The sequence below is a fragment of the Nomascus leucogenys genome, chromosome 13, assembly GCF_006542625.1.
Source record: "Nomascus leucogenys isolate Asia chromosome 13, Asia_NLE_v1, whole genome shotgun sequence".
NCBI lineage: Eukaryota > Metazoa > Chordata > Mammalia > Primates > Hylobatidae > Nomascus > Nomascus leucogenys.
The window spans coordinates 8684633-8756721 of record NC_044393.1 but is presented as its reverse complement, the minus strand read 5'-3'; the positions used below and the strand labels follow the sequence as shown (position 1 = coordinate 8756721).

The window sequence follows — 72089 nt, the reverse complement described above, 5'->3', positions numbered from 1 at the left end:
GTAGCAATGTTCTAGGCATGAACAAAGCTTTTCATACCTTTATCCCCCTGCACCAAATGGCAGAAGAACCAGTCTTCCTTCAGCAAAGGCAATTTTACACAGTCTCCCTTCAGGATATCGGGCACCGGTAATTTTTACAAGTTTACTCTGTTTCTCATTGACCCTGAATAACATCCAGCTTTTATCATGAGGAACCACCCTATATACTCCCAAGTGTTACTAGTATTGGGTGATAGGCTTATACTGCGCCATTTGAAAACTGCCAAGTCCCTAGGATCTGTTGTCTGATGTTGGGGCTGGATCTGCATTTCCTTCCTTTCCACTCAATTTCATGTGATTTCTGAGCAAGGTGTGAGCTTCATTGTGGGGTGTGGGGCAGACTCTGCCGTCAAACAGTTTGAATTGGAATCTAGGTTCCCCCCCTCATGGGATGCATAAATTTAGGCAAGTTATTCTATACACCTAAGTCTCCGTTTTCCCATCTATAAGATAAGGCAACATACTAAGAACTCCATTGCTTACAACCAAAGAGAGGGGTTTTGGTGAATGAATGTGTGTTCTGGGTTGAATTGTGTCCCCCTAAAAATATATGTTGAAGTCCTAACCCTGAGTACCTATGAATGTGACTTTATTTGGAAATAGGATCTTTGCAGATAGATATAATCAAGTTGAAGGGAAGTCATAATGGATTAGGATGGGCCCTAATTCAACATAACTGCTGTCATTATAAGAAAAAGGAAATTTGAACACAGAGGCACACAGTAAGGATGCCACATAACAAAGGCGGAGACTGGACTTACGCAGCAGCAAGCCAAGGAACACCAGAGACTGCCAGCAAACCACCAGAAACTAGAAAGAGGCAGGCAAGGATTACCTACAGCTTTCAGAAGGATCGTGGTTCTGATGATGCTGATTTTAGACTTCTAACCTCTAGAAGTGTTGGACAATAAGTTTCTGTTGTTTTCAACCACACAGTTTGGGGCACATTGTTACAGAAGCCCTAGAAAACAAATACAGAATACATTTTAAAACCTGGTGAAATCTGAGTAAGATCTGTAGTCTAATTAATTTCATTGTGCCAATTAATATAATACACTCCAGTTATGTAAGATATCATCAATGGGGGAAGCTGAGTGAAAATACCAAGACTTCTTTGTCCTACTTCTGTAGCTGTGTGTGAGTCTACAATTATTTCAAAGTAGAAAGTTAAAAAAATAGGACTACTAAGAAACATCAATAAGATAATGCACGTAAATTATTTTATTTATTAAACTACTCAACCAATATTGCTGGTATTAATTTTAGAATCAGTAGATTTTTAGCCATACCAGAGAATCCAAAGGCTTGGTGTTTTAGAATCATAAGAAATACTGATTATGAAACTACTGTAAATTATTTGGCCTTTTTTGACTTTCAGATATAAGAAACAGCATATGGCAACAGACGCTGTGCACCTAGCTAACAATCAATGAACTGCAAATTTTTCACTTGGTATCATCTGTCCAGCTCTCATGAAGTTGACCTCCCAGCTACAGCTCATACAGTTGATTCTTTGTGGGTCCATGACTTTTTTGGACCTTGCTTGGTGAGGTTAAGAATTCGCATCTATTTCTCCTGGCTTTCCCTATGGTGATTTGTTTTTCTGTTTCAATCACATTGAGCTGGCAGTGATAAAACCAGTACAGAAGGCCGGTGTAGCCATGTCTACAAGTTGACATCCTCACTCATAAGAAAACTTGCAGGTCTTATGCCTCATATGTGTCAGTTGAAAATTATGGTGTCCATCTTGTATGGGAATGTCTGAAACAGTGTGTGGAGTTATGATATAATCTTGACATTTTAGAAAAATAATCCTTTCAGCATTAAGCTACTTTCTACTAGCTATTCACTTTTGATTTGGGTACTGCTTGAGTTACAGCCAATGTTCTGTCTTTTCCTGGCGGAATATCTACTAGCCATGCTGTAGGGAATGAAGAACAGCTGTTAGCAGAATACAGCATGCAGGGAAGTGGCAGTCCACCCAGTGGCCCAGGTTTTGTTCATTCATCCATTCATCCAATCAAAGAATACGTATTAAGCATGTTTTATGTGCCAAGCATTAGAACTGAGTTAGCACCGTGAATAAGGCAGTCAAAGTAGCCATTCTCATGATGCTTATATGAACAGGTTGGGGAAACAGATAATAAACAAATAAGCAAATAGGTGACTGTTTTAGATATTAATTGACATTTAAAAAGTAAAACAAGTAAAGTGATGTTTAATGGAAGAATAATGAGTAGGGTAAAGGTGAGATCACAGGAGAGACTCAACGGGGAGGTGAGTTTTGGGCTGAGACCTGGGTGAGGAGGAATCAGCCACACTGAAAACAATGCCAAATGTGCCAAGCAGGAGACACGGAAACTGCCAGGGGTCCTGGGGCACTTTGGAGGACAAAGAGAAGGCCGTTCTGACTCAAATCCAAGGGGCAAAAGGCAAAGTTAAATGTGACTAAGTGAGAGTTAGTGGAGAAGGAAATTACACAAAGCCTAGGAGGTGATTGACTGAAGTTTGATTTGATTCTCATGCAATCAAAGGCTTCTGGATAGTTTTAAAATGAAAGAAGGGAATAAAATATCCTGAAGAGAAGGAAAAACATGGAGATTCCAAGGAGAGTATTCTTTTCTAGGGAGATTTCAGCTTATGATTTCTATAAATAAAATAGGTTTCAAGCAATTCAGTTGTTTGCTTGGCTCTTACATATATCACTTATGAAGATCCTAAAGTGCAGTGATTAAGAAAACAGAATCTTAACCTATTCAATGACCAGGCATTAACCTAAACTTTACAGGAATGTGATATTGGGCAAGTTAGCTTATATGTAGGCTTCAGTTCCCTAGTCTTTAAAATTGAGGCCTCCCTAAGATATGCCATTAACCCAGAGCTTAGAACCTCATAATCACATATTAAATGTTAGTGATTTTGATAATGCTACCATCATCATGATCAACAATCTGATAGAATCTATTAGAGCTTTGCACATAGTACTTGCAAGACCTGTTATTTTGGGGGTAGGGACCATATTTATCTTTTAATCACTGTTTTTGCCAATGCTTGGCAAAGTTATTTGCACATTGTAGACACTCCATGCATATTTGTTAAATAATTAATGAAAAGAGGAAAGCAGATGCTGAGGAAACGTTTAATGAATTACTTAGCTGAATCCTTTACCTGTTGATTTCCAGTTATCTGTAGCTCATGGGTGCTATGTTTCTCTGTATTTATTCCCATTTAGATGGCAATCTTCTAAAGTTCCTTGGAATGAAACCATAATGTCTTTCATCAATTTTGAACATTCTATGGATGAGAAGGCTTAGGGTAAAAGGGAGGTTGAGGCTTGTCAAATATAGATTTTGATCTGGGTGAGACAATATCTTTTTGATAGAATGCATCTACTTGTACAGAACTATGACCGAGTTGTTTAAAATACCCATACCATACATATTTCATGTTATCTATAAGCCAAGGCTCCAAAATGAAAAATGAAGTTTGGGCTGTCAAACTCAGAATTGGGGCAGATATTTTGATACGAAATCTGTCTACAATGAGAATTAATGTACCCAGAGTGAGGAAGATGTAGCAATGGTCCAAAGAAATCTTCTAAAAGAAATGCCACATTCCAGTAGAGGTATTTATTTAAGGGATAGAAAATGAGAGAGGTACATTACTCACCAATGTTGTATGCATAGTCGGTATCCATTAAATCTTGCTGAATAGTCCAAACTATGAACATCAGCAGTAGAGAAATTCAAATAACTTTGGTGACAAAGATCATAAAGAAAAGTATTATGTTGTGTTACAAGAAGTATGTTTTAGAGATAAGACATTTCGAAATCAGGCTATTTGATTTGCAAGCTGTATTTCTTTGAGCAAAATACTTATTCATTCTGAATGAAGTCTTAGAGTGAACATCTCTCAAAGAACCTAATAAGTCTTACCTTGTAAGGCTGTTATCAGTATTGCATTAGATAATGTGTAATATAAGCATATAGCAAGTATTCCACATCCATTGGTTGTTGTTTCTGCTATTGTTGTTATATTTATTGTGAAATGTTTAGCAGTTTAGTCACAAACATGATATTCCACACAGAAGAGTGGATAAGAGATTTCCAATTTCAATCATGACAAAGTAGTGGGTAGCATTTATCAGAATTATCCTTCCACCTGATAGAACCATAAAACTAAATAAAATATATGAAGCAATAAATCTCATTTATCTCATTAACAAAAAAATGGGAAAATCATATGATCATCACAATAGATAAAGTATAAAAAAATTGGAGACTTTCTCGATCTGTAAGATTTCCTAATGAAAATCCAAGAAAAACATACAGATATCATTATACCTAGTTGTGAAAGATTGGACAAGTTTCCTCTAACATTGGGTATAATGCCTAAATGTCTGTTCTCAGTACTTGTGTTTATCATTGTACTGAGCACTAACCAGTTAGATAAGCCAAAATAGATACATGCATAAATACATAAAAAGAGAATAAACGTAAAAAATAAAAGCTATAAAAACTCAAAAAATAAGTAAAAATATTATTTGCAGATGACGTAATTTTTACGTGGACATTTCTAAGACTACTAAATCTAATAACGGGATTTAACAAGATTGCATGATTCAATGTCAATATACAAAAAAGTATGTTTATATATTTGTGAAAAATTGGAAAAATACCAATTACAATAGCTTCAATATACATAAAATAATGAGGGATAAATTTTATGAAGGATGTACAAAATATCTATACTGAAAACTATAAAGTATTGCTGAAAAAAATAAAAAAGCTAAATAAATAGATGTAGCAAAGGCTTGGGTTAAACTCAACATTGTGATATTAATTCTCTCAAAAAAGAATACTAATTGTCTCTAAATGTATCTATGGATTCAACAAAATCTTAATTCCAGCAAATGTTTGTTGTTGTCGTTTCTGTTAATTTGACAAATGGATTCCAAAATTTACATAGAAATTCAAAATACCTAGACCTTAACCTAGACCTGAACTACACAATCTTTTAAAAAAAATAGCAAAGACTTTTCCTTACCTGATTTCAAGATTTGCCATAATGCTACATTAGTCAAGCTAGTGCAGTTGCGGCACAAAGCTGGACAAATGAATTCATGGCTCTGAATAGAGAGTCCAGAAGTAGCCACATATGCATATGGTCAATTGATTTGTTGGCAAAGATGCCAAAACATTTCAATAAAGAAAAGAAAGTTTATTCACAAAATAATGCTGGAACAATTGGATATCAACGTAGAACAAAAGATGAAACTCAATGCCTACCTAACTTTCAATGCAAAAATCTAAGCCAAGATAAATATATATCTAATTATAGGAGCTAAAACTATAAAGCTTTGTAAAATAATGCATAAGAAAATATCCTTATGGCTATAAGTTAGGCAAAGATTTCTTATAACACAGGAACATTGGCCATACAAGAAATAATAAATTTGACTTCTGTTCATTCGATATTATTAAGAAAATTAGTATGTATGCAAGGAGAAAAAATCCAGGATACATAAAGAAATCTTATGATAGTAACAAAAAGATAAACTAATAATAAATGCAATAATCCATATTTCACAAGGAAGATAAGCAGAATGGCCAATACACAACACACACAAAAAAATCAACATCATTAGTCATTGGGGAAATGCAAATTAAAGCTGTAATGAGAAATCACTACATACATACTAGAATGGCTTAAACGACAACACACATGCAGACATGCACACACACATACCCCAAATGTTGACAAGGGTACGTAGCACCAAAACTCTCATACACAGCTGGAAAGAGTATAAAACTGCACAGCTACATTGAAAAAAGATTGGCACTTTTTAATAAAGTTTACCAGACACCATTTCTGTGACCTAGCAACGCAATTTTCAGGCATTTATCCAAGAGTAAATATGTTCGCATAATGAATATGCAAGAATGTTCATAGCAACTTTACTCATATCCCCAAATTGGAAATAACCCACATATCCATCATCAGAAGAATAAAAAATTTTTTAATGTGGTATATCCATTCAATAAAATACTACTCAACAATAAGAAAGAAGAAATTTATTTTACAAAAATTGGAACAATGACTGCTTCTGAGTTAGTGGTCAGGAATAGACTAGAAAAGACACAGGAAGACCATCTGGGGTGACAAAAACGTTCTGTGTCTCAAAAGAGATATGAGTTACATGAATGTATGCAATTGTGAAATCTCATTGAACTGTATATTTAATATTTGTGCATTATACTCTATCTAAATTTACATTCAAAAAAGGAATGAATCAGAAAGTATCATTCTTAAGACATTATTTAACCCCAAATAAGACATTTTGTATACACAATCTTGAAACTCAATTGTGTTGTCCATAGAGATGAGGAAAGTTCCAGTTACATGTTAATCCTGGATTTCAGATATATTTAGAACTCGGGTATTCTGTTAGGAGAGCAAACTTTACACCCAAGGTTAGTGATTCCTCCCATTCACCTTTAGCATGAAAATACAGAGCAACCTGTTAAGGTTCATTTAATTTATTCTGTCTTACTATGTGCTGTAAAGCAAGCTAAATATAAAGATTTCTAACAATGATGCATTTAATAGGAATATTAATATACATACCTTAACAAAATGTTTTAAATATTAAATGAGAAATATTATATATGTGTGAAAGTGTTCTTTCACCTCAATGTTTATGATACGATTTGGACATTTGGCACACATGACATCAAATGCACATGTGGTGCATTTACCCTTATATTCGTCAAAATACATTTTTATTAACTTGTATTTATAATAATCACACTAGTGCCAGATTATAATCTCAGTGCTTCATTGCCCAATCATCCTTTGGATTTGTACTATTAGTTCCCCTTTCCACCATTTTCTAAATGAGAACACTGAGGTTCTTACTCACTAGGCTGTTTAGAGATGGAGTCCATGACTCAGAGCTGGTCCTCAATACCTACTTATATATCCAGATGGCTAGTAACTCCAAGTTTAATGAGCTTATGAAGTTTATGTGGGTTTCAGATATACCTAGGTTTTTATTTTCCAAGTCCTGTGGGATGAATGAAGGAGGGAATGTGCTCTTGAGGGTTAGAAAAACAGAGAGTAGAGAGTTAGTATGAAGGCAGAAGGGTCTGTGTTTCTACTGTCTAAGAGACAGTTAACAACTGCCATAACATTATGGCAAAACTTCCTTACAATGTCAAATTTCTTTGTCTCACCTGCTTGCACCAAAAATAGACTAGTACATTTAATACTCAAAACTGAATCATTTGAAAGACGTTATTTAAAAATACCTTAGTGTGTTTTTGTTCTCATTAAAATATCAACATGTAAGTCTAACCTTGAAAAATATATTGTTTGCAAGAGAAATACTCTTAGCCTGAGTGGCCCTTTTCCTCCTGCCTCTTTTTAAAAGAAGATTAAGCCACTGTTTCCTCTCAATTAAACATCTAAAGTAATGAAAATTATTTTTAAGCCAAACAATTACAAGTTTATTGATTTTATGAGTTCAAATTATGACCTTAAACCATTCTTTATGACATTCCTGAGAGAATAGAGCCCTGTTTTCCTAAATGACAGAACAATTCTCCTGAATTACCAGAAAAGGCAGAATTAATAAAATATTGGTAGTGCTACAAAAAGAAAAGAAAAAAGCCAGCAAACAATTATTGAGGACTTTACAAACATTACCTTACTTATGCTTGCATTGGTAATGGTAGCAGCTCTTACTGTCTTGGTTCACAAGTAATTATGGCTCACTGAAGCGATGTCATCATGCGGTCGTCCAAATGCTAACAGAAGGCATTGGAATTTAAATTTAGGTCATTTTGACCCCATATCCTCTGTCTCTGTTCCATATGTGTTTTATGATTTGAAGTATTTTATCAAAACTCACTTGAGTGCTAGTCTGTCATAAGCCTAAGCATTCCTAGATAGCAGCCTGTTAACCTTTTATTTGTCCTCACTGAATATTAAGCATGGAAAGAAGGATAAAATGCACACCGAGGAGCCGAAGTTGTTCAGTTTGGTTAACCCTATCATGCGTTCCTCCACAGTTTATTCTTCTCAAATTTCATTCAATAAGTTGAAAAATCCTGCTGTTAAAATAGAAGTTGTTAATCATGGAATTCAGCATTCTACTTTAGCATTTTATACTGGATTTTGAACATCAAGTTTCCAATCTAGTTGCTATTTTTCTTCTGTCTCCTTTCTCTGGGTGATTTCATTCATGGCCATGGGTTAAATTACTACATACATGTGCCTGTTCTCAAATTTGACTCCTTACCCCATTTGTCTTGTTTGTGCTTCAAATTCTTTAGTTCAGTCCACTGATTTCTTCTCCATTTGGAAGTTTAACTGCATCTAGAATTCAGTGAGCCAACAACTGAACTCAGTCACTACTCTGAAAAATAAATATTAAAAATCTGAGGGAGAAAGAAAGGAAGGAAAATAAGAAAAGAAGAAGCAGAGGAAAGCGGGGAGCGGGGAGGAGGGGTGGGTAAAGAAAAGCAGGAAGACCAGTTTAAAATTCTGTGTTCCACATTTCAGTGAAGAGCACCGACGGTCATCTAGCGGCCCACCAGGCACCAGAGCATCCCGCTTAACTTCACTATCTCATCCCATGCGTCACCACAACCCATGGACTTACATTCTAAGTATTTCTCAAATATACACACTTTTCCCAACTGCCTTTGCCACTAGGGTTTTCCAATCTCTGGCGTCTATTCTCAGAATCTGTTCGTTAGCTTTCCCAACAGTCTTCTGTTTTTTTTCTTGTCAACTCTCAATCCAAACTCAGTGTTGCAAAATGAGGTGAGTATTCAAAAATAAAAATTTGAACATGCCACTCCCGCTTCCTAGTATGGTAAAGAGCTTAAGGTGTAAATTATGGAGCCGACTTACCTAGGTTTCATTCTGGCTATGCCGTTTAGTACTCAGAGCAAGTTACTTAATATGGTAAAGAGTTTAAGGCATAAATTATGAAACCAGCTTATCTGAGTTTCATTCTGGCTATGCTGTTTAGGACTTAGAGCAAGTTACCTAACCTCTTTATGCATCCATTTTCTTTATTGTAAAATGAGAATAATAATAATGATTTCTACCTAATTGAGTTGTTATAATATTAAATGAGTTAATACATGAAAAGCATACTATGTGCCATATTAATGTTTTCTTCTTATTTTTTTCTTATTATTTTTTTCTTATTATTGCTTAAACTCCTCAAATAAAGCCCAAACCCTACTGCAGAGCTTACCAGGTTCTTTGTGTTGGAGCCACCATTTACCTCACTGTTCACACTCTTCAGCTGTTAGCATTTTCCACCCTTGTTGAAGAAGTCCTGGCCATGAACTTCTAAAATTATTATTACTTTTAAAAATTGACAGATAAAATTGAATGTATTTCCATGGATAAGGTTCTGAAGTGTGTGTGTGTATATATGTTGTGAATCTATATACACACATGTATTGTGAATATATGCACATATATATGTTGTGAATATATATATGTTGTGAATACATATACACACATATATATATTACATATATATAGTGAAAGAACAAAATTTAGCCAATTAATAAATACATTGTCTTACAAGGTTATCCTTTTTTTGATAAGAACACAATATCTACTCTCAATAATTTTAAGAAAATAATATATTGTTGTTAACTATAGTCGCTGTGTTATACAATAGATCTATTGAACTTATTTCTCCTATCTAACTGAAATTGTGTATCCTTTAACCAGAATCTCCCTAGCACCTCTGCCCTAACCACCCTCGCCCCTGGTAACTACCACTCTATTCTACTTATACAAAATCTACTTTTTTAGATTCCACATACGAGTGACATCAAGCAATATTTGTCTTTCCGTGCCTAGCTTATTTTATTTAACATCATATCCTCAGGGTGCGTCTATGTTATAACAAATGATAAGATTTTCTTCTTTTTTAAATGACTGAATAATTTTATGACTAAAATAATTTCATTCTGTTTGTTACCACATTTTCTTTATCCATTTATCCATTGATGGAACTTACGTTGATTCCATAACTTGGCTATTGTGAATACTGCAATAAACATGAGAATGCAGGCATCTCCTCAACATACCAATTTAATTCCATTTGGATACATAACCAGCAGTAGAATTTCTGGATCATATAGTCATTCTATTTTTAATTTGTTGAGGAGCCTCTATATTGTTTTCCATAATGGCCATACTAATTTACATTCTTACCAACAGTGTGCAGGGTTCATTTTTTCCTCCACATCCTCACCAATACTTGTGTGGTTTTCTTCTGTGTTTTCTTTTAGTAGTTTTATATTTTCAGGTCTTACATATTAGTCTTTAATCTATGTGAGTCTATTCTTTGTATATGGTGTGAAATAGGGGTCTAATTTCATTTTTCTGTATGTTGGTATCCACTTTCCCAGCACCATTTATTGGAGAGACGGACCTTTCTCCATTGTTTGTTCTTGGCAAACTTGTCAAAAATCAGTCAATGTTGATTTATTTCTAGGATCTCTATTTCGTCCCTTTGGTCTATGTGTTTGTCTTTATGTTAAAATAGATCAGTGTCATGCTCTTTTGCCTACTATATCTTTGTAGAATATTTTGAAGTCAGGTAGTGTGATGCCTCCAGCTTTGTTCTTTCTGCTCCAGGTTGTGGTGACTACTTGGGGTATTTGTAGTTCCATACAAATTTTGGAATTATTTTTTTCTATTTCTGTGAATAATGCCATTAGTATTTTTATACGGATTGCATTGAATATGTAGATTGCTTGGAGTAGTATGGACATTTTAACAACATTAATTATTCCAATTCATGAACATGGAATATCTTTTCATTTATTTGTGTCTTCTTCAATTATTATACTAATATTTTATAGTTTTCAGTACGCAGATCTTTTGGCTCCTTTGTTAAATTTATTCCTAAGTATCTAATTTTGTGTAGCTATTATAAATGGGATTGTCTATATGACTTCTTTTTCAGATAGTTTACTGTTAGTGTAGAGAAACAATTTTTTTAATGTTGATTTTGTATCCTGCAACAGTATTGAACCTGTTATTAATTCTAATAGTTTTTTGGTGGAGACTTTAAAGTTTCCTATCTATAAGACCATGCCATCTGGAAACAGGGTCAATTTAACTTCTTTCTTTCCTATTTGGATGCCTTTTATTTATTTCTCTTGCCAATTGTTCTGGCTAAAACTTCCAGTGTTATGTTGAATAGAAGTGACAAGAGTGGTCAACCTTGACTTATTCTGTATCTTGGAGAAAAAGCTCTCAACTTTTCCCCACTGAGTATGAGGTTAGCTATGGGTTTGTCATATGACCTTTACTATCCTGAAGTAAATTACTTCTATACCTAATTTATTGAGTGTTTTTCAATTATGAAAGAATGTTGAACACTGTCAAATGCTTTTTTCTGCATATATTGAAATGATTGTATGTAATTCTTCACTCTGTTCATGTAATGTATTACATTTATTGATTTGCATGTGTTGAACCACCCTTGCATCTCAGGGATGAATTCCACTTGATCGTGGTGAATGATCTTTTAAATATGCAATTTAATTCAGTTTGCTAGTATTTGGTTGAAGATTTTTGCATCTATGTTCATCAGGAATATTGGCCAGTAGTTTTGTTTGTTTGTTTGTTTCCTTCTTGCTTTTTTGTAGTCCCTTTGCCTGGTTTTGGTATAAGAGCAATGCTATTCTGGCCACAAAGTTCTTTCTCTTCCTCTAATGCCTTATGTTTCATTTTGCCATTGACGCATTCACTTGCTATCTGTGGAACACTCTTTCCTAACCATACACCTCTGCTTCTTCTTTGAAGTTTTAATGTAGATATTCCTTCCTCTTGGAATTATTTTTTTAACCCCTAACCTGGGTTAGGTGCCCATTATCATATGCTATGACCTCATACTTCCTTAATCTTCACCACATTTCTATAGGACATTGTAACTGACTGTTTACATGTCTGTCTTTACCGCTAAATGTATAAGTACCATGAGAGTGGGAATCCTGTCTTTCTTGTATTCATTTGCATAGTATCTGGTACAATGTAAGGTCTTCATAAATACTTATTTAATTTGTTAAATGAACAGACTTTGTGCATTTTGTCCACTGCACAGATGCTCAAAGCCAAATGTGCATTATACCATGTTCAGTTTCTAGTGGCAAGAACACAGAAAATAAACCCCTTACTACTGAAGTCGATAGATTGCAGTGGTAGATGAGACATGTCCTCTGCCTATCCCCAGTGCGTCACCATTTTTTATTCCAGATTCTTGAACTCATCAGTAAGAACCTAGCCATAGTCATAATTTTTATTTTTCTCACATTCTCAACAGTCAATCACTATGACTACTGATTTTCTCAAACTTAATAAATGTAAGAAATCTCATAGCCATTATGATGTAGAATATCATAGCTTTGGGATGCAAAGATTACTGTAGAACTGTTATTTTAAAAGCTATGATTTATAGTTACAGCAGATGTTTTAAATAAAAAAGAAAAACTGAACTGGTAAGATTCTTCTTAAATTTATTTATAATTCCAAAGAAGTTTTCACATATACGTATGAGAAACAGTCATAATCATTTAATTATGCTTCTAGTATATGAAAACCACTTTTAATGTTTGTTTGAATCATTTTTTCTTTGTGAATTGCTGCTGATGATAAAAACACAGTACCACATTATATTCAAAAGTACAAGGAAACTTCTTCTTCAATGGTCCCAAAGGTTGTGAATTAAATTGCTTAAAAAGTACAATAAGTACTTCTCAGTTATAGCAACATTTTCTAAGCTAATTTTCAAGATATTTCACTTTTCAAGGTGATATTTTTTTTGTGGAAATGAAAAAAAATTTAAACAGACTTGGATATGAACTGTTAGGAAATATGATTTCATCAAGAATGGGAAAATTTAAAATGCAGAAATGATTGCACAGCAGTCTTCACACTGTCTGGAAGAACAAGTGGTTAAGGAAGACTTCAGTACTTTTTCTAATCATGTCCCTAGCGTTTTCTGTCTACTGAATGTACAAATTAAAAAAAAAAAAAACTAAAAAACCAGATTTTCCTTTCCTCTCTACTTTCCCTGAGGTCACTTTAATTCTTTATATTCTAAGACTATCCCCCTCAAATGAGAGGAGATTTCCCAAAGAGAACTCTTATTTCAATATTCTTCATTCAATATATGTCCCCTCCATGTCATATGAATTCTAATCTTATACAATTCCTTTATGTTCTTACAATACACTGGTGATTTAATATACTTATCAATTCATCCATCCATCCATCCATCCATCCATCCATCCATCCATCTATCCATCCATCCATCCTTTGAATTTTTAGCTAAGCCTGGCACTGCACTAACAATTTTTTGTGACCCTTAGTTTTCCCTTAATGAATCATGGTTCACACAAGGAGAACATAAGTAGGGTGATGTTTCTCTCCATCAGTTGTTTGTCGTGTTAAATTTAGCTATATCTGGCAGAGCCCAGATTTGATAATGATAAGTGAGTGTGTGTTATATACATGCTAACAGAAAGGTATTTTATTATTCCTGCATGCAATGAGTAATTTTCAAACTGCAATCTCTCTTGGTTGCAGTAAACCTTAACTACAAAACGCCCAGCTGAAATTACTAACAAAATAACCTTTCCAAGTGATTTCTTTTCTCTTTTCCTGGTATCATTTGAAGCATGATGCCCAGTGAGGTAGAACTTTAATTTGTATTTATTCATTTATTTATTTAAATAAAGGAAATTGCTCTTGAAAAGTGCCTTCTTGTTTCCATTTCTAGAGATAGTAGCATTCATTTGCTTGGGGTGAAATTTCTTTTTTCTCCGTCTTATCATTTTGGGAGAAAGTGGACAAACTTTCATAAGAAGCCCAAGGGCTTGCTCTAGTAAAAGGATAACAATTCCAACTATTTCCCTTTGAGTCTTTATGTGTTTTAACCATGCCTGAAGAACCTGGGGCTGTGACTGGGACCTCCCGGCAGGACAGAAAGCATGAATTCCTGAAGGGAGGTAACTCTAAAGAAAAGAAGAATCAGAACTAATGTCCCAGATATAACACCAACCCCTAAGTTTTCATGCCAGGGGATATAGAAAGCGAGCTGCTCCCTTTCTAATCCGGCTGCTCAGGCATCATGAGTGCAGCAGACAGATGAATGTTCCCTGTGTGATTTTTATGCATCTTATATTAGACTTCTGACTTTCCTCATTGGGGAGCAATAACACAGAGACACAGTGTGTCTGCTTTACTGCTGTAAGGAGAACGATGTCTTAAAACCTTTCACAAGCCAAAGCTGCAAGATCCTGGGATCGAGACTTTGAAAAATAAAGAGTGGACTTCTCCTACATGAGTGGGATGAAGGCATAAAGACATTTAATCTATTGCATAACTTAAACTAGAGAAATGACCAGTGATATAGTTTATAAATATTTTGATCGTTTCACTCTGAGCAAATGATCTGACTATAGATTGTTGTATTACTTTGGAACTGGAGGAAACAATAGATTTATGTTAAAAGAAATGTATATCTGGTCTTGCCATGATTTCCATCTTCAAACTTGGAAAATTTCCAGTACAAAAATTAGAAAATGTGACCCCTGTGATGACTTTGTATGTGTCCACGTGGACAGACTGGCCGGTATTTCTCCTAATCTCCTTCACTTTAAATGTCTGGACGGGGCAGACCATAAGAGGCTCTTGTGAAGGATTTGGAGGATGGGCCTAAATCTGCAGCACTTTTGCAGCTCACGCATGGTCACTATCCACTGACTCACCCCTGGGCTTGCCTGTGGCAGTGGCTAACCTGCACCTGTTTCCTTTTCCCCTGGCTCCTTTTGCAGCTTCTCTGACTCCTGGGCCAGGTATGAGTTCAGATGTTTGAGGAAGGGCCCGGCTGCTGCAGGTCACTCTTGTCATCATGGTCACAGGCAGCAGCAAATGTGGGTTTCCGTCTATCTCCTTGGGTTCCAGATCCAGCTTGTAGTTTCCAGCTTGTCCCTGCTTTTCCTGATTCTACATCCGGCTTTCTTCCCAGACCCAGCTTCCTGTCTAGCAGACATCAACACCAGTTTCATACAATAGACTAGAGAGGCTGCCTGCCCACCATTGCATGGGGCCAAATCCATACTTGTAATAAATTCATATTTACTTACGTATTGAATTGAACCCTGACAGATACAGTGTCGCCTGGCAGCAACAGACTGCAGACTGAGTTGTCATCAGCCCACATTGTAGTTACCTGGGCACACATGGCAAATGTTACCTTTCAATGAGTCTTAAAGGTGTGAATACTTAGACAACTATTTCTCCCACTCTTCAAAATTGAAGAGTCCATTTTAACAAAAGCAAAGGTTATTTTCCAGACAAAAGTTATCCCAATGCTACTTCCCCACCCTTGCTTTAAGGCACTGTATGTTTCCAGTTTCCCACCTTTGTTAGATTAAAAAAACTCAAGACAAAATGTTTGACTATGTATCTCCAAAGAGCTAAAGCTTATCTGTTTCTTAGAAGATTGGATGTAGAGCTTTTACTGAACTCTATTTTTAGATCACTACCTCTTCGATAAATCTCTAATATAAGTGCCAGTGCAACTGGATGTGTCTTTTTTGTTTTGTGTTGTATTTTTTTGGTGTACAAGATTTTAAATGTCAAAGATAACAGTACAAGAAAGCACATGGCTTATGCATCATCTTCATCAGCAAGTTCACATAAAAAGACAGAAAATTGCTAGTTCACATAAAATTGCAAGTTCACATAAAAAGATAGAAAATTGCTATAAAGTTACAAATGAAAATAGAAAGTGGCCACTTAAATGATTATGCACATATTAAGTGCACATAAGTGGCCACTTAAATAAATACGCACACATTAAGGCTGAGTTTTTTTTCTGGCATAGAACCACCTCTCCTTTCACTTTGTAAAACTACTCTTAATCATTAAATTCCTCCAAATGAACAAAAGTCCTAACCATATTTCAAGCACATGTAGAAAATTAACTCATAAAAAATAGTAAAATTATTTATTAGGAAATTTAATTTCTGTAAAGTTCTCATTAATGATATATTGCGTCAGGGATAGTAACAATTTATTATAAGATCAATAAAGCAACATGTTTCTTGATACTGGAAACCTAAGTACAAACAAAATTTCCTAGCATAGTCTTTGATAGAATCGTTCCAAAAAATATCTCAAATAAATGCACAAAATACTGGATATATCTCAAAGACACCAGTGCCTGGAGATCTTTATCATCAATGCGTGTTGCTTAAGTACCATCTTAATTAAGCTGGCATCAAAAGAGAGACAATATATACATATATATACACACAAATACATATTTATTCTTTGTAAATTGTATATATTTAGAAAATAGATACACAGCAATTGTAATGAAAACTAAAACACACCTAAGTTGGATACATAAGTGCATTGTGGTCTAAGGCAAAACTCTCCCCACAGCTACCCTACCAGTAGGCCTCAGGAAACAACGTAACCTCTCATTATTCAGATGAGGAAACTGACGACCAAGGAAGTAAAGACCTGTGGTGGTCACTGCGGGGTCTTCTGACTTCCAATCCAAAATGCTGACTTCTCCCTCTGGTCCGCAAAAGAAGTCACCTAGCACTCTGTGATAACTCTACAGCTCTGACTGGAAGAAGAAGAAGAAAAAAAATAACCTGCTTTATTCCCTTTTCACTTAAAAAACAAAATCCACACGCTAAGAATATTCCCGTTGTTGGTGTGAAGGGAGTGATTTCACATTTGACAAAATGACGCAAACTCAGACGGGCGTTGCTGGTGCCTGACACCCGCAGGCTTTGGCACCTCTAAGTTCAAAACCAGCTGCCGTCTCTCATTTTTAAGCTCATAGAACCACCTTCCACTAACAAGGGTCATATTTATTCTTTCAGTTTTTTCAAAGTTATAATATGTGTGAAAAGCAGGATATTAAAGCAGATGAAGAGAGAGCCACACAGATACCAGAGGGCAGCCTGTTCCCATACTCAGACGCAGGCTGGAAACTAAGTTACTATTTCACTACTAGAGTTCTTAGAAAACAAAGAAAGGAAAGGTACTGAGAATCTGGGTCTGGGTCCTGGCCCCTGTGGGTTTGGTATTTTAAAAGTCACTTAAACGATTTATATCACTTTTTTTTAACAGTCACCAGGCACCTGCTGACCCAGCTCTACTGCTTGCTAGCTATGGAACTTTGGATATGTTGACCTCCTGTTCCTCAGTTTCCTCATCTTTAAAATTCAACAGTAATAATATCTACCTCATGAAATTGTGTTGTTCATACCCACGTAACGTACTCTAGACTTGTTGAATCAGATATCGAAGGTGAGCACCTGGGGGATCCATATTTTTAATAGGCACTTTCGAGTGATCGTTAGGACTGGGCAAATTTGCTAAACGTTATTAAAATGGAAAAAGGATAAATACAGAAATCAGACTCCGATTCAAGGAGAATAATAGACAAAGTATGGACGGCACTTACTGTGTGCCAGGCACTGTTCTAAACACTTTGCAAGTAATTCAACTGTTGTTGGTGTGAAGGGAGTGATTTCACGTTTTACAAAATGACGCGAACTCAGGATGGCATTGCTGGTGCCTGATACCTGCAGGCCTTATAAATTTTAGAAACATATTTAGAAAATAGTAATGTAGCAACTATAAGGAAAACTAAAAACACACATAAGTCGTCTAATCTTTTTTTTTTTTTTTTTTTTTTGAGACGGAGTCTCGCTCTGTCACCCAGGCTGGAGTGCAGTGGCGCGATCTCGGCTCACTGCAAGCTCCGCCTCCCGGGTTCACACCATTCTCCTGCCTCAGCCTCTCCGAGTAGCTGGGACTACAGGCGCCCACCACCACGCCCGGCTAATTTTTTGTATTTTTAGTAGAGACGGGGTTTCACCGTGGTCTCGATCTCCTGACCTCGTGATCCGCCCGCCTCGGCCTCCCAAAGTGCTGGGATTACAAGCGTGAGCCACTGCGCCCGGCCAAGTCGTCTAATCTTTAAAATTAGAGACTAAAAATATCTTCCTCATGGAGTTGTACTGCAGTTGAGCAAATAGACAAAAATGCCAAGAGGTTTTTGACTATTGTAAACAGTATCTTAGCAGTTATTACTGTTAGTATGTGGGAGGCATGTTCACATTTAATCCTCAAATACCTCTGCTGGGTCAGTGTGTATAAAAGAAGAAATAGAAGCCCAAAATGTTTGAATAAATTGCTTACAGTTAACACAACTGACAGACAGCGGTTGAGATCTATGGGATGATTATAATGCTGTTTCCACACTCCTGTGATGTGATCTCCAATCACCAGCTCAGGTAACTGTTTATCTCCAGGAGACACTTCAACATGGCGGTTATGAGTTTGGACTCTGTCATCAAATGGTCTGGGATCAAATCCCAGCACTGCTATTTATGGCTGTGTGACTGTGCCAGTCCTCAGCCCCTCCATGCCTCAGTCCCTTCATCTGCAGAATGGGATTCGTAGGATTGTTATGAGAGTAAATTTGTAAGTAAATACTTGCAAAGTGTTTAGAACAGTGCCTGACACACAGCAAGTGCTGTCTACCCTTTGCCTATTATTCTTCTTGAATCCAAGTCTGACTTCTGTATTTATCCTCTTTTCATTTTAATAGTGTTTACCAAATTTGCCCAGTCCTAAAAATCACTTGAAAGTGCCTATTACAAATACGGATTCCCCAGGTTCTTGCCTTAGATATCTGATTCACCAAGTCTAGAGTAGGTTACAGGGATATGCATTTTTCACATACCTGATGCTTCTCTCCCCAACCAACCAGATAACTTTTACGATACAGCAAATGTAGAAACTATATGAGAAGTCCTCAAACTTTGGCGTTTGTGTGAAATTATCTATAGAGTTTTGGAAAGTCCACGCGTCTAAACCTTACCTGTGGAGGGTATAACATAAATGAATGGTGAGACCTGGGCACTTGACATTTTTTAAATTCAGTGATCCCCATTGGCCTTGCTGGTTGAGATCATCTCACTGTATCCACCCAGTAACATTCGGTATGTGTAACCTTCAGTCTGGCTGGAAGGGCCTAGGTTCTCACAGTCGTGGCAAACGTTCACAGAAGATGCCAAGGTTAATCCAAATAGCAATTCAACTTTTCACTACATGGAGGTTATCCTGGTTGTGTAAGTAAGTAATAAGGTTTGTGGTTTCAGAATTAACCACCACATGTAGACTGATGGGCATAGGTCGAAATTCTGGACTTATCCTGTACACATTCAGCAAACTTGAACAAAAACCTTGACCTGTCTGCTGGTCCTTTGTGTTCTGCTTTTCTTTGCATAAAAATTGTGAAGATTGAGAGTTAGATCTAAAATCTGTGGAGGTACAGGCGATGATTACAATCCTGTTCCTACCCATATGTAGTGTGATCCAGCAAACACCAACTCTGGTGACCAAGTTTCCAATCATGATATTGGACTGAAGATTCTTCCACTCTATACTCGTTGGCCTTAACTTCTATGAACACGCTTGCTAGAAAAATGTTAGGAGATTTTTATTTGGCACAGAATGACACCTCACACCCAAACCATGGGAACAGAATAGTTTTTACGGCTTTAAAGTGGTCAGTGACAGAAATCCAATTCGAATATGCTAAATACACACACACACACACATGCACTCACATGATTGAGAAGCCCAGGAGTTGGATCCAGGAACTAAGGTCATACTGTTAATCTCTCTTCCACATGTCTCCCCCCATATCCTAAGTTCCTACATGAGACCTTTCATGTAGCAAGTTTTCAATGAATCATTACTGAGTGACTTTTTAACTTACTCTACATGTTATTCTGACATATTTTCTAAAGAGTGTGCTTATCTCAAATTTTGGATAAGTTGTCTAGATTTTTTAATGTACTTTACAACTTTTTTCTTTTGTTAAACTATGTTCTATTAAGCCCTGGGAATTTATTCCTCATTGTAAAAGTACTGAACAAAATAAAAAATACATTTGTAGCCCTGCCATCAGATACTTTTGACATCTTGGCCTCATTTTTAAAATGAGAACATTGATGTTTTCAGAACTTTAAGGTTATGATATTTTTGTATGTCTGAACTTAAAGACGAGCTACGTGTTCTCTGTCACCTTTCTCCTTCAGTAGAGGATGGTACGTCATTCACACGAGATCGTCTGAGAAAAATGGCAGCATGTGCCCTTAAATTTGCCTAAAAATATATAAAATTTTGAGTTAAATAATTGACTAAAACTATAACCACTGGCAATTATTTCTTCTAGTTAACCACTGCCTCATTATCCCAGGCCAAGCTTCTGTCATTCATTTCTTCATGCATTCATTCATCAAATATGTGTTGAACGTGTAATTAGATGCTAGAGATACAGAGTTGAATGAAACAAATGCAGAGAGGGAATGACAAATCTCATGCATGCTGGTGCAGACTTGATTAATTCAGCAAATATTTGTCAGGTATCTCCTAACACTCAAGCATCGTGCTAGGCTTTGGAGATAAAGTTATAAACAAGGACAGCAGCACTGTCTTTATGGAACTTAAAACATAGTGAAATGGAAAACAAACAGCTGAATAAAGAAGCAAATAAACAGAATAGATGGAGAAGTTCTATGGAGGAGTCATACTTCAGGTCCTGTGACAGGATAAAACTGTAATAATATTTTGTGGGGATAATTGGTGGTATTTTTAATAGATGGGATAGTTAGAGAAGACTTCTGAAAAGGTCATATGTGATTTTTTTGAGAACTGAAGGAATGAAAGGATGGGTACAAGACAGCCATGTGAAACAACACGAAGAGTGTTCCAGGCAAAGGAAAAGTACCTGCAAAGACCCATTAACAGAAATTATAGTATGGGAAGAAGATAAGCATGAGTAATGTGTGATAAAACAAGATGGGTGGGGAGAGGTGGGCTAATAAGTCAAGCTTTAAGACATGGTAATAAATTTGATGTTTACTTAATTAGAATTATGATGTTAATAGATGACTACAATATAGCTAATAAATATTTGTTGCATAATGTTTCAGAACAGGAGAAAATACACACAGGAAATTGTAAAAGATACAGAATAAAGAGCAGTTTATCATAAGTGTCCCTAGCACTTAGAAGTATATATATAATTATGAAACAATTTCAAAGTTAACAAACAAAAGAAATAATTCCCGTACACCCTTTGCTTAGAGGCCCTTTTTAAGTTTCTCTAATTGTCCCATTAATTTCCTTTGAAGAAAAAGAATGAAACCCAGAATCGGACATGATACCCAGTTGTCAGTTCTCTGATCTCCCGCAATCTGGGACCAGTTCCTGAACTTCCTGGACTTTGATTCTCTAAGTTTGCATGCCGGTCATTTCGTGGAATGACCGCCAGCTGGGGGTTCTCTGGTTTTCTTGGTGATTAGATTCAACTATGCATTTTTTTTAACTACATTAAAACAGACATGGTGTTTTTTTCTGCGGCTTATAGCCTATTCCACGGCTAGTGAGGCATATTTGTGCTGCTGCTGGTGGTGTAAACTCTGATCCCTTCATTAATATGGGGCCTGCCTGATTTGATGCCCCTAGAAAGTTATAGGCCCCTTATATTTCATAATATTTTGTGGAGAGATAATTTGATACTAAACAAAACTCTAGTCTTCTCACTTTCACCACTGGTTTTAGCAGCATTGATATGTCTTTTCTGAATCAATTATGACCATGATTATAACCGTAAAATTTAGATTTTCTATTTCATCATTTTCTACAGTCATTAGTTTGCATTCTATTGTGTAGAAGGACATCTCCCTCTTTTTATTCATACATCTATTCATATTAGTATAAACTTGTGGACTTCTGTTTAATTTTTTGAATTATAATCTCTTAAAGTTGTATTTTATTCATTTTGAGGATTAAATAGTCCCAAGTTGTCTCCAGTGAGAACCCCTTCAAACTGTCTGTATTTTTTTTACAAGTCTTCATCATTCTTTGAGGACTTCCTCACTTTCTGGTACAACAAATTGCTTTGAGATTATTCTTTTCTGGACCTCATCCTGGTAGTCGACTGTTTCCTTGACAAGGCCTGGTTGCTTCCAGTAGAGAAATGGGAGTTAGAAACCGAGACCTGGACATAGTTGCACTCATCACTACTGGGATGCCAGTGATCTTAGGACAGGAGGGGCGAGAGTTTATGTAAATACCTCCAATTCCATCCAAAATGCAAAATTCATTCTAGCTTTTCCCCCTTTCCATTTTTGGTTGTCCATTCTCAGACAGTGAGAAAGCTTACCAGACTATCTTCTCATTCCACTCTACTCCAATAGCCTCCTCAGGTAGACCACAGTTGCTACCAGACTAATGAAAATAAATAAAAAAAGATGGCAGGCAAATACTGACTTCACATTCTTTCTGGTTTTAATAAATGAATTCAGTAGATCCAGAGTGAGATAATGTGTATTATTATTTACAAACCATATCCAGCCCATTTTAATCTAAAATTGTTAGTCAACCAATAAGCTTCCCCGTGAGGGTCTTTGAGACATCAACACCACTGGGTGTCATCTTAACCTAGCTAATGGCTACATAGGTCTTTGTTATAAATGTCTGTGCTAAATACCTTGTTATGACAAATGTGATATGAGATGAATGAACAACATCAAATTGCAACAAAAGTGTGAAGAAGGAGAAACTGATATCTCATAGGGACATAAACGCTTTTCTCACCAGGGCCCAGTTTGTATTCTACCTTGATCTTATTTGGAGAAAAAACTAATACCTAAGAAATTATAAAACTGTTAGATTTAATAGAATTTGCAGAAGACCTTGAACTAAACACATCTAATCTAAAAAATTTCATGATGGAAATGTCAACTTTCTTAACATTCTACTTTATTTTATTTTCTAATGCCAAATACAAATTCACTCTAAATTCCATTACAGGGATTTAGATGCTCATGTTTGAGACATTGACAGTTGTTCAATAGTGGATTTTAAAAGATCATTCGTTTGCAGGAATGCCTGAGACAGGAAATGCATGATTCATGGAGAATTGTGCCTCACTGACCGATTTTTCAAGGCCTCTTTCATCACCAAAGACAAACTTTGACCCTGAAATCTTCATTATTAATGTATATACAGTTCTGATTCTCTCTGTTTCATTTTTATCTCCACATAGACAAGTCATTCACCCACCTGTTTAGTCATTCAGTGAATCCCAGTAGGTTCCTTCCATCCTGTAGGCACGGATAAAAAGATGATTAAGAGATGGATATGTTTACTCACACGTATTTATCGAGCACTGTTGTGTGATAAGAATTATTCTTGCTGCTGAGGATGAAACAGTGAACAAGGCAAACAAGGTTCGTGTTCTCATGGAGTTTGTGGAAGATTGACATGTAAATTAATATCTGCTTTCCAGAAAATAAAAATGCTAGAAAGACCATGAAACAAGCCACGTGATGAAGTGATGGGGATGCTACTTTCAGTTTAGTGATCGAAAAGGGCATCCCTGAAAAAGTGTTGCTGGATCTGAGCAATGGGAAGTAACCCAGTCTAAAGAGATTTTTAGGAGCATGTTAAAGGAGCAATAGTCTTTGTGTGTGTGTGTGTGGAAAGACCACAAAGTGAGCTGAAAATTCCACTATAAGATGATAGTGAATTTAGGCATATAGAAATTAGTGAGTACGTTAAGGAAAGCTGGGAGCAGAAAGGCTGCACAGAGGGCAAGATTTCACAAGGCCTGCTGATGTATCAGAACTTCTTAAGCAGGTTAGAGGAAGAAAGATATTCCAGAACGTTGACTCATCATGGGCAAAGGCTGGAGCCATAGGGTATGTTCAGGCAATAGAAACTGGTGAGTACACTTAGAGCTTACAATGAAATGAGAGTGTCAATGGGAATAAGCACAAAAATGTAAACAGAGGATAGACTCATTTATTTATTTTTTTAGTTATGCATTATTTCTTGTGCATTAAGAACTTCACATGCAATTCAGATAGTATTTGATGGATGAGATTTTTTTAAATAGGTAAACGATCCTTATAAGTACCTAGATCTAGGATAGTGAAGGTGTTTCTCACCGTGTCTTAAAATTCTTAAGAGAAGCTCAGAAGCTTATGTTAAAAAATGAAGGGAGGGCTAAATGAGAAGACCTTGAGTATTCTCATCCGTATTGAATTGGAGCTCCTGATTTTTTTTACCTGTTTATCACTTTAGGATTCTGTTTTACTATTTTTTTTTTTGAGGAATAAATTTCACTCTTTAAAAAATAAAAACAAAAAGTTTTAAAAATCTGAGAGTTGGGCCAGTCATGGTGGCTCATGCCTGTAATCCCACCCCTTTGGGAGGCCGAGGTGAGCAGATCACTTGAAGTCAGGAGTTCGAAACTAGCCTGGCCAACATGGTGAAACCCCATTTCTAATAAACATACAAAAAAAAAAAAAAAAACTGGTCAGGTGTGGTGGTGAGCACCTGTTATCCCAGCTACTTGGGAAGCTGAGGCAGGAGAATTCCTTGAACCTGGGAGGTGGAGGTTGCAGTGAGCAGAGATCGCACTATTGCACTCCAGCCTGGGTGACAGAAGGAGACTCCATCTCCAAAAAAAAAAAAAAAAAAAAAATCTGAGAGTTTTGCTTCTGGCTGTGGCAGGATAACTTCTTTCAGATCATCCCCACACCACACCTATAGTTTCTAAATATAAACCTACGGAAAAATATACCTGGAAGGTACTGCAGAATGCCCAAGACATCTGAGACTTCAGAATAGATCATTAATTATTGGTGCTACTAAATATTCAGCAGGAAAAACAGTTTCCACCTTTCCTCTTTTCTGTGTGTTTCTATTTTGGCCCTAAGTAGAAGACTCACCTTTTTCAAAAGTGGTGAGAAGAGCAGTCTCTGGCCTACTATCCAGTTCCACAGTTATTAGATTGGTACCATTTGGATCTAAGCATATGTGATTCAGCTTCTTCTTTTTTCTTCCTTGCATTTGCCTGTGTGTTGGTTACATTTCTACTTCCATATTGTAAGCACCCTTGGGTAAACTATCAGGCCTATATGTGCCCACTGACAACAGCTGACAGCATAAGAAACTGACATTGGATGTCTGCGGAAGTGTCTCTTTTGCTCTTCAGACCGAAACTCTTGGGATAATTCATCCTAAGGATTAGGCTCAGGAAGCACTACAGAGCTTGACATTGGCTGCAAATTGAAGCAAAACTTTCCAACCTAAAGACCATTACTGTAAAAAACGAATAAAGAGGGAGGCTGAGGCAGGAGAATGGCGTGAACCCGGGAGGCGGAGCTTGCAGTGAGCCGAGATCGCGCCACTGCACTCCAGCCTGGGCGACAGAGCCAGACTCTGTCTCAAAAAAAAAAAAAAAAAAAAAAGAATAAAGAGGCTGAAATTTAGATTTCCATATGTGTGACTCCTCCCTTTACTTTTCAGTTGGTTCAGAACTCAGAGGGAAAGAAGTGTCACGATCCATTATCTCTCAAATCTCAACACATAATATAAATCAGTAAATAATTGGTACTGTAGCTCTAAGAGGAGACATTTCCAGGCCTGAATGGTACATCATTCTCTGCCTTGCATCCCACAGTTCTGCTATACACCACTGAGAAAATGGGCTATCCCACAGGATTCATTTCAGCAGTTGTTATTGAGTCCCTTCTATTGGCCAAATCTTGGGATATAAAAATTGTATAGTTTAGAAGGGGTGATCAGATGTGTGTGAGTGAACTAGAATCTATTTTATCTTCCCAGAGAGGCCCTTCCTGATTCTCCTTTATAAATCAGCCTTAACCCTGACTCCAATCTCCGTCCACCCATTCATTACCCTCTATTGCATTCTATTTGCTTTGCTGCAATCCATTGTTTATGTAACCTTATCTATTTAATTATTAAGTTATATATTGGTGGCCTAAAATGTCAGTCTATGAGGCCCGTGGCACTACCTGTTTTAGTCACTACTGTATCGTTCCAAGCTACGATATGGTAGTTGTCAATAAATGTGTTGAGAAAATTAATTATGAATTATTGGTAGAATATCACTTTATAAGAAAGTCAATAATAAGATACAGGCTGGGCACAGTGGCTCATACCTGTAATCCCAGCACTTTGGGAGGCCAAGGCAGGTGGATCACCTGAGGTCAGGAATTCGAGACCAGCCTGGCCAACATGGTGAAACCCATCTCTACTAAAGATACAAAAATTCACTGGGCATGATGGCTGGCACCTGTAATCCCAGCTACACAGGAGACTGAGGCACAAGAATCGCCTGAACCCAGGAGGTGGAGTTTGCAGTGAGCCGAGATCGCACCACTGCACTCCAGACTGTGCGACAGAGTGAGACTCTGTCTCAAAAATAATAGCAATAATAATAAAACGAAGAAACAATAACATTTTCTACTTTTCCCTTGGAAAATCAAGAAAGGCTAAGAAAAGTAAGAGGCACTAGAGTTAGGTTTGAATGAATACTGGACTTTCAGTGTATGTAGAGAACAGCCTAAATACAAACATGGCACAGCACTGAAAAGTCCATTTTGATTCAATGAGCACTAGAATAATGATTAACCTCTATAATCTCAACAATTTGCACATATTTTCAATGGCAGGAATCTTACTAGTTCTTTCCAGTCATACAAAGACATTTCAAAATACAGGCAAATTCTCTTTTTGGATGAGTACAGAAAAGAACCACCATGCCTAAGGGATTTTTTTAGTCCTTTTTTGTATAGGAAGCTCTATCTGATACTGAAGTGAGCCAATCCTAGCTGCAAGATTGTGGGTCAAGTTTGAGCAACAGTTCACTGAACAATAATTTTCTTCAATTGAATCTTGCTTTTGCTGGGGAAATTCACTCTGCACTGACAGTACTGAGAGCTCCAAAATGAGGGTTATCTATCTTGTGCTTTCCAAGTCAAGTCTATCATTACCACCAGAAATCATTCATTAGCACCTAATCATCTAGGTTGGGCCTTAGCTGTGTCTCTGGAGAAAACGAAATAAATAGACACCCCCTTTTCTTTAGATCACCTGTGAACAAATTCTATCATAGTGTCATTACCATTCGATCACCTGTAATTCTTTTTTATGCTTGACTTCCCTATGGGATAATGTGACTTGGTGAATATGGGCTTGTCTTATTTCCCACAATATCCATAGTCCCTGGCACTCAGAAAGGCCTTAAATATTTGCTGAACAAGTGAGTTTTGTAAATGGTAACATGAATAAACATAAGGCTATGCAAATCACCGTAAACACTGAACAATAAAATATATTGTGCAGGTATTTGCATGGTTTCTCGAGATTAAACAAGAAATTCATAATGTCCATCATAAAGCCATCTATTAAAACTCTTGTTTAAGTTTACTTGTAAAACAATACTAGGGGTTAGAAGTATAAGTATTTAAGAATAGAGCTAGAAAATTAATTGGTTGAGGAATAAGGCATAAATGTGACCACAAATTTCCTATGCAGACACTTTTTGGGTATTCGCTGGATTTTTATTGCCTGTTATTCTGAATGTATATTCAGAAACTACTGAATGAATATTTTAATTTATTTTTATCTATTAGTTTACTACCTGAGAATGTTTGCATAATTGACATTTTCCCTTGATAATGTATATTATGGCAAGTGTCTTGATTCAATGACTACAGCATACCAAATTTTTAAAAACTATTAAGCACTTACTGTATGACATGCATTGTTCTAATAGCTGGTAATACCACTAGGAATAAATATGTGTTTATTATTAAGGAGCCTAGTCAAGTTTAGTTTACAGATATTGAACATGTTTATATTAGTGTGGTACTTGTTCCAAGCAGTTTGCAACTAGCAGAGGTTAAACAGAAGATATCAAAGTTGAATTTCTCTTTTTTATTTAAGCCTAAATTTTACTTGTGATTTTCCAAAAGTGTCTGGAACTTGTACAATTGTCATTCAATCTATCTAGCCCAACCAGAATCTTGAGAGAATGTCTTTGCCAAGCCACTGCCAATAGGACCTATGTAAGGCCCATTCAGTCGCCATGCTGACTGCCCAAGGGCACAGGTATCTCTCCAAGGTCACAGGCCAGAATCTGTCTGGCAAAGTATTCAAGGTCGACTTGAGAATTTCTACAACCTTACCCCTTCCTCCCCTCACATGAATGAGCCAATCAATCCTTTTCCCTGAAGTCATATGGCAACATTATTTTTCTTCAGTATTGGAAAAGAAATAATGTCAGTAAGATCAGGAGACTGTGTATATTGAAGATTTCTTTTCTTATTATAATTTTTATTTTAAGTTCTGGGGTACATGTGCAAGATGTGCAGGTCTGTTACACACGTAAATGTGTGCCATGGTGGTTTGTTGCACCTATCAACCCATCACCTAGGTATTAAGCTCAGCATGCTTTAGCTATTTTTCCTGATGCTCTCCCTCCCCCAACCCCACCCCCCAGCAGGCCCCAGTGTGTGTTGTTCCCCTCCCTGTGTCCTTGTGTTCTCATTATTCAGCTCCCACTTATAAGTGAGAACATGCAGTGTTTGGTTTTCTATTCCTGCATTGGTTTGCTGAAGATAATGGCTTCTACTCCATCCACATCCCTGCAAAAGATGTGATCTTGTTACTTTTGATGGCTGCATAGTATTCCATGGTGTATATGTACCAAATTTTCTTAATCCAGTCTTTATCATTGATGGACATTTGGGTTGATTGCATGTGTTTGCTATTGTGAATAGTACTGCAATGAACATACACGTCCATGTGTCTTTGTAATAGAATGATTTATATTCCTAATTTCAACAAAAATCATTCAGGTTAGTGGAAGCTGAAGAGGAGTCTTCACTACTTTGGCCGTTAGAGATATCTCAAAGAACCAAGGGCAGAGAGATGGCTGTGAATCAGGTAGATGATGGATTCAAAATCTTTTTTTTTCTCTTATCTCTAATCTTTCAAAAAAATAGATAGACTTCATTTGTTTTTGTTTCCCTTCTCTTCTTCACAGTTACAGTTGGGTAGAAAATTAGTATCTGTATTTTCTCAGAGTCTCTCCCACCATCCCTGCTAGCTGCTACCAAAATCTATTATCCTCTTCTTCCCCGGTAATAGATGATATAATCAGAGCACATGGCTGCCTGAAGTGTCTACACTGCACCTCTGGTGCAGTGATGTGGTTAACTTCTGGCAAGTGGAATATAAGCAGAGGGAATAAGTGCAATTTGCAAGAAGTCTCCTAAAAGGGAGTCACCTGGAAGGAAAAAAGAACCTCCACCCTCTTTCCTCCACCTTGCTGCAAGTCTGATAGCCAGAACTCAACCAACATGGGATTGGACCATAGGGAAAGGAAGTAAAAAGGATCATGGAGTAAGATGATAGAAGGTAACAGAGTGGAGTCTGGGCACCTGATACCATACGGCATTGTCACAGCCCTGGAACACTGATTCTTGAGATTTGATGTGGTAGTTAAATATGATCTTTTCTAAGCTACTCATACTTTTTTTTTTCCTGTATTAACTGCTTAACTGAATCCTAACTAATAGAGATACTTTGTCTTCCCCTACCTCTCTACTATTTTTCCTTCTTATATTTTCCTATCCTCTTACTATTTTCAAATCCCTTTGAAAAAACCCTTCTTCGTGATCCTACTAACTGGTCCTATAGCTGACTGCCCCTTAAATCCCGACTACGTGAGAGAACTAGTTAGGGGTTTTGTGTGTAAGTGAAATCGATGAGCTTGACAAAGATTCCAGTAGAGCACAGATGGGGAGCCTGATCATTCAGAGGAGAGACTTGGAATTATTCACGATATCTCCGGGAATAGTCCTTGAAGACTGAAAATGATTTTTTGCTAGGACAGATAAGCCCAAGTACCTCGTGACGCAGGGTATTATGTTTAGAGAACTCATCACCTCATAAAGTCGACTTACTTTCAAATGTCAATAGGTTCAGAAACAGTTTAGAGAGTTGCTCAGTGCTTGATCAATAAGACAAATTTAAGAGCTATCTCAGGTGCAACCTAATCTAAAGTTGAGATCAGGGAGTGATCACAAGGTCTTCCCATGGTACATCTTTTATAATTGCCACAAAGAAGAAAATACCTGGAATCAAAAGGCCAAGGATTTGGCCAATAAAGATTCAACATTTTTATCATTATTTCTAAGGAGAAAGGGTAAAATGTGCTTGTTTGATAATGCTTATCCTCAAAGTCTCAAAGCAGGACACAGTGAACTAAGTACCTCTCAAAGTCAGGTCAGATTAGGCAGAAAGCCTTGCTGTTTTTTGATGTCATAGAAATCAGTGAATGTTGTAGTCCTCCTATATTATATGGCCAGAAGAGGGCAAAACCACTTGGGCATTTATTTCTTCATTTAACCACTGCCTCCACCCATTCCATTCATCAGACACCTTTCACTATATCTTTTTTATTGGTGATGGATTCTTTGGTTCACTGATAATTGGAATACTGGCCTTCTTTGCTGCTCTATAAATTTGGCAGTTACTGCGTTTATGGCTATGTCAATCTGACACAATATTTCAGCCATGAGAACTGAGAATTGTAGCTTGAACTGATTTGTGGAAGGCAGGCAAACATTTGGAATGTGGAGATTGGGAGAAATGTATGCTCGATTTGAATTGGGGGAAATCTTTACCCGAACATTGAGCACATCTTTAATATTGCTCCAACACATCAGTTAATGGGGCACCTTGATTATGTATGAGAGAGAAAATCATCTCTAGGCCATTCTTGTATGAAGCCTGTATTGGGGAAAGAAGCAGGCATACCTTTAAAAAAGTAAGACTTGGATTTAGTTCTCTGTTACTTAATATGTTATTTACTAGTTACTAGATTACTTAAATGTGAAGAATATGGTTTAATATTCTCTGTGTCTGATAAAATTTGGGGCTCCTTCATTTTCTCTCATTTTTATTTGCTAACATATTGGTCATTATTCATAGAAGCAGGTTAACATGGCAATTAAGATCAATGGGTTTAGGAATCAGACTGGCTGGATTAAAACCCAACTCTATCTCTTCTAGCTTATAATCATGGCAAGATCTTTAAATTATCTGAACCACAATTTCTTCTCTATGATATGATATTTGACTATAATACCTGCTTCATAAATCCATTAGGAGAATTAACTGAGATCTTGTCAGTAAGTGCCCTTTGAATGCAAATTATCCTTGTTACTCATTACAGCCAATACCTGTGACATCCATGGCCATTTGGCAGTGCTCTGGGAGATTCTCCAAGAAAGTAACCACCTGCTCACCTGAAACAGAAGCTGATTTGAACTCACAGACACCTTGCAGAGTGTAAGACACTCAGGGGTTTGCCATATTAAGCCAGCATAACTTCAAAAGATCAGGTTGAAGTGCCTGTGAAATCATATTGAGAACATCACATTTGTACCATCTCCACACGTGATCTTCTTGTGAAGTATATTCACATGGCCCAGCCACTCTGCCTTTGATAAGGCATTGTGCATTATTAATCGATTTGATGGAGGATGAAAACTGGTAGATTACTAGGCACGTAAATATGTGATTGCCTGTAATGGGCACATTTGTGCATATTATTCTACATTTTTATTTCCAGCGAATTTCAATTCTCATAGAAACAAGTGATCACTTTAAAAAGTCCAAAATATTTACTTATAAAGTGCTTTTTCTACTTTGGCAACTTGCTATATTTATCACTGATGTTCAGTTATCTGGCTATCTGCCCACGAATATTGCCTAAGGATATATTTAACCCCAGGCACTGTCCTGGGTGCAGAGGATACAGAAATGAGTAACGTACCTGCTCTTTATTCTCTTGTGGTTCACTGTCTAGTGAGGTTTGCAGCTCACTGACCTCATGTAATGTGATAAGTATTTAATGAAAACAGGTAAAGCATTCTCCAAGAGCATAGAAGAGGTCTCCTCCCTCGGTTGGAGGAGTAGAAGAAAGCTGCACAGGATGAGAAAGGATGCAAGCAGAGACAGAGAACAATCCAGCAATGGATTCTGGGAGAAGCAGGTGAATCTGAACATTGTCTTCACCTGTGCTTCTCCCTTACTGTATAACTTAGACCCAAATGCTTCTCTCCTGTGCACCTTGCTTTTTCTCATCTTATTTCACATACAGGAAATATCAATTCAGAGTCACTTCTGTGGAGCTGTTAAAAAGAAATGCAGCTACCCAAACCTTGTCTCAGGCCTATTATTCACTCATTGATTTATTAATTCATTCAGCATATTTTATTAAGCACACGTTTACTAAGCACCTAGTATGTCCCAGATACTGTGCTAGGAACTCAGGAACAAAAGTCACATATCCATGACAGGATTTAGGGGTGACAAACATAAACACTCATTGTATTAAAATATGAGTAATAATAAAATCAACATTTCAAAGGAGAGCATACAATAGCAACAGGCAACATATAGGAGCATATTTCTGGAGGATATGAAAGGTGAACTGAGATGTCAGGAATGAGGCAACAAAGAGGCAAGTCAGTGAAAAGAGGGAAGAATTGTGCCTGGAAAAGAAATAACATATGCACAAAGCCCATGGAATTAGACTGTCTAGAAGGTGGGACCAATAGAGGAACATTTTAAAGTTTTCAGGTGATCTGGAGGTTCACTTAGAGTTGACAAACTCTTGCTAATCCTTGTTTCATGTTTTACAGGGCTGTTGTGGTAAACAAATAAAAAGAGGCTTGAAAAAGACCTTTGAAAAGTAAAACAACAACAACAATGCTTTACAGTGTTGTGTACATAGTAGCCCTCAAGGAGCAACAAATAAGAATTGTACTCAAGATATTAAAATGATGAGCCCTTGGCATAACCATAACTTTGAGGAATGAAGCAGATTTCAAACCAAGATTGACATTTCATGTCACTTTGGCCATAATAATATGATTCTTACACTATTTATAGTCTTTACACTTTCCACTTAAGAGGTGCTCTACCTCAATGTGAATACAAATGTTATATAGAGATTAATGTTTATGAGAATGCAGGAGGACATCAGGTGAGTAGGATGAGTCTGAAAATTAAAGGTGAAGAAGTTCTGTCTACCTGCCAAAAGAAATTGCATCTTTTAGTCATGTATTGAGCATCTGGTGAAAAAAAAATACATCTCAGACCTAGGAGTCATACTAGAGAGTGAAATAAGCAGAGTAGCTTTTTTTTGTCCATTTAAACAAGGAACTCTGAAAAACTAAGCACTCGGAGCTTCATAAAGCATCAGTGAAAACTAGCTATGGTTTTCACTGTCATATTTAGACCTCAAGCTCTAAACCTACAATACCCAAACTAACCGAAGTCTTTAAATAACTTCAGTTCCACCGTAAGTTAATTATAACACCAAGTTGGACAGCTAGATCTTTACAGGGTTGGACTACTAAGGAGATATACAATATATTGAGATGTTCCAGTGAAATGACATGATAAAAATGTCAACCTTGGATTAATCAGGAGATGCATAGTATACTTTACTCCCTGACATTTCTAGGTGTGTGTGTGTGTGAGTGTGTGTGTGTGTGTGTGTGTGTGCGTGTGTGTGTATGTGTGCTGTTGGGGAGGGAACTTTTCATCTGGCAGAAATCGAAGTTGATGGAGGTACAGACCTGAACCAGCTGCTCCGTGATATAATTCAGCTGGGCATGGCGATGTGATATAATGGGAAGTGGGGTCCAGAGTTCAATGTGAATCCTACTTGATTTGTAATTGTGGGTGAGTAACTTAAGTTGTCAGTGTCTACATTTTGTCACATGTTAAAATGAGAATAATAATAGAGTTATGATGGGGATTAAATGAGACATTGGAGTTAAAATGCTTGGCATATGTACAGAATTCCAAGTGATTTATGTAGCTACACCACTCTCCAACCACCAAGGAGTTGGAACCTAACTCCTTCCCTTTTAGCTGTGGGCTGCCTACAGTGCCTTTTTTTTTCCCAAAGAGTACAGTATAAAAGGCAGGAAAATGAAAAGTAATTTTACAATGGAGAATCCTGACAAACACTACTTCAGCCAGGTAATCAAGGTCAACATCAATATCTTCCATGATAAATCATGTAGATAGTATGCACCATTGATATGAACAGATAATAATGACATTTCACCTGTTTGGTCTGATGTAGTTTGGATGTTTGTCCCCTCCAAATCTCATGTTGAAATGTGATTCCCAGTGTTGGAGGTGGGACCTAGTGAGAGGTTTTTGGGTCATGAGTGTGGATCCATCATGAATGGCTTGGTGCCTACCCTGTGGCAGTGAGTTCACATGAGAGCTGATGGTTAAAAAGAGTTGGACTTCCATGCTCTCTCTTGCTTCCTCTCTTACCATGTGACACACCAGCTCCTCTTCTCTTCTGCCATGGGTAAAAGCTTCCTGAGGCTTCACCAGAAGCCAGGCAGATGCTGGTGTCATGCTTGTATGGCCTGCAAAACCATGAACCAAATAAACTCATTTTATTTATAAATTATCCAGCCTCTGGTATACTTTACAGCAATGAAAAACAGATTAATACAGTCTTCCTCCCCCAAAATCCATAATTTCAGTCTAATTATTAGAAGAACATCAAATCAACCCAAATAGATGGTATTCTATAAAATACCCAACCAGTACTCCTCAAAGCTGTCAAGATTATCAAATACAAGAAAAGAGAGAAATTGTCACAGTCAAGAGGAGCCTAAGGGGACATGATGATTAAATATAATGTGGTTTCCTAGATGGGATCTCATACAATGAAAGGACCTCAGGTAAATACTAATGAAATCTAAATAAAGTATGTAAATTGTATAGAGTTTACTTGATAATAATCTAACAGTATTAGTTCATTATTCTTATAAATATATCATGGTAATGTAAGAAGTCAACAACAGAGGAAACTGGATGTGGCATATGTGGACTTCTCTATATTATCTGTGCAAATTTTCTGTCCATAGAAACTATTCTAAAATTTTTAAAATATATATATTTTAAAACTCTAGGCACAGTGCATGGAACATAATAAGAACCGAATACATGTTCCCTCTCCATCTTATCTTCCTTCTTCTCCTCCTTTCTCCAGTTTATAGAACTCGAAGATTTTATTTTAATTAGTTTTCAGAGGCCATTCCTTAGTGGTCTACTCTGATATTTAAAGACATATATGTTTCTCAAAGTTATTGCACATTTAAATATGTAAGGTATGATGATTCTGCTTGTAAACCAAATTGCTCATAAAATAGTATCATTTTATTACCTCACTTTATAAGGAGTCTGGAAGAAATAGATACAGTAATATTCTGCAACTTAACAATGCCATTAAATACCCAAGACCTTTCCATGATTTGACTTTGACATCTTGAGAACACATGTGATATTTTTCCTTTTGTTCCCAAGATGGCCACTGCAGCTCCAAGCCATGCATCTTTTACAAGACAGTGTCTAAAAGTAGTGTGAGAAATACAAACTTGTCTTCAAGTCTTCTCTCTTTTTATCAGAGATGAACCCCTTTTCAGGAGCTTTCTAGAATACTTCTCTTGAGTCCCAATATCTCTGGATCACTGGCATATCACTAAAAGAGTAAGGAATGGGATTGATATTACTACAGATTATCTTAAAATAATAATGATTCTTCCCCTGAGGCTGAATAAATTACTCCTAGACACCTCAAATGAATTGGAGCTCTCTTATCAAGAAGAATATGGAGAATAGCTGTTGATCAGGCAACCATGGTGCATAATATAGAAATTAAGAGAGTACATTTCTACCTTCAAAATTATACTTGGACTACTACCTCTGGGAAGATAAAATAGGCATATTTTTTTCCATTCCTCCTTTTAATCCAACTAAAACCCCTGGACATTATATGTAAAACAAATACAAGAAGGCCCTGAAAGTTTAAAAAGGATACAGATCAGCTTGGACCTGGGGATCCAAGCAGTGACACAATGGTGAGATCCCTGAGTTTCCTTTTTGCCTCATATATCCCAGACATGGAGCTAAAGAAGCTGGGATGTGGAAAAGATCGCACACACATACACACGCGCACACACCCAACAAAAACCTTCTCTCTCTGTCTCTTTCTAGCTAAAGGACTAGGTAAGAGGCAGCCTAGCAAGATAGAAAACTTTTAGACAACAAGTGCCATAGTCAAACTAAGTACCACATAAAAAACTGTGGCCTTACTCCCATGTAGACCAGAAAAATGTGAGTGGGGATCCTGGATATCCACTTTTGAGAGCCTGCAACTAGGTATAACCCCTTGCCACAGTGATGCCATAAAAAAACATGTAGAAGGCAGGACTTTCTTCTCCACCAGATGATGGTAACGGCCCCACCCCTATGGTGTCAGGGGAGACCGGATGGGGGTCCTAGATCTCTACTTTCACCCAGCAGCAAAGGTGTTTCTTCTCCCAACTGGAGTGGTGACAGAGTAAGCCTAGTGGAAAGTTTGGATGTTTACCACCATCCAGCAATAAAAAGGTTACCCATCCTCCAACATAGTGTTAATTGGATGGCACATGGGAAGCAATCCTGTGACACTCCAAACCCTCTCAGCCAAGTAAACTCTCAGTGCAGTTTTGGTGGGAAACTAGAATGCCCAACTCTGCAAATCAACATGAGCAGTCCTCCTACCAATACATTAACGGAGTTTGAATGGGGAACATGGACTTTTACCCACACCTGGCTGTGATGAGATGGAAGCCCCTTTCCCCTGCCACAGTGGTATCAGAAAACAAAACAAAACACAACAAAAACAAAACTCAAAAACAACTAAGTCAATAGACTTAAATAATATAGAGAGACTCATACCATATTCAAAAGATCCAATTTTCAATAAAAAAAATTAGTCATGCCAACAAGCCAGGAAGATATCAAACTAAATGAAAAATGGTAATTAATAGATCCCAATGCAAAAATGACAGAGATGGTAGGGTTATCTGAAGAATATTCTAAGTCAGCTGTCATGAAAATGCTTCAACAAGCCATTACAAATATACTTGGGACAAATGAAAAAAGTAGAATGCCTGAGCTCAGAAACAGAAACTCTCAGCAAACACATAGCTCCATTGAATTCAACAGTCGAATGTATGGGACTAATGAAGAAACTAGAAGCCTGGAAAGAAGAACAATAAAATTACACAATCTGAACAAAAGAGAGAAAATAAATTGAGGTAGGGGATGGGGAAAAAGAAGCCTCATGGACTGGTGAGACTATAAAAAAGGTCAAAACTCTCATAGGAGTCACAGAAGGAGGGGAGAGAGAAGAAAGGGTTGAAAAAGTACTAAAATAATTACTGAAAATTCCCCAATTTTGCAAAATCCAACTTACAGATTCAACTTGCCTACAAAAAGTTGAGCAAAGCCCAAGAACAGAAATCCATACCAAGACACTATAGTGATCTAATGTGCAGAGAAATGACACCTTACCAAGGGGAGGAAAAGCAATATGGATGACTGCTGATTTTTCATCAGAAACCATGGAGATCACAGAGAAGTCACACGACATCATTCAAGTGCTGAAAGAAAAGAACTGTCAACACAGAATCGTTTATCTAGCAAAAATATCCTGTAGGAATGAAGAGAACATTAAGACATTCTCAGATGAAAGAAAACAATTTGTCACCAGCACATCTACTCTAAAATAAGGACTAAAGGAGGTTTTCTAAACAGAAACAAAATGACAAAATAAAAGATCTTAGAATACTAGGAAGAAAGAAGGTAGTAAGCAGAAATATAGATATAGATAAATACAGTAGACTTCCTTCTCCTTTGGGTTATCTTAATTATGAGTGATAGTGAAAGCAAAAATTATAACACTGTCTGACATGGTTCTAAATGTATATCAGAAACTATGTTAGGTAGCAATATTATAAATGGGGATGAAAAAGAAACATAAAAGTAAGTAAGTTTTTTGTATTTTTTAAAATAATTTTCTTGAATGGATTTCCTTGAATGACAGTACCAGTAGACTATGATAAAATTATGTATATATAATGTGATACCTAAAGCCTCCACTGAAGTTCTACACAAAACTACACTGAAAAACACTATATATAAATCAAAATGGAGTTCTAACAAATGTTCAAATAAACCACAGGGAATCAAGAAGAAGAAAACAGAAACAAACAAAAAGAATGAACAAAAAACAAATTATAAAATGCCAGATTTAAGCCCTAACATATCAATAATTGCATTAATGGTAAATGATCTATATGTACCAATGAGAAGTCATTGTCAAAGAAGTTAAATAATTTGGCCCAATTACATACTGGCTATAAGAAATTCATTTGATGTAAAATAATACACGCAAGTTGAATATAAATGGATGGAAAATGATATTTGTGCAAACATTAATCTAAAGAAAGCAGGAATGGCTATATTAATATCAAAAAAGAGATCAGGGATGCTATGGTTTGGATTTGTGTCCTCACCCAAATCTCATATCGAATTGTAATCCCCAATGTTGGAGAAGGGCCTGGTGAAAAGTATTGGACCATGGGGGCAGGTTTCCCTTTGCTGTTCTCGTGATAATAAGTTCTCACAACATCTGTTTGTTAAAATTGTGTAGTACATCCTCCTTCACTCTCTTCCTCCTGCTCCAGCCATGTAAGATGTGCCAGCTTCCCCTTCCACCATAATTGTAAGTTTCCTGAGGTCTTCCAAGCCATGTTTCCTGGACAGCCTGTGGAACTGTAAGCCAATTAAGCCTCCTTTCTTTATAAATTACCCAGTCTCTGATAGTTTTTTATAGCAATGCAAGGATGAACTAATACAAGGGCCAAAAAAAATTAGGGATAGAAATGAACATAATATGATAATAAAAGAGTTAAACCACCAAGAAGACATAGCAATAGCAATCTTTTTTTTGGGGGGGCTACCCATCACCTCAAGAATTTGTTGTTTCTTTGTGTTACAAATATTCCAACTATATCCTTTTAGTTATCTTACAATGTATGATAAATTACTGTGAACTGTAATCACTCCATTTTAATATCAAATACTAGCTCCTATTTGTTCTAGCCAACTATATTTTTCTACCCATTAACCATCCCTATCCATGTTGTTGCAAATGTCAGGCTCTCATTCTTTTTATGGCTGAATAGTACTCCATTGTGTATGTGTACCACATTTTCTTTATTCATTCATCTGTGATGGATACTTAGGTTGCTTCTAAATCTTGGTTATTGTGAATAGTGCTGCAATAAGCATGGGAGTGCAGGTATATCTCCAATACACTGATTTCTTTTCTTTCTGGTATGTACTTAGCAGTGAGATTGCTAGACCATATAGTAGCTGTATATTATATTATATTATAATTCTATTTTTAGTTTTTGAGGAAGCTTCATACTCTTCACCACAGTGATTGTACTAATTTATGTTCCTACCAACAGTGTATGAGGGTTCCCTTTTTTCACATCTTTGGCAGAATTTGCTATTTCTTGTATTTTGGTTAAAAGCCGTTTTAGTTGGGACAAGATGATATCTCATTGTAGTTTTGATTTGCATTTCTCTGATGTATCCATCCATTCTCACACTGCCATAAAGATACTACCTTAGACTGGGTAATTTATAAACAAAAGAGATTTAATTGACTCACGGTTCTAAGTGCCTGAGAAGGCCTCAGGAAACTTACAATCATGGCAGAAGGTGAAGGGGAAGTAAGGTATGTCTTACATGGCAGCAGGAGAGAGAAGAGAGTGAGCCAGGAAGTGCCACACCCTTAAACCATAAGATCTCCTGAGAACTCAGCCATCACCATGAGAACAGCATGGGGGAACCTTCCCCCATAATCCAATCACCTCCCGCCAAGTTCCCCTCCACTGACATGTGGGGATCACAATTAGAGATGAGATCTGGGTGGGGACACAGAGCTAAACCACATCATCTGATGACCTATAATATTGAGCACATTTTCATATACCTGTTTACCATTTGTATGTCTTCTTTTGAGAAATGTCTATTCAGACCTTTTGCCCACTTTTTAATCAGATTATTAGATTTTTTCCTATAGAACTGTTTTGAGTTCCTTACATATTCTGGTTATTAATCCCTTGTCAAATGGATATTTTGCAAATATTTTCTGTCAGTCTGTGGGTTGTCTCTTCACTTTGCTGATTGTTTGCTTTGCTGTTCAAAATCATTTCAACTTAATGTGATCCCATGTGTCCATTTTTGCATTGATTGTCTGTGCTTTGGGGGTATTACTCAAAAAATCTTTGCTCAGACCAATGTCTTAGAGAATTTTCCCAATGTTTTCTTTTAGAAGTTTTATAGCTTGAGGTCTTAGATTTATGTATTTTATCCATTTCAATTTGAATTTTTTGTATAGTGAGAGTTATGAGTGTAGTTTTATCCTTCTGCATATGCGTATCTAGTTTTCCCAGCACCATTTATTGAAGAGACTATTCTTTCCCCATTGTATGTTCTTGACACCTTTACTGAAAATAAGTTTACTCTAGATGTATGGATTTTTCAGGAGGTTCGCCATTCTTTTCCATTGGTCTATGTGTCTATTTTTATGCCAGTACCATGCTATTTTGGTTACTATAGCTCTGTAGCATAATTTGAAGTCAGATAATGTGATTCCTCCTGTTTGTTCTTTTTGCTCAGGATAGCTTTGGCTATTCAGGGTCTTCTATGGTTCAATATAAATTTTAGGATTTTTTTTCTTTTTCTATGAAGAATGTCATTGGTATTTTCATGTACATTATATTGAATCTCCAGAATTCTTTGGGTAGTATGAACAGTTTAACAATTTTGATTCTTCTGATCTATGAAGATAGAATATATTTCCATTTTCTGTGTGTTCTCTTCAATTTCTTTTATCAAGGTTTTATAGTTTTTATTATAGAGATCTTTCACTTCTTTGGTTAGGTTTAGTTCTTATTTTTATTATTTGTAGCTATTGTAAATGGGATTCATTTTCTGATTTCTTTTTTGAATTGTTGTTGGCATATAGAAATACTATTGATTTTTTTGTATGTTGATTTTGTATCCTGCAACTTTACTGAATTTGTTATCAGTTCCCATAGTTTTTGATGGAATCTTTAGATTTTTCCAAATATGAAATTATATTATGTGCAAATAAGAATAATTTGATGTCTTCCTTTCCAATTTTAACACTTGTTATCTCTTTTCTTACGTTATTGCTCTAGCTTGGAATTACAGTACTATGTTGAATAACAGTGGTAATTTTTTGTAGATTTAGACAATATTGAATAATCTTGAAAACAAAAAATAAGGTGAGATGAATTAGTCTACTCAATTTTAAGAATTACATAGAGTAATCAAGACTGTATGATACTGGCAGAGAATGGACACGCAGATCAGTGAAATGGAATGGAGTCTAGTCATGGACCCACATACATATGTGAAACAATTTTGGACAAAAGTTCAAAACCAATTCAATGGAAGGAGGAGAGCCTTTTCAATATATGATGGTGAGCTAATTGGATATCAACAAGTAAAAAATGAGCATAGACTTAAGTCACATATTTTACAAAAATTAAAATCACAGGCTTAAATGTACAACCTGAAACTATACAATTTATAGAAAAATAGAACATTTTCAACATCTAGAGTTTTCAACATCTAGAGTTAGGCAAGAAGGCTATATAGACTTGACACTAAAAGCAGTTTATAAAAGGAAAAAATCAATAATTGGACCTCAACAAAATTAAATACTCTTGTTCTGCAAAATTCTATCTTAAGAATGGAAAGACAAGCTAAAGACGAAGATAAAATATTTGCAAGTCACACATCTGACAAATGATGGAGAATATATACTGAATATTCAAAACTCAGCATTAAAAAAAACTTAGAAAATGGACCAAAAAACACAGTGATGCATTTTACCAGAAGATATACAAGTGAGAAATAAACACATAAAATTTGCTTTTATTAAGAAAATAGAAATTAAAAACACAGTGTGATAAATTATACACAGTGATTAATTATTATTTTACAGTGACGAAACCCAATACTGCAAAGATGCAGAGAAACTAGATCACTCATATATTGCTAGTGGAAGTTCTTAAATAACAGAATATGAAACCACCATATGAGCAGTAATTGCATGTCTGAGCATTTATCCCAGAGAAAATAAAATGTGATCAGATCAGAACCTGTACATAATGCTTATAGTAGCTTTATTCATAATAGTCCCCAATAAAAGATAACCCAGATGTTCTTTAACAGGTGAATGGTTGAACAAACTGGTGGATCCCTTATATATTACTCATCAATAAATAGAAATAGGCTTCTGATATACGCAACCACCTACATGAATCTCTAGAGAAATACGTGGAGTGAAAAATGACAGTTCTAAAAGCCTATATACTGTATGATTCCATTTGCATGGCATTCTAGAAAGTACATAATTATATAAATAGATAGCAGATTAGTGGTTGCCAGGAGTTATGAAGGGTTACATTTGTGGGAGGAAAGTGGATGTGGTTATAAAACAGCCATATTGTGGTGATAGAATTGTTCTGTATCTTGACTGTATCAATGTCAATATTCTGGTTATGATGATGATGAACTATAGTTCTGCAATATGTTACCAAAGGGGAAACTGGGTAAATGTTACAGGGGAAATATCCCTATTATTCTTCACAGCTCTGCAAATCTATGCTTATCAGAAATAAAAAAGTTTAATTAGACCACTATACTATCTTGAATCTTAACACATCATTTGTGCAAATAAACTAATTCAAACAAACTGATATTTATTGACTTTATTAGCTATATTGTTAGTTGCTGCCAGGGGCCTAATGATATATATGAGGATCTGACTGCTACAAAATTATTTGTCTATCATACAAAGCATGGAAGACCCATTGCCTTGAGTCAATAACAAGCTGAAAAACTTGTCCTTAGTCCCAGTTGTAGCATTTACCTCATTAGCAGAAGAATTAACATGGGCATGTACTTTTAAGATTTTTGGATGCTTCCAGATTACTTTTGATCACATGGAAGTGACCTTTTCCGACTTTCCTCAAGCTGGACTAATTACAGCCATTTGTCGCTTAATGATGGGGATACATTCTAAGAAATGTGTCATGTTGTTAGGCAATTTTGTCCTTGTTTGAACCTCATAGTGTGTGTTTACAAAAAGAAACCTAGATCAATGGCCTACTGCACACCTAGGCTGTATGGTATATGGCCTATTTCTCCTAGAATACAAACCTGTGCAGCATGTTACTGTATTGAATACTGTAGGCAACTGTTACGCAATGGTATTTGTGTATCTAGACATTAAAAAGGTATAGTAAAAGCAGTATTATAATCATATATATGTACATATATATGCATGTGTGTATGTATTTTCTAGTTGATTTATTCCTTATATGTAAACTTTAGCTTCTTTTTGTTAAGAAATAGTCTTAAGTGATAAATAGCAGAGACCTATCTGGGGTCAGAGTGACTGGTTGAGATCCTGATTAAGGTACTCACTAGCCATGTGACATTGGACAGGTTACTTAACCTCCCTTTTTCTTTCCGCATCTGATAAATGAGAACAAAAATAAGCATTATCTCTGAGGGTTGATAGAAGAATCAAATGAAGTAGTATTATAAAGCACACAGAACACTGTTCTAAACAGGTGTTAAATAAATTCACAATTTGGCCTCGGATAATTTCTTCTGACTCTATGAAATGAAAGTCAGTGAAATAAATACACTCTCACTATTTCACAACTTCTAGTCCAACAAATATACTTACAGATTTATATGCTTAGCTGCAAAATGATCACAAACAATTTGAGTACTTTTATAAGGGAAAAATGAAGTTAAAATAATAACTCCTGTAAAACACAGGATGTGAATGCTTCAATGTGTCAAGATGTTTTTCTTCATTTAAACATTTAGATAATTTTTGTCTAGTTTCCATCCACATGTGTCAGAATGAAACCTCACAGGCTATATTTTACTAAAATTATTTTGTAGGTGTCAAGAATGTGGACGATAGAATTCAATCTATCTACTGAAGATTATCTGTTTGCAGCAGCCCCACCTTGCACTACTTTTAGAATCAGTGAACTCTCTGGGGGATATTTTTTAAAAAATTAACTGTGATGTATTTAATTAGAGAAACAGAATAAAGATATTTTTCAAAAATAATACATACAATTACTCAAAATTCTAGACATGACATTTGTGCTGTTGATTTGCTGAACAGCACAGTTGATACTCAGAAAATTTGGACCCCCTCGCTGTCAACTTAGAACAATGTCATTTCTTAGAGTGACAGCAGAATGGATGCTTAAAGATAATAAATTCATTAATCTTACCTTCCTCACACTTCAAGTGAATAACGAAATGTGGATAAGTGACTCAAAAAGATAAAATTAAACTCACCACCAGATGTCTCCACTTTGTAAGGCAATTAACCAAACAAAAAAGAGGTGATTCAAAGGGAGGGTTGATTTACGGCAGTGTTCTTGTCTGCAGTGATTTGTACCCCCTGGGGACATATAGGGTACTACCGTCTTTCAGTGGGTAGAAGCCAGGGTTGCCTCTAAATGTTCTACAATGAACAGAACAGCCCTCCGTAACAAAGAACCAGCTAACCCAGAACATCAAAACATTTTTTATGTGAGATTATAAAAGATTATAAGAAAAAACAGGCATGAAACTAAACTCTGTTTTCTCCCAGCACCCTCTAGATATCTCTATTATAGGCCCAATAACATAACATTCTTTATTAATATAATATCATTTCCGTTTTACTTGAGTGTCATCCTCACCAGGTGATGATGTCTTATTGAGAAGGTGACCAAGGTCATTTCTATTTCTGTATGCCTACTGCTTCCTAGAGTGTGTGGCATGTGGTACACCCTCCATAGCTTGTCAAATGAATGATTTCATGAATTAATCATAATAAGGTATAGAGTCTAAGTGGAGCAAGAATAAACTCTACATTGAAGAAAGATGTGTTTCAGAATCTATCAATCCCAAGTGTAATGGAAGCTGGTGGCATTAGCAAGCAGCCAGGGCCTACTGGTAACAGGTGGTGTAGGTTGTTAGAAAGAAAACGGAGACGTTAGCAAAATTTTGAAGGAGGATGTCAGGCAAGAACATTATACACAATTGAGTTGTTCAGAATTCCTTCTTGAAAAAACTAAAACTTTTATTTAGATTAAAATATAAAATTGCTGGATGGTACTTGGCAATACCATCCAACCATTTCATATTTTAATCTAAATAAAAAGCTTCAAACAGGATTGTCAAAAGAACTGATTGATGGTCAACACTAAATATATATCTGTGTGTATTGATTCAAATATAAACACCAAATTAATAATAACTATAAAATTTGGAGTATGTAAAATAATAAAACTGAAAAAGTAAAAATACTGTAATGAATAATAAGTTAGAAGGTTTCAGAGGAAATTGAAAGAAGTGTTAGATTTCTTAACTATACAATTGAATAAATCACAGCTGTAAAATTGTAGGTTAAAATAACTACAAATTCTTAGTGTCATTTATGTTTTTTTCTAAATTTTGGGGAGATGAGAGAAACTATATTTGGAGGGTAGAATCATTTATTTTCACTTAAATAACTATATTTATATTGAGTATTATTCTGTTAAATTTGACAAAATATTCAATATTTTATATTTAAAAATCATCCAAAACATAACATTTCCCTAGAGCCTTTCTTTTTTTTCTTCCAGTCATCACCCACTAACCCATTCAACCATCTATCCATGTAGGTTTATAGGAAGACACTTGCAATGCTGTTTATGCCATGTTACTTATGCTAGTTTTGCGTGGTTGAATTTGGAGCTATTTTTAAATTTTATATTTTTATTTTTTCACAAATTATTTATTTATAATGAGCATTATTGATCTAGAAAAAACAATGTACTACACATCTTTGTTTTAAACATTTTTAAAAAAATTTACTCAGTCTGCTGATTCAAATGTTGATCTCTTCTGAAAATACCCTCATGGGCACACCCAGAAATAATATTTGATAAGCCATCTTGGCATTCCTTAGCTTAGTCAAATTGACATAAAATCAACTATTACAAGTGGTTAATTATGAGTAGTAGCAGTGTGAATAATATCTTTTCTTGTATTCTTTCATACTTATTTTAAAAAGTTACATTTTCCGTGAGGAGAAAACATTTAGTAGTTCATTCTGCAGGACCTATGTAGAAAGGACTTCTATCATTCATTCAGAAGACAACTGCTGGAACAGAAAAAAAATGAGGAAACACAGAACACAGAGCTTCATTTCTGCTTCTCTTTTCTTTGGCTGAATCCCAAACAGCTAAGCCCAGTAATATTGGCTTGGACAACCAGATGTTCTCTTTCCCTTGTACTCTCTCTTTGACTTCTGGGCTAAGTGGTAATTTTGTGGCGTCTAAGAGAAGTACAGAGTTGGGAGAAAATTACTTAGAAACAAAATCAAAGGAAACCATAAAAGTAAATACTCTGTATTAAACTGCATCTATCATAAAGGAATGTAACAAAGCTTGCAAACTCTGGAGTGATGGAGAGGCACCAGGCTTTGTGCTGAGTTCAGTCATTTCTCTCAGCTATTAAATATTGTCAAGTATCTGTGCTCCTTCTTGACTCTAAATGAAGCTTCCTTCACTCCCTTTAGATTCATTTATTATGCAGTGAGACATTTATTTTTTTTTTCTTTGGAAGAAGGGACTAATCTACTTGCACAGGCCAGCTTTTGTTTATTTGTCTGCACCAACAAACTTGCAAAGTTGTCCTCTTGCAGAGGTGAAATCACCTAAGCATAGGTGAGGGAAGAGGACACTCACCTGGAAAATTACTGCTTGTTACAAATATGAACTCCGTAGACTGTCTAAGGCAAAGCTACTGAAAGCTTCATTCTTAAGGACATCAACTTATGTTGAGCATAAAATAACACTGGAGAAATTTGCCAAGTTTAATTGGGAATTTTAAAAAATTGTGTCACCTCTAAATAATTATATAAGGTGTGAGTTCAGCTGGATACTTGGAGAATCCTCTTCTTCACTGAAAGAGATGAGATCCTATGACTCTAAGCTTAAAACCCTTCACTGGATGCTGATGGCCCCTGGTTCCTAAAGGGGCCGTTGCAGGTCCAAAGTGAGGTGAGGAAACGAAGGAGAATGGAAGGGGGTTTCCATGAAGCTAGATTTTTTCCCAATCTAATATATTTATGGTTTGCCAAATAATGCTGTCCTCCTCCCTGCCAACACACACACCAAGTACTCCACTTCCTAATCCCCAGAACCTGTGCTCGATTACTGTGTTATCTTCCATGGCAAAGGGACTTTGCAGATGGGATTAAGTTAAAGCCATGGAGGCAGGGAATTTATCTTGGATTATTCAAATGGGGCCACACGAATCCTTTAAAGTGGAGAATGTCTCTCAGTTTTGGTCAGAGAAAGGGATGTGATTATGGAAAGAGGATCAGAGTGATGTGATGTGAAAGGAACTTATCTATCCCATCCTTGCTGGCTTCCCATGGGGGAAGGCACCATGAGCCATGCTATAAGAGCAGCCTCTGCAAGCCGGAAAAGGCAAGAAATGAAGTTCCTCCGAGAGCTTTCAGAACGGAGTGCAGCTCTGCCAACACCTTGCTTTCAGCTGAGGGAGACCCATGTCCAACCTATGATCACAAATACCATACGATAATAAAGTTGTGCTACTTTAAACCATGAAGTTTGTGGTAATTTGTTATGGCAGCAACAGAAAACTAATACAATATTTTTATTGTTTTTTGTCATATCATGTCTTTTGAGTTTGTAATTTAAAGTGTTCTCTTTATATCTGTGAAATGATTTAAAATGATAGTGTATGTGAATGTGTGTGTGTGTGTGTGTGTGTGTGTGTCTGTGTTTGGGTGGTGGTGTTATTTCTAGTTTATTTCTTCCTTGCCAAAATAAAACATAATTATCCTGTGTTAATCCTCTAATTTGAATTCTCCACTCCTTCTGCCTTACATGTATCTCTTCCTCCTTTCTTCCCTTTCTTCTTTTTCTAAAATCGTGTTATGAAATTTAACTGTTGACATATAGAATAAAGTCCCTGCTTGTTGTCCATGATGCATTCTATGTATGGCTCTTCTAATCAGGTCCCTCCTTCCAGTTGCACACCCACCCCCAACTCTTTATCCTCTAACACAGTGAATCTCAGACTTCCCAGTGATCATAATTCCTCTGGTACTTGTGAAGATGCACACGCCCACTTCCCACCATGCACCTGCTGAATCAGCATCTCCCAGAGAGGGATCTGAAAATCTATGTATTTAGCAAGGCATACAGTCATTAGTTAATTATGAGAAACACCATTTTACTAGCAGCACCAAACCTAATATCCCCTGTATGTGCTATGCCCTCCCCACAACCCATTCATGCCTCTAATCAGGTCTCCTTCTGCTAGAATTCCCTCACTCCTCTCCTTCTTCCCTTTCTGGTTCCTTCTGACTTTACCAGGCCATCTTCTCTTCCTAATTGATGTTATTTGATCCAGATTCTCACTTCCTGCGAGTCCCCTAGCTGACCCGCTATCTTCAAATCATGTGGAGCGGTCACACAAATGATGATGGCTGCATTTACCATATTGTCCTGTAATCATCTGTCAGTCTTTCTTCATCAGCAAGATTGTGTCCTTGGATGCAGGGATTGTGCCTTGCTCATTTTTCTCCTCTAAGACCCAGCAAGTGCTGAACATGTATTAGATGCTAAGCAAGTGCTTTCAAGAGGAATGAGTGAAAGAATGGCCACAGGAATGAATTAAGTACTAAAGGCATCACATAATGAGCTAATTCTCTCCTTTCTCTTTTTTAAGCACCACGCTCCTTTCAGTTAATAGCCTAAGGGGATTCAATTTAGAGAGCCTGTCACAAATGTCCATATGAGAAAGGAAATCTGGCGTGTGGGGTTTCTGGGTTAGAAAGAAAGAAGTCATGCTATGCCAACTTTACCTTCAAAATGTATTTCACTTATTACTAAACACTTCTCACAATGCCATGGACAGCATGCTGGTCCAAGTGTCTGTCATTTCTTTGGCCTCCCAGTGGTTCTTGAATATAAGAAGCACAGGGGCTTTTGCCCTGGCTATTCCCTCTGTCCTAGATAGTATTTATATATGGTGGTATATGTATCATGGCTCATTTCCTCTTGGAGAGGGTTTGCCTAAGTGACCTATCTCAAATATTGCTCCTATCATAAGTGGTTTAATTTACCCTGCTATATTCTTTATTTTCTCTATAGCGCTTATATAGGATATATATTGTATATTTTTTCTATCTTGCTAATAAGAATATAGGTTCCATGAAGGCAGAAATTTTGTCTGCTGTATTCACTGTTCTATCCCCAGGACTTAGAGTCATTCCATGTATACAGCAGGTGGTCAGTACAGATCTGTTGGATGTTGAATATGGGTGTGGCAGAATATTTCAGTAGAACCAAGCAGCCTAGTCATTACATAATACAAGGCGCGATGCATGCATACACTCATCCCACTCAGCACACATCAGACATCTTAAGGTGGCATTTTAAATGCACCTTAATTTATATCTGCAATTGCTAAGACACAAAAATTTAATGAATATTTTCTTCCATTTTTTTACATCTATTTCCTCAGAAGGCATGTGAGATTTTGCCTGTCCGTTGTTGCCGTCGTTTCCCCTTGTTAAAGTAGTCCCCCAACCTACTGCCCGTTGCAGCCTGAGGGAACAAGGCTGGGTTTTTGTGGATGATGGTGTGCTAATGCAGGTCCACTTTAGTTTTTCCTATTCCTATGGTGATGCTGCTGAAGGCCAATTAAAAATAAACAAATTGGGGCGGGCACGGTGGCTCACGCCTGTAATCCCATCACTTTGGGACGCTGAGGTGGGCGGATCACGAGGTCAGGAGATCGAGACCATCCTGGCTAACATGGTGAAACCCCATCTCTACTAAAAATACAAAAAATTAGCCAGGCGTGGTGGCGGGCACCTGTAGTCCCAGCTACTCAGGAGGCTGAGGCAGGAGAATGGCGTGAACCCCAGAGGCGGGGCTTGCAGTGAGCCGAGATCGCACCACTGCACTCCAGCCTGGGCGGCAGACCGAGACTCCGTCTCAAAAAAAAAAAAAAAAAAATAGTTAGAGGTGTGCCCTGAGCCATTGGAGTGGCAGGCATGGAAATCTCATTTAACTTTTACAACAGAGCCATTTGTTCCTTGTCCAGCCTCCTCCAGAATGCCGTCTTGTTTTGAATTCCTGGAGTGGTGTGGGGCAACCATCTGCATGATGTAACCCCACGAATTGTTTTTCAACTGCGTGGTATCTCTGTTATATCAAGTCTAGAACTTTGCTAACTTCAGGCATGATATTATCCTCCTACCTAGGAGTCTCTCACTTCATTTTGCTCATGCCCTGGAGGGATTTCTGAACTCTGATCCAGTTTTTTTTTCCCTCACCTTGAAGACTTTTTTTTTTCCTTCTAATACTATAAATGTAGCAATTGTAGTCTTGTCTCTTATATGTTTATTTCAATTCTTTGTTTTCCCCAGTTTTTCTTTTCTATCTTTGATGGCGTGAGATTTTTTTCTAATCCGCAAGAATAAAATATATACTCCAGCGACCACTGTCATAGGCTACGTGGTTTTCTGTTTTGAGGTTTTGAGTTACATTTCTGTTGCTTCCTGGTCAACTGTACATCTCATGGCCCTGATGACATGGTAGTCACCATGTCGTAGGTATCCTGTTCATTTGCTGGGCAGGAACAGCTGTCAAACAGTACATTTGATGGCTTTTCACAGAATCAGTCCTGCCTTGGAAATTATATTCTAAAAGCTCTTAGATGTCCATATCCACATTTCTTTGCCTGAAAAGAGAATAAAAGGAAAGAAAAAATATGTTGGATATATCAAAACCCAACAATTCTTTCTTCCCTCACCCATCCTTTCCATCTCCAAGTGCCCTGTCCACAAGAGATACAATATGGACATGTGCTTTGAACTCATATGGCTGGAAAGAATAGAAGGGAAGTGGACATAATCTTGCCTGAGGCCATGGTTATCACAGGGTGAAAGCAGGATGAGTCTGGGCTATCAGAAAACCCAAAGTCAGTGTATGCTAATCTAAGGTGACTAACCTGTCCTAGTTTTCTTGAGACTTTCCCAGTTTTAGCACAGGAATTCATGTCTTGAGAAAACCAGGATGATTTATCGCCATCAGAATCATTCAAACACAACTCTAAGTGCCTACTCTGGGCCCAGCATTGCCCTTCAGGTAACTCGTGGTTTGGTCAGCCAGTCCCGTAGCCTGTCCTCTTCTGCATTTGCCTTTCTTATGTTTCCATAAACCTTTAGAGGTTGCCCTTGTGTTAACGATTTCACATTCATGCCTGGGCTTGGTCGTCCTGAATGTTTGACCCTGTTAATTTTATTTTATTCTCTGACAAGACCTTGGGCTGCCATAAATCCAAAATGAAAATGCTGTTTGGAGTCACAATGAAAATGGAATGCGAGAAGATTCTAGAGAAGATAAAATAACCCACAGAAAAGAAGTACGGAAGGCAGGGGTAGCAAGGAGGAGCTGTGCCGTGTCACGGCACGCAGCGAATGCCCATGGATTTTCACAAATGCTGTTAAAATGTGAAAAGCAGGTGTTTCTTTTTTCTTCAATCTGAGCTTCAAGCTAATATGGGCATTCAGCTAAATCCCTCGCGGGTCCTGAAACAGTATGTGATTTTGGATTTCAAAGGTAATTATGGCTGAATTCATTGTATGGCCAGTGCACCTGCCAGGTAGACATTACAAAAGAGCATGCAGGGGGCCACCAAGAGAATTTGGAGGACAATTTCTCCATCACAAAACCCCTTTGAAAGCCTATTAAGGCATCAAATGCCAGGAATGGAGTTGAACATATTCATAATACAGTTAACAATGCAAATGAAGCAACAGTTCCAGGTCAGAGAAAACGCCAATGCTCACCTGAGAAATTTGGGCTCCAGTGTATTGTGTCTGTCCTGCAGTTGACTCACAGTGAGTTATCTTGTAGAAAAGTGGCATATTTGCATATTTAGATCCTGGCTGGGATAAGCAAGAGAAATACATGTTCTGGCTTTCTGAAATGAAATTGAGAAAGAGGGGGCACATATTGCTCAATATGCTCATTTATTCATTAAAAATACAAGTATGAACATCTCCCAGGCCTTCACTGGGCAACTGCCCTTGGGAGAAAATAGAGACAAATAACAATAATAAAAAGCCAGCAGCCCTGTCCTGATGGAACTTAAGATCTGGTGGGAGAATCAGAAATAAATGGAATAATTACCCAAGTTAATATAAAATTGCAAATATAATAAGACCCTCAAGAAGAGGTACCAGGATTTCTGAAAGCACAGAATAGAAGAATTAGAACCAGTTGGGGGCTTCCCTGAGAAACTGAAATTAGGCTGAGGTGGGCAGTATTCACACTTGCTCACTGCCCAATCTGGGACAGCACTGCCGACAGCTTGGCCTGCATTTCTCCAAGTCTCCACGACTAATTTTGTAGGTAGACATTGTCCTTTCACACCCTCAATAATCTTATGAGAAGTGTTTAATAACCTTAGGAAGAATACTCCCCCATTGTCAGTAACCGTAATGGGAATGGCCCATCACCCTCAGTAACCTTAGGAGAAATATCCTGTCACAATCAGTAACCTAAGGAAGAATATTTTATTACAGTCCTAGAATAGAGGCTCCCTGAACAACCCCTCTTTTGTACCTCTGTAACTATTCCTGTACTGCAAAAGTCCAAATCCTGCATAGAGTAGCAACTCACATATTAGTCAGATTAATGTATTTATTCCCACCCTACAGATTTGAAAAATGTGGCCTAGAAAGGTTAACTAGTGTGCTGAAAGCCATATAGCTAGTAAGAGGCAGAGCTGTGATCACTACCAAGCTCTCTGTGTCCAGAATAAGAGAGTGCATTCAGATTAGAGGGCACCGCAAGAGCCTCATGCATATTCCTGCAAAGGACAAGGATTTGCTGCCTTTCCTGTACATCCCTAAAGAGAAAGAGGTTCAACTCCTCCTTCTGGTCACGTGTATTTCCCCTGAAAACAGAACCTAGGCAGTGTCTTTCGCCACATGTTGGCAAATGGTAGAGAGAGGGCTGTTTTGCTTTGAGACACGAGCTCCCAGGATCGCCTGTCTTGCTGATGAAAGTACAGATAAGCCTGTCAGATAAGCCTCCTGCTGCAATGACTGAGGTCTCCAGCTCTGGATTGCTTGCTGTGGACAATTCCTCTTGGAAAACCGTGTAAGCACCTTTTGAAAACCACACAGCACTGAGAAGCTTCCTTCCAGCAGAAGCACAAAAACTGGAAACCTTGAGGCTTCACCCACGTGGATTAAGTAAAATGTTTTAAATGACTCGGAGGCTACTTATAAAAAACAATTTACATAAATTGATGTTCTATTCGAGGAGGGTAGAGAGGGTGGTTTTAATTTTTTCAAAACTTTCCTTTCAGTTTTAATAGGGGCAGTGGCCTCGAAGAAGCAACTCCTTTTGATAAAACATGCTTGTAAATTTATTGAGACAGACTGCAGTTGACCCTATTTCAGGCAAACCTCTGGGGCCTCCCACATACAGCCGTCGTGAGTGCTGAGGATCCTGGGATTTGAGTTGCTGGAGGAATCCATTCTCCATGACTCATGCTTTCTGGGCTCTGAGATGCTCCAATTCATTTCTGGGTATTTAATTTCTAAAAGTATTCAAGGTTTTGTTGAAGATCTAAACAGTGCTTAGAAATTTTTACCCTGGTTTATCTTGTTGAAAATGAACCTGGGAGGACTGAGGTGCAGGCATACAACAATCACACACACACAAAAGACAAATACTAAGCTCATCAATGTGGCCCAGACAGGAAAAATGTCATAAATATAAAATCGTAGATTATAATGTGGTTACACATATTTACTTATTCTATTGTCCTTGTTTTTTTAAGAGGTGATAAATGAATATGGTAAACATTTTAAACAGATTAAAATTATTTTCTAATTAGAGATAATTCTCTCTTCTTCTCTCTCATGTCAGCTAGTTTTCCATTTACCCTCTGAAAAGATAGCAACATAATGAATTTCTTCTAGACTCTTCCAGAAATATGTTGTCCATTTAAACATATATTTTCCATCCTCTAACATATACTTTTATACATGGATATAGTATGTGGACAGTATTATGCATTTTGATTTTTAGTTAATAATACATCTTTTGAGGTACCCACTTCAATAACAATAATAATACCAACAGCAGCAAACAAACCCATATAGAGTATGTGTCTAAACCTGGCACTTTTCTAAATTCTTTTCAGATAATCCCTGCATCTTCTGGGAGAGGTGCAAGTATCAACCAGTTGGAGACACAGGGAAAGGGTGGTATAATTCAGAAAGTGACTTGAACAAATTTACACAGAAGGTAGTGAAGTGTGATTCGAATTCAAGCAGTCTAGACTGTGCCCCACACAACTCTGCAGCATAACCTTGCAGTATGAAAATGATGCCTCTCATGCAGGTATGCCTTATCCTTTTTAAGAGCTGCATAATATTCCTTTGCATGGATGTATCATTGATTTATTTTGTTCACTGTTAGTGATGTCTTAGACTTTTTCCTACAGTTTGCCATTGTGAGCAATGTTTCAATCTTTGAATATTTCACCACGCTTTTGAACCCATACTAACCGCACATATTTGTAAAATCAATTAATCAATTTATAGTAGTAGATTTATAGGCTTCTTAAACACCAAAAGCTTATTTTCTTCTTACTAGTAGGGAGATATGGATGGGATTTACTGAAACAAGACATATAATGCATATCTATTCTTGCTGCCAAATCAAAATGGCCCCATCAAAGTGCAAGTGCTCACTAAATATTCGTTAAATGAAAGAGTTAAATAGAAAAAGCTGCCATTTAAAAACATTATCACAATGCAAAAAATATGTTGATTTATAAGATCTCATTAACTTCATGCAATTAAAGCAACCATTATCCTCATTTTACAGCTCAGGGATATGAGATCCAGTGACTTACCCAAAGTTTTGAAGGAAAGATGTAAAAGAGCCATCTCTGAACTTCTGTCCTTGGGGATCTACATACTCTTTCCACTAGTTCTGACCTTAGCAGGTGTTTGACCCAGGACTTGCCCTGCTTGGCTTCCATTTGTATAGAACTAATGCCAAATTTCAAAAGAAAACATTACATGCCATAATCAATAAAAACAAAATATCAAACATGTATTATGTGGGAAAGACTGAGATAAATACTTGGCATTGCATTACCGCAATACTCTTGGCAACCATCCTACGAGCCTCATGCAATCACTGCTACCGATTTGCAGATGAGAAAAAGAAAACTGACGCTAAGCAAAGTTTAGTAACTTGCCCAATATCACAAGAAGTAGTAAGTGACAGAGGAAGACTTAGCTCACATCTGAGTGTCTCCAAATCCCAAATCCCAAAGCCTCATGCTCTACTTTTTTACTGGAAGTTAAAATAAATATTATGACAGATACCTTTTGAAAACCTTAAGGATGATATGTATTGGTTGTACTGATTCCTGAATGCATCTGTATTTCCTAAGGCTTTTCTGTCCTTTATTTTCAAGAGTCTTCCATATACCTCTTAGGGAATCTGTCTCAGCTAGTATTATAATGAGAACTATCATATAGCAAATATTAAGCTGCTTAATAAATAACTACATATTTTTTAAAAAATGACAAACTCACCAGAATTGGCCTTTACTTAATAATCACAAACACCAAGCTTATGAATATTTCATGCTCACTCCTTTCTGCTGAGAGTGTGAGCATCCTGCATTTCTAAAGCTACAGATTACGCAGGGAGCAATGGAAACCATATGTTTTGTGTGTTTTCTTAAACAATTTGATGATGGAAGAACACCTGGCAGTGTTAGAGATAATGTAAGAAGTGGTCGCCTTTTGATATTTGAGTGCTTGAAATAAAAATCTCAAATGGCAAATTGTATTCCAAACCACAGTAATTATAGAAAACAGTACAAAAAGGTATACATTTTAAATTCATAAATCTAAATGAGTCTATCTGCAAGTAAGTAAACGTTATTCAATTTTCCACAGCAACTACCCCATCAACACTATCACCCAAAACACTGATGACATGGTACTACTCAAATGTTGGAAACTTTCAGTTTTGAGTTCAATTGTTTCTTTCTTTGTTCCTTCCTTTCTTCTTTCAATCAATGAATGTTAGAGTTGTTTTTAAGTGATCTCAAGAAGTACACAGTTCAATGAATATGAGGAGTAAGAAACCTAAATGAAGGATAGGAAGACAGAGAAGTCTTCCTCCAAGATGGAATGTTTAAATCTGGATGAGAGGATTGGTAAGAGTTTACGAGGCAGAAGGGTAGAACTCAGAGGAGTTTGCAGGCATGGGAATAACCCACAGAAAGAAGCAGGTACTTTCTAGAAATCGGAGGGAAGCCAGAGTGGCAATTGCATAGTGACAAGGGGAGTGGCAACAGGAGGTGGGCAGAAGCAGGTAACGCAGAGCCTTGTAAAGCATGATAAAGAGTTTGAACCTTCGCCCAAGAACAGTGAGAAGCCATTGAAGGGTGTGAAGCTAGTGAGAGACGGAATCTGACTCAGGATTATCAAGATTATTCTGGATGAGGGGAGACAGGAAGAGGAAGGGAGAGAGGTAACTTAGTACATAAGTGCAGTAATTCAGAGAAAATATTATGTTGGCCTGCAGACCTGGTCTGGAAGAGTGACAAGTGAGCTGGAAAGAGGTGGGCGGACTGGAGAGATATTACAAAAGTGAAACGTACAGACAAGAGTGATTGGTCAGGTGTTGGCAGTGAAAGAGGAAGATGTCAAGACTGACTTAGAGATGCATGACTTGACAAGCTGCAGACATGGAGATCCGTTTTGAACTTCATGACATTATATGAAAATTCTCTATTTTCTCTCCTGGGAATATTTAGCAAAAAGAAAAAAGCCTGTAGACCATTTTCAAATTGTGCTTAATCAAGCCAAGACTTGTGCCCACCTCTTCAGGGTGAGGAACGCCCTCTGTGTTCATTTTACTGTTCTATTTTCAGTGCCTGGTGTAGCGTAGGGAGGAATAGAGTAGGTGTCCAATCATGAGTCTATACTAGGAGATGAGATGTGTTCCTAGCAGGGTTATAAGAATCTTGAGGAGGAAGGCTTCCCTGTCTTTATCCTCCACGTTTTTCTGTCCTTCTTTATTCCCTTCTAAACTTTTTCCTAAGTTACTCATTTGTGAGTTATTTTACAGAGTTAAACAAATTGATACTAAAGTCCATATGGGAAAACAAAGGTGTTCTTTCTTTTCTGAAAGAGAGTAGCCCTAGAGTAGGGCTGCAGGTTGAGTAGCCCTAGAAGACATTAAAACACACTATAAAGCCACTATACTTAAATCAACATGGTTCAGGTACATGAATAAACTGACAGACCAGTGGAATAGAAGAGAAGACCTACAAATAGTCCCAAGTACCTGTGCAAATTTATTATATAATAAAGGTAGCATCTCAAAGCATTGAGGTAAAGAAGAAAATTTTAATCAATGGTGTTGGGGCAACTGGGTAGCCACTTGGAAAAAAGTAAAATTAGGTCCATATTTTACACTTTATACAAGAATAGACTCCAAATAACACCCAAATTTTTTAAAGTGAGACTATACAAGCACTAGAAGAAAACATGGGCAAACTCCACTTTAACCATGGTGCAGAGAAAGGCTTTGTAACTATGACTGCCTATCCAAATGCAATACAGGAAAAGATGGATACATTTTACTAATGAAAAAATAACTACATGAAAAAGCAAACAAAACAAAAATGAAGTCAAAAGACAACTGAAAACTGGGAGAAAATATGTACAACGTATGCTACAATCGAAGCACTAATATAGGCATTTTATATATACGAATAATTCTTAAAATTTGAGGTGCAAAAAGAAAAAAATCGGATTTTTTTAAAAATGAGGGATGACAGGAACAACTATGGAAACACACAAAGATGCAAAAATGTTCTTGAAACATATGAAGGACCAATCACTCATAGTTTGAGAAATGAAAATAAAAATACTGACATGCAATTTATCACCTACCAGACTGGCAAAAATTAAATGTGTGTCAATACACTCTGTTGTTGAGGCTATGGGGAGACAGGAATTGTCACACTTTGCTGATGGGAATGCCTAGCAATGCAACCCCTCAAGAGAGGAATTTGGCAAAATCTAACAAAACTCCACATGCCTACAACTTTTGCACTGCAGTTCCCCTTCTAGGAATCTACCCTGAAGGTACATTCCCAGCAATATGAAAACACTATACATTGGGTTATTCATGGCAGTCTTGATCATAATGCAAACATTTGGAAACAACCTAAATGCCTATACATAGGAGAATACTTGAATAAACAATGGCACATCCACAAAGTGGAGTATTGTGCAGCTGTAAGAAGAATGAGGCAGAGTTCTACAAACTGGCTTGGAGTAATTTCCAGAATATACTGTCAAGTGAAAGTAGCAAAATTCAGAAAATTATCTACAGTAAATTCTCCTTCATGTAGTAAAAAACAGGTATAAAAAATATACATTCATCTGCTCATGTGTGCAAAAGAAATGCAGGCTGGATAAACAAGAAATTATAGATTGGTTATCTCCATGAGGTGGGTGGGAAAATGCTGGAAAGGAGAATGAGAACAGGGTAGCAGGAAAATGGAGAGGAGACACTTCTCTAAGTATACCTTATGGTATTGTTTTGACTCCTAGAATCTTGCTAATGAAAAACACACACACACACACACACACACACACACACACACACACACAAAACATATAAGCAAAAAAAAAAAAAATGGAACCAAACATAAAAGAAAAACCAACAGGATGTGAGAGGAACCCAGCACAGAGTACAAATAGGAATACATGAAGCTAACTGTCGGACAAATGAATAATGTCGCCTCATTGAAGGGGGTGAGGAAGAAAATAACTCACCGAAGTAACTTTAGAAGACAGAACTGTGACTGGCTATCATAAGGCTAAAGGCAAAAAGAAATGTTGAAACATGCTGGGCTTTAGTTTGTAAATCTGTTTCTCACAAAAGTATGAGTAAGCAATTCAGAAATACTCTTATGTATGTAGTAGGATTAAATAAATAAGTAAATAGATTGTAGATAATGAGAGCCAAGTTTCTCACTTCTAAAGAAAGAATTTACAACTTAAGAGAGAAAGGAAAGGAAGAAGAAGAAGGAGGTGGAGGGGTAGGGGAGGGAGAACGAAAGGAAAAGAAAGACTCGTAGATTACCACACTTAAACTTGTAACCCCATTCCTAACATGGGAACTGCCCATTCCTTTTCCCTATTTTGCTTTTCTAAATAGTATTTATTACTTTTCAAGTACACCATAAATACTTACCACAATTGACTGATTGGTTGATTGCCTGGCAATTAATTTCCACAAAGCAGAGATTATTGTCTGTTTTGCTCACCTTTCCATTCCTAGTACATAGAACAGTGTCTTTATAGAGTAATAGATGCTTAATAAATATGTGTTAAATAAAACATAAAATATGCTTTATTGCTTTTTTCTTTCCTGTTTATTTTTTATGTCAACTCTGTATGTATATGTACTCACACATATATGTGCATATGTATTTGTCTGTGTATATATGCATATTTGTTTGCCCATATATAATTTTCTCTAGAGATCCAGAAATTATAAATCATCTTTCAAAATCAAATAGGAAAATGTTTCCCAATTTTAGAATACATCAAACACTTCTGCAATATGCTAAACGCCAGATCCTGGGCTTTCATTGCCATAATCTGATTTAGGATGTGTAATATAGGGCTCAAGAATTTACATTTTAAAAATAAACGTTTTGGATGATTCTCATCTAGGTTATCAGTAGGCTACAGATTGAGAGCATCAACTTAACTAGCTGTTGATGGGCTACTCAGTAGAGGACTGATCCCAGTCTGTGTGGTCAGAGCTAGGAGAGAAAGGGAAGACCCAGACCTGACAGCAGTGAAGTATATCCACTGTCAGTAGGGAATGGGGAATAAATCATTCCAGGCAGAGAAAGAGGCACTGGTATAGCTTCAGAATGGACAGAGGGAGGGAGTACATTCACAGACATAATGTCCATAGGGGCATAATGGCAAGTTCTCTGCAGGTGAAAGTACGGATGACAGAGGTGCTGGGCTAGGGGACAGTGTCCCGGAAGCTTTGTTGTTGGGGTGCAATGAAGAGCATGTGGGAAGCATCCATCTGGGATGAGAGCACACTGGGAACGTCTAAAAATGGAAAGCAGCAAATGTGGTGAAGGTCTTCATGTAAAGGGGTGGTCAATGCTGGAGAAGACCATAGTTGGTCTTAATCATGAGCCTTCAGGTTTGGAAAGATGCTGATGCCATTCCTGGTGGTGGGCAAACTCCAAAGGGATGTGTCCATATGTGATTTTGGAAATGAGACTGGCAGGACTGTGAAAAACCAGACAGAGCTAGAAATATCTTCAGAATTTCAACATCATCTCTCTCTCAGGGGCAATTTTTTTCTATCATTTTCTAATACCAATATCATACATAGGCATACAATGAGTATATTTGTTATAAGACAAAATGGGACCTGATATTATTAATAAATAAAAACATCTTAGGATGATGAAATTTTTTTTTCAGAATTTTTCAGAATTACAGAATTAAGTTAAAGAAAAGAAGTGTTTTCCCACAGTAGTTGGCATGATATAACCCAAGGGTCGACACATTTTTTCTGTAGAGACAGTAAGTAAATATTTCAAGCTTTATGGACCAAGAGGCAAAATCAAAGCTATTATTAAGTACTTTTATCAAAACAGAGATAACAGATTTTGGCAAAAAAAATTGATAAAATATACAATATGAAAATAACAATTTTGTCATTAAACATTATTAGTAAGGTATTAAAGTGAATTTCTTATAATATGCAACTAATAATTACAGAAATATAATTTTGGGGGGGATAACATTTTGCTTAATTAGGTTCGAAGTCAGTGTTCCCTGTCATATCAATTGCATGTGTTCCTATGTATGATCCCTTCTTAGTTCAACAAAAATAGGGGGCAAGTGGGATTTTGCCCTGGTGCCATAGCTTGCCGACCCCTTATCTGATCCATACCTACCACTGATCTGACCCATGCCTACCCCCTTAAAGCTTATCATATTGGGCCGGGTGTGGTGGTTCACACCTGTAATCATAGTGAGAGGTGACAGCGTGCTGGCATGCCTCACAACCCTCGCTTGCTCTCAATGCCTCCTCTGCCTGGGCTGCCACTTTGGTGGCACTTGAGGAGCCCTTCAGCCCACCACTGCACTGTGGGAGCCCCTTTCTGGGCTGGCCAAGGTGGAAGCCGGCTCCCTCAGCTTGCAGGGAGGTGTGGAGGGAGAGGCGTGAGCGGGAACCAGGGCTGCATGCAGCACTTGCGGGCCCACTGGAGTTCCAGGTGGGCATGGGCTTGGCGGGACCCCCACTCGGAGCAGCTGGCCGGCCCTGCCGGCCCCGGGCAATGAAGGGCTTAGCACCTGGGCCAGCGGCTGCGGAGGGTGTACTCGGTCCCCCAGCAGTGCCAGCCCACCTGCGCTGCGCTCAATTTCTCACCGGGCTTTATCTGCCTTCCCGCGGGGCAGGGCTCGGGACCTGCAGCCCGCCATGCCTGAGCCTCCCACCCCCTCCATGGGCTCCTGTGCGGCCCGAGCTTCCCCGACGAGCGCCACCCCCTGCTCCGTGGCGCCCAGTCCCATTGACCACCCAAGGGCTGAGGAGTGCGAGCGTATGGCGTGGGACTGGCAGGCAGCTCCACCTGCAGCCCTGGTGCAGGATCCACTGGGTGAACCAGCTGGGCTCCTGGAGAACCTTTATGTCTAACTCAGGGATTGTAAATACACCAATCAGCACCCTGTGTCTAGCTCAGGGTCTGTGAATGCACCAATCGACACTGTATCTAGCTGCTCTGGTGAGGCCTTGGAGAACCTTTATGTCTAGCTCAAGGATTGTAAATACACCAATCGGCACTCTGTATCTAGCCCAAGGTTTGCAAATACACCAATCAGCACCCTGTGTCTAGCTCAGGGCCTGTGAGTGCACCAGTCTTACACTCTGTATCTAGCTGCTCCAGTGGGGCCTTGGAGAACCCTTGTGTCGATACTCTGTATCTAACTGATCTGATGGGGACGTGGAGGACTTTTATGTCTAGCTCAGGGATGGTAAACGCACCAATCAGTGCCCTGGCAGAACTGACCACTCGGCTCTACCAATCAGCAGGACGTGAGTGGGGCCAGATAAGAGAATAAAAGCAGGCTGCCCGAGCCAGCAGCGGCAACCTGCTTGGGTCCCCTTCCACACTGTGGAAGCTTTGTTCTTTTGCTCTTTGCAATAAATCTTGCTACTGCTCACTCTTTGGGTCCACACTGCTTTTATGAGCTGTAACACTCACCGCAAAGGTCTGCAGCTTCACTCCTGAGCCAATGAGACCACGAACCCACCAGAAGGAAGAAACTCCGAACACATCGGAAGGAACGAACAACTCCAGACGCGCCACCTTAAGAGCTGTAACACTCACCGTGAGGGTCCACGGCTTCGTTCTTGAAGTCAGTGAGAACAAGAACCCACAATTCCGGACACAATAGCACTTTAGGAAGCCGAGACAGGCTGACGGCTTAAGCCCAGGAGTTCGAGACAAGCCTGGGCAACACAGAAAAACCTCGTCTCCACCAAAAAAAAAAAAAAAAAAAAAAAAAAGCCAGGCATAGTGGCGCATGACTGAGGTCTCAGCTACTCAGGAGGCTGATCGCTGGAGCCTGGGAGATGGAGAGGTTGCAGTGAGACGTGATGACACCACTGCACTCCAGCCTGGGTGGTAAGTGAGACCCTGTCTCAAAAACAAAAACAAACGAAGAAACAAAAACGCCTCTCAGATCAGATCACATGCTGAAGAACAACTGCTTCTGAGAATAAAAAGTTTTCTGTTCTATAGAGAAAACCCATCCTAACACAGAAAACCCACTGGTTACTGGTGATGGTAAAACACAAGTGACTTAGTATAAAAACTTAGTACAAAAGATGTTAGGTGTATGAAGAAATGAAAAGGAAAGTGAGGCTAAAATTAGAAGAGATTCTAAAAACGTAGCCATCACAAGCTTAGGAGAAAAAATTAGCCACCTTTCCAGACACCGCAGTGAGGAGAAAACTTATAAATTAGATTTATAGGGGAATAACTTCAACACGGACAAAATATAAACAGAAAAAACAAAGTCAAGTACCACTTGTAACTGACCTTGAACAGATCAACCCTGATGAATTCAGTAGCCTATCTACAGTATGTGTCTCTCTAGCAATGATTAACTACTGATTTGAAAATGAATTTATGTGAAATTGAGGATGCCTATCTGCAAGAGCAACATATATTAAAACTTTTGTAGAATAACACTTCATATGAAATTCAAATTAGAAAAACTTTTGCTTCCTCTCGGTGAAGTAGGTAAAGGATATTTCAAAATCATTTAAGTTCTTGTTTTGGTTAAAAACCATTTGAACAGTTTTAAATTAGTTTGTAAATATCAAAAGTGAGAAAATATAGTCTACAATCCAATTTCCCTAACTATTCAACCACCTCCATGGTCTGTACAATGTTCATCTCCTTGTTTTATGCATGTAAAGTATTATATGGTTATGATCATCACAACCATAAATAATTTTGTATTCTGTGTTTCTTACTGTATATTACAGACATTCCTAGGTTGCCTTATCATCATTATTGTTCTCGTATTTTATGACAACTAAGTAGTCCATATCGACATTACATGTTATTGTTCATTTTTATACTTTTCCTAATTTTTCTTTATTAAATAGTATTAAAGCTTTTTACTTCATTTTGGAATAAAAACAGTTTAAATGTATTGTTCTATTGTAAAAATTAGTTTGAAATAGTATCAATATAGGAAGAAAATTACCCACAAATGTCATTCTGAAAACACCAATACTTTCAATTATTTATGTGCATCTTAAATTTCATATCATAAAATAACAATATAGCTAGAGCATTGTTTTCTATACTTTCCATTAACATTATGCCCAAAACTTTCTTTCATTTTTCTTTAGTGACTTGTGGTTTTCTTTATTTTTATTTTTATTTTTTATTTTTTATTTTTATTTTTTATTTTTAAAAATTTTTTATTTTATTTTTTTTTTTGAGACAGAGTCTTGCTCTGTAACCCAGGCTGGAGAGCAGTGGCGCAATCTCGGCTCACTGCAGGCTCCGCCTCCCGGGTTCACGCCATTCTCCTGCTCAGCCTCCCAAGTAGCTGGGACTACAGGCGCCCGCCATCACGCCCCGCTAACTTTTTGTCTTCTTAGTAGAGACGGGGTTTCGCCTTGTTAGCCAGGATGGTCTCGATCTCCTGACCTCGTGATCCGCCCGCCTTGGCCTCCGAAAGTGCTGAGATTACAGGCGTAAACCACTGCGCCTGGCAGTTTTCTTTTACTTTACCTATAGTTACTGTTACTCACACTATCCTATATTGATTTCTTTAGGTAATTTTTTGTTCTATGAAATCAATGCTCTGATGAACTTGTGTCTTGGTGTGTTAACCATCTCGTCTCACTGGAATATAAGTATCATAAGGGCAAGGACATGGTTTGTCTGATCTCCTACTGTCTGCACAGGGCTTAGAATGGTGTCAAGCCCAGACTGAGTACTTAATTAATAATTGCGGATGAATGATTAAATGAAAACTGGAGCCTTTGCAGAGTAAGAGGTAGAGACATATTTTTGTATCCCGAAACCCTCATTACAGAGCTATTCTCCTATACAAAATGAAAGAATAATCTGTGTGCTATTTTCTTCTCTGCCATTCCCTCAGTGGGATTGAAATGTAAGTCTTTGTTTCTTAAAATAACTTTTTAAGGTTACAAAGACTTCATAGTAAATCTTCCAAATCCCTCCAGAAACTGGAAAAGTTTAGTTCCCAGTATCTAGCAGTAAACTAAGCACAGTCTATGGATGCTTAGTGGTGATCAACTATAAATATTACGACGTACTATTTATGACACTTAATATTCATTTATGATATTATATTATAATATTTATACTGTCAAAAAAGGTTGTGAACTTTGAAGTCATCCTGGTAGATGACTTAATCTCAGTTTTGCTAATTACCAGCTGCCTAACTTTGTGCAAATTACTTGCTCCTCTGTACCTCAGGGAAGCAAAATAGGGCAAAATAATAATGCACTTTTAGATGGTTGTGAGGACTAAGGATTAAGCAAATTGATATAAATACCACAAATATATATATATATATATGGTTCTTATATGTATGTTATATATATGGTGTTTTATATATATGTTATATATCTATGGTGTTATATATATATATATATATATATATATATATATGGAATAGTCCTTTGTATATAGAAAACACTCCTTGAATATTAACTGTCATCATCACCATCATCACCATCATCAACCATCATTATCATTACATAATGGTCACCAGTTGTGTAAGGCCCAAGTAACTATTTATAAAATTAAAATCTCAAAGTTTACAAAGCGTTTCTTTAAACATATAGGAGATGTCAAGGCTATGCTTTGAATATTCCTCTTACTTGTTTGCATTATAATAAGCTCTCTTGAGTGGGAGAGAAAGAGAAAAATGATCAACTTTCTGCTGGAAATGGTGCATAACCCTGAGTTTGAATGTGCAAATGCATTACTCAAGTGAATGTCATTTATCATATGTGTTGAGGTGGGGTGGAGAGGGAGTGTGTTAAGTGCTGCTTCTTTTGACCATAAAATTCCAGAGGACAAATTATGTAAAGTCTCATGGAGCTCAAGAGAGTGTCCTGCCAACCAATGAACATAATAAATGTTGTTGATGCTGTAATGAAGACACTTAAGCTTCTGACAAAATGACTTCTTTCTTCAGAAGTTTCCTTTAGGATCAAAGGCTTCCCTTGAAGGTGAAGGGGACATATGTTTTTACTGAGACTTATAAATTAAGTGAAAAAAATTCTATCTGAGTCAATGAAATACTTTTGTTTCATACACAGGGGCACTCATGGGCTCTGGCACATTCTCTTTCATATGCAGCACCTGCTGGAAATCTTTTAGTATAAAGCACAACTTTTTTTTTTTTTTTTTTTTTTTTTTTTTTTTTTGAGACGGAGTCTCGCTCTGTCACCCAGGCTGGAGTGCAGTGGCGCAATCTCTGCTCACTGCAAGCTCCGCCTCCCGGGTTCACGCCATTCTCCTGCCTCAGCCTCTCTGAGTAGCTGGGACTACAGGCGCCCGCCACCACGCCAGGCTAATTTTTTTTTGTATTTTTAGTAGAGACGGGGTTTCGCTGTGGTCTCGATCTCCTGACCTTGTGATCCGCCTGCCTCGGCCTCCCAAAGTGCTGGGATTACAAGCGTGAGCCGCCGCGCCCGGCCTAAAGCACAACTTTTGTATTGATTTTCCTCCCACCTTCTTAAACTTCTTCTTCTATGTACTTAATAAGTGATGATAAGTTGGTAAAATCTTAACACAAATTAAGGACGTGTAATGATCAGAAAGATAACTGCAGTCACTACTTTTTGTGCATATAACCCACACCACAGATAAAAACATTAACCACAGTAGTTTTCTTATGGAGATAGTAATAAACATAGCCTATGCTGGGCCACAACACCCTAACATCTCAGTGGCTTAACCGTAAGAGCTTATTTCTTACTCATGCAAATTCTACTCTATCGCTGTTCTTTTCCAAGGCCTCTCTCTTCCCATGCTGACTCAGAAATCCAGACCCTTCCTTTCTGGGGACTCCACCATCTTGTCATGTGCCTTCCATGGTCACCACTACAGGGGAAGACAGAGCCTGTAGAAGTCACATCCATTCTGTTATGCTTCCATTTGCTTAAAACCATTGGCCAAAGCTAATCACAAAATCCTGCCAAATCACAAGGCTAAAAAAAAGTTTTGGAGAAGGGTTACATAGATATTCAGTGAGCAGTAGAGCATAAAGATACAGTTACCAAAATGTATTCTGAGAAATGTGAGGGACATGAGGTATTCTGTAGGAAAATATAAAAGAACAGTAACGTTCTACTAAACAAAATACTGTTGATAATATGATGCTTTAAATTCCTTCCTTGGAGATTGTTAGTGCCCACTGTCAGTTTTGAGAAATGATGCTATAAAAAGCACAGTTATCTTTATTTAATTCAGTTTTTTTTTGTTTGGTTTGGGTTTTTTTTTTTACAAATTTGATTGACCATATAATAATTTCTTTTCATAACACCCATGAACCTAATGTCCCATTGAATCCACAGCAGGCATTTTGAAATACTGACAATAAAAACGTAATGGACACTTAATAAATATTTGATGGATGAATGAAGAGTCACTTTTCAGACTCAGGGATGCTTCTGCACCAAATTTTGGAGAACAAAATTCCATACAACACCTGCATTACAAGTTGAAAAATGAAAATCCTAGGTCAAACACTACCTTTTTCTTGCAACATGCTACATAAAAATGTTGTGGGTTTTTTGTTTTTCTCTGCTGACTTGAGTGGTTTTTTGATGTCATCAGCTACAGCTCATCTGCCCAAAATTTCACAGTGGAATCATCAGGATTTATGCTCAGCATACGCAATCCACTCCACACCTCTTTACACATGGGAATTTTGGGATGGAACATAAATACACCATGTTATGGAGAGAATAAAAATACTACCTTGGATAAGCCATGCTTTAAATGGTGTTTCATGCTAAAAACCTCACAAACCATTGCAGCGAGGTTCAGCAGCAGACAGCGCTACTTCTACATTCCACATAATCCAGTTCAGCGAGGCCTTGAGCAATGCACAGGCATCGTAACAACAGCTAATGGTTTGCCTTGGGTCCAGAGAGTGTCTGGTTGTTGGCAGCAAACCACAGAATCCAGGAGCAGAAAACAATATGGAAGCAATATTATTTTCTATCTAATTCTCTATAATCCAGAAGGGTGGTTATGCTGAATGATAACACACGGAGGAAAGATTAAATATAATAACATAATGTTCATGTTCTGCACCAGAAGTTATTACTTTTGGCACCACAGAGGCAGATGGCTGGCACTGGCCATTGCCAGGAGGTGTTAAGTGGGTAAGTGGTGCAGAGGAATAGAGTCATCTGTGGGGAAAATGACAGTAATGAACTGCTTGTAATGGTGTGAAAACTCAATGAATTTGATTAAACACAGATTGCAAAACTGTTTCCTGGACGACCATTGGACACACTCATTTACGCTGAAATGTGCTCTCTCCCGGATACAAGTCTGACAGGAAAACCACTGCTGCTTCTGCTGCCAATTTGTTAAGCATTGTGACAAGAGGAGCGACCGAGAAGATGGAAAAGCCCTGTCTGCCTAGTGCCCTTCAGTCAGTAGGATTGCTGGCACAGGGCTGTCTAACTGTGCTGGAAGGTGTTTTAGAAGGGGCAAGGTCAGCATAATAAGAAGTCATCTTGAGCCTGGGGAACACATTTGTAAAAGTTTTTGTTAGATATTTATGTTTCCAGCAACCACATTATTTGTATTAGATTAAGTAGTATATAGTTTGTTAGTTAGTTAGTTTGTTTGTTTGTTTATTTATAGAGACGGGGTCTCACTTTGTTGCTCAGGTTAGAACTCTTGAGCTCAAGCAATCCTCCTACTTCAACCTCCCAAAGTGCTGGGATTACAGGCATGAGTCACTGCTCCTGGCCCAAGGCAGTTGATTTAACGTGGATAGAAATACGTCAATGTAGTAGTGACAGAGTATTCACATGTATAAAGTTTGAAGCCTTATAGAGAGAACACAGAATGGGACAGGATAAGAAAGCCTTATAGTTCAGGATGGTGTACACCAAGTCTGGTTATAGGACTCGTACTAGTATGTCGACTCTTCATTACTGTTCATAAGAAAAATACAGAAATAGAAAGTAAGCATTTAGAAATGTTCATAGCAATTTGACAATTCTGTGGAATGTAATACTAAATAAATGGAGGTTGTGTTGTTTGTGCCTTTTAAAATTTTTATTTTTCTAGCAATTCATTTTTATTATACTTTACAAAAGTATTGTTCTGTGATGGATTGAGATTTTAACAAAAATGATCTTCCACCACAAACAGTTTGAAAAGCAATGCATTGGGATCATAGAGGCAGTTTTCATCTGCTTGTTTTACAAGATTCATTACTTTAGGCAAATTATTAGCCTATCTAGATTTTGAATTTGTCAATATTTGATAACTATCCGATTATATCACTATTATTAAGTAACTGTATACATCATGAACCACTTACATAATCTGCTGAGAAATTACCAAAATATTTAGATGACCCATTCCTACTCTTTCAAAAAGCATACGAGCTGAATGGTCAGTTAAGTTCAATGTCTTGGAAGAATTAGTAGATTACATAACACACAGACTTGCTTCATTCCTCTATTTAGTTCATGCAACAAATATCTATTGAGCACCTGCCTTGTTCTAGACATGATTTCAGCTGCTGAGCTTGCACAAGTTAACAAGAATTTCAAGGATTCTTGCCCATATGGAGTTTGTATTCTAACAAGGGCTACAGTCAATACAGGATGGTTGTAACACATCCTGTAAGCTGTACAGTATATTTCAGATTGAAAAGTGCTATGAAAAAATTAAACCATAGCAGGGAAAGTAAAGAGGGCATATTTTAAATGGTCAGGTTGAGCTTCAAGATTTTTTTTTTTTGAGACAGAGTCTTGCTCTGTCGCCCAGGCTGGAGTACAGTGGCGCCATCTCGGCTCACTGCAAGCTCCGCCTCCCGGGTCCACGCCATTCTCTTGCCTCAGCCTCCCAAGTAGCTGGGACTACAGGCACCCACCACCACACCTGGCTAATTTTTTTTTTTCTTTGTAGTAGAGATGGGGTTTCACCATGTTAGCCAGGATTGTCTCGATCTCTAGCCAAGACATAAAAGAGGTTAAGTTAGTCATGTAGATATGTGGGGGAGAAATATTCCAAGTAGAGATAACAGCCAGTGCAAAAGCCCTGCACTGGCAAGTATCTAGTATATTTGAGAAGCAACATAGAGGTCAGGATGGCTAAAAGAACAAGAGAAAAGAGAGCAGAAGAGGACAAAAGCATTGAGTCCAAGTTGGCTATTGAAGGAGTCAGTTTCTCTCTCTGAGTCTGATGGGGCCATTGCAAGTTTGAACAGAGGACTGGCATGGCTTTACTTATATTTTAAAAGATTATAAAGCTATTACAGTAATCCAGGTAAAAAGATGCTGACAGCTCCAAAGAGTGGTAGCGATGGAGATGGTGAGATGCTGGGTCAGACGCTGGGTTTATTTATTTATTTATTTATTTATTTTTTTGCGACTGAGTCTTGCTCAGTCGCCCAGGCTGGAGTGCAGTGGTGCGATCTCCGCTCACTGCAAGCTCCGTCTCCGGGTTCATGCCATTGTCCTGCCTCAGCCTCCCGAGTAGATGAGACTACAGGCGCCCACCACCACGCCTGGCTAATTTTTTTGTATTTTTTAGTAGAGACAGGGTTTCACCATGTTAGCCAGGATGGTCTCGATCTCCTGACCTCATGATCCACCCGCCTCGGCCTCCCAAAGTGCTGGGATTACAGGCTTGAGCCACCACGCCCGGCCATGATGCTGGGTGTATTTATAAGGCAGAATCAACAGTTTTTTTGACAGATGGGGTAGAAGTTGTGAGGTTGAGAGAGAGAAAGATAAGTCGAGGAAAGTTTCAAGGTTCTAGGCCTGAGCAACGGGAACAACGCAATCATTTAGGATGCGTCAAGCTGTGGGTAGAGCAGATTATGCAGAGGTGTCGGTAGATCGCAAGTTTTGCCTGGGATGTGTTAAGTCTCATTTGTCTATTTAGATATCTAATTGTCTCAAGATGTCAAGCAAGCAGTTGGAATCCAGAGTTTGCAGGTGGCAATAAATTTGGGAGTTGTTGGAAATAAATAGAATTTAAAGCCGTGAAACCGAATGAGATTATGAAGGGAATAAGTATAGATAAAGAAAAGGACTAGAGCTTCAGATCTGAGGCACTTGGACATGAGGAGGTTACGGTGAAGAGGAGGAACTGGGAAAGGAGAATCAGACAGAGTGACCAGTGGAACAGGGCAGGTTATAGAGTGTGGGGATTCAGAAGCCAAGTGAAGAAAGCGTTTCAGGGAGGAAATACTCATCAGCTGTGTCAAATGCAGCCGGTAGGTCATGTAAGATGAGGACTGAAAACTGACCTTTGGGTTTATAAATATGAAGTTGTTAATGACCATGTACAGATGTCATAGTTTGTGAAATGATGAAGACAAAAGTCACATGGAAGTAGGTTTAAAAGAGAATGGCCAGAGATGAATTGGAGACAGGGAGTAAAAACAAGTATCTTAAAGAGTGTAGAGTACAAGGGGGCAAATATATGGGGGCAATCATTGATGGCAGCAGTAGGGTCAAAAGAGATTTTGTATAAATTTGTAAGAGAGTTTATTCTAGGGAAAAATATCAAGACAGTAACAGTACAAGTCAAATAGAGGTAAGATAGACACAGAGGTGACGCTCACATGAACAAATTTTGGAGACTAAGTAATGCAGCTGTTAGAAGTGGACATAGTCACAACACAGAACACTTTTAAAGCAAAACAGAAATCACTGTGTGAATTGCTTGTCTGATTTCAAGGGCTACACTTTTCTAACTCTGTAAGTGGTGCTTACTAGGAAAATTGCACAGGCATTTGTTTGCAAATGCAAACTCTTTTGTAATCATCATTGAGCAATTTGTACAATCACACATTTCTTCAAATGATAATTAATACTGACGCTTAAATACCAAATTGATAGGCTTTCTTGCTCTCTCACAAGCTATTCACATTCTAGCTGTAATTAAGAATCAGGAGAGAACTCTTTAAGGTAATGGGTGCTAGATAATTTTATGTAGTCTCTACTGCCTTCAGTTTCATGTCAATGTATTAGGTAGGAGTAAAAGCAACAATGATCTTTTTTTGTATATATATGTGT

At 37.5% G+C, this 72089-nt stretch overlaps 2 long non-coding RNA genes across 2 annotated transcripts; one reads left to right on the top strand and one right to left on the bottom strand.

The window, feature by feature from the left end:
• Positions 1-48840: 48840 nt before the first annotated feature.
• Positions 48841-55675, bottom strand: LOC105740682. The gene is made up of 3 exons (XR_001116755.2): positions 55547-55675; positions 51977-52110; positions 48841-50865 (listed from the first exon to the last, which is right to left on the bottom strand). It is a non-coding gene; the product is annotated as an uncharacterized LOC105740682 (long non-coding RNA).
• Positions 51543-55269, top strand: LOC105740683. The gene is made up of 3 exons (XR_001116756.2): positions 51543-51746; positions 54349-54548; positions 55038-55269. It is a non-coding gene; the product is annotated as an uncharacterized LOC105740683 (long non-coding RNA).
• Positions 55676-72089: the final 16414 nt, after the last annotated feature.